At 40.1% G+C, this 60,948-nt stretch overlaps 1 protein-coding gene and 1 pseudogene across 1 annotated transcript; both read right to left on the bottom strand.

The window, feature by feature from the left end:
- Positions 1-687: 687 nt before the first annotated feature.
- Positions 688-805, bottom strand: LOC126210157 (5S ribosomal RNA; annotated as a pseudogene).
- A 4,638-nt stretch (positions 806-5,443) lies between these two features.
- On the bottom strand, positions 5,444-45,090 carry LOC126251984 (transcription initiation factor IIA subunit 2). Its single transcript, XM_049952762.1, has 4 exons — positions 44,846-45,090; positions 22,623-22,727; positions 8,318-8,447; positions 5,444-5,792 (listed from the first exon to the last, which is right to left on the bottom strand). The coding sequence occupies exons 1-4, from the start codon at positions 44,915-44,917 to the stop codon at positions 5,776-5,778; spliced, it is 324 nt and encodes a 107-aa protein (XP_049808719.1). The 5' UTR covers positions 44,918-45,090; the 3' UTR covers positions 5,444-5,775.
- Between the last annotated feature and the right edge of the window lie 15,858 nt (positions 45,091-60,948).

Genomic DNA, 60,948 nt, shown 5'->3' with positions numbered 1-60,948 from the left:
ACTTTTTAGAGACATATAACGTATCTTATTTTCAGGAGAAGTGCATAAAAGTATATTTCTAAATAGAAAGTATTTTCAAAATTTATGTACGTATGTATATATTTATTTACATTTGGATTTTTGGTTGTTTTTAGGGTTAATAACTGGCACTTACATATTGTGTCAAATACTTATTAAATTAAATTTGTTGAACTGTCTGCCTTCTGCTGATTTGCACGTGTCACCGATAATTCTCTTTCGATAATGCTGACAACACGGGAACAGGACGCAAATAAAATACACATTTTTTAACTGTTTAGTGGCAACCACTTGCTTTTTAAGCATACACTGTCACTTGCCAGAGGTACTTTTCTCGTAAGAAATGATGTTGGTGAACTCTGCCATGATCGAAGTAAAGTTGGACACTTACACTGGGGGCAGAGGGGTAGGGTATAGGCTACATATAAAATGGAAGCAAAATGGATTTGTGAATGCACATATAGAAAAGCACTCAGTCTTCAGGCCACAAGTGGCCCATCGGGACCATCCGACCGCCGTGTCATCCTCAATGAGGATGCGGATAGGAGGGGCGTGTGGTCAGCACACCGTTCTCCCGGTCGCTATCATGGTTTTCTTTGACTGGAGCCGCTACTATTCGGTCGAGTAGCTCCTCAATTGGCATCACGAGCCTGAGTGCACCCCGAAAAATGGCAACAGCGCATGGCAGCCCGGATGGTCACCCATCCAAGTGCCGGCCACGCCCGACAGCGCTTAACTTTGGTGATCTGACGGGAACCTGTGTATCCACTGCGGCAAGGCCGTTGCCCAATGCACATATAGAGACGGTCATCAAATACGGGGATTCTTTATAGCAAGAAATATGAAATTAGTGCTGTTGAAATACAGCATAATAAGTACAAGAAAAATTACATTCAAAACCTTTACTAAACATTTGTGATCGTGTCTCATATCGCACAATGCATTAAAATGCGAGTACAATTAATCATGCACTTATGCAATTAATCATGCACTTATGCAGCCAACACAGCACCACTTCGGCACGCAATTAGTGTCACAATTTTGGAGTCGCTGAGGATGGCAGCAATCTGAAACAGAAATGTCGACACGAAGTGTTCCCAATGGTGTCAACTGTTAACTATCGGTGCTTGGAGGCTGGGAGCAACGTTACTGTACCCTTTTTATTGCTAGTCTACTATGGGGGCTCAAAACGTACTGATTTATGTAAATTAGCAATTAGTAATAAGATCTGTACATATGCGGCCCAAAGTGCCGTCCCACAATGGCAGTACTTGGGTAGAAAAGTTTGACCACCACTGCTCTACATGGTCGAACTGGAAAATACTGATGCCCTGACACCGACAAAAGTATTTACGATTTGCTCCAACTTAAAAGTGAGAGGGGCGTCACACAGAGCCCCAAATAATTCAGCGCAATGTCACAATTGCCATCAGTTTTGTCATGACTTGCAGCAGTGAATTGGCCCCCCAAACTGTGTTATACGTGGCACTGGACACAAAACGGCTGAAACCTTACTATAATTCCACCCAAATGCACGAACTGTGGTCAAATATTAGAAGTGCCCCATCTATGATGACTTGTGTGAGCGAAATCACACCCCACACCTGAAACAACAGCGATCAGCACCCCTTCAGGACCTGCTCAGTTTCCAGCTCTACTGCTCTGCGGCGTGCCATTTTCGAAATACAACCCATCAGCAACACAGAACCAACCATGCACACTGTGGGCATCCAGCAAACGTTTCAGCTTAACAGCTACCAGCTGCTTCCTCACAGTCCACTGACCCACAGCACGACATGAAATTTCCTCTAGGTATGCTCTAATGAATCTACACATACAAATTTTCTTGACAGTGCAACAGACTGTTAATGGAACTCCGACAAGCACCAGATTTTTAAAAAAAAAACTTAGTACCATCTGACCTGCTACCATTAACATTTCCAATGGATTGGATTTATTACACAATGCCGTTTAAGATTGTGAACTGGAATACCAATGGTATTTCTCACAATACTCAATCCTAGAAGAATTCCCATTGTGCTTATGCTGCCCTATTGACAGAAACCCATGTCCTAACTCAAACACAATTCTGCAACTGCAATTAGATAATCTGCAGGAAGGACAGAATCAATAACCCAAGAGGAGGTACTGTGGTACTGATTAAAAATCTACCTGCTCACATGGAACTTGCCCACCTAAAATTAACTACGGTAAAGGTCACAACAGAATGCTCCAGAAAATTTAACTAGTAGACACATAGCTGTTCCATAATTTTACCAGAATGTCAAAACATGTTTTCAAATATCTCGTACAAGCAACTGGTCCGAGAGTTGCTAAGACTGATACAAATACAAGAGAATTGGCACAAGTTACAACCTGATGGTGACGATTAATACAAAGTTTAATGTACCTCTTTAAAGTTCACTAGTCATAAAGTTTCATAGTAGTGGAAGTATGTAATGCTTTGGTAGAAAGACTGGAAGATTTCATTACAGGAATCTTAAAACAAAAATGTAAATTTTATTTTATTTTTGCTCTCACACAACTGTTTATACTATCAATTCCTGCTTCTCGAGATAGGATCAAACATGTGACACAAATGAAAACCATGTAGCTGAAGATCCACCTGTATTTCCACTGTATGAAACATTTTTGCCTTGCATTTGCCATTAGTGTCAAAATAAGCAAAAACAAAACTATACTGTTTTCGTTCAGACACTTGGCTGCAACACTATCAGTGAGAGAAGTAGGAGACAAAGGTGAGAGCAAGAGGTAAATGTTTACAGATGCAGACAGACAGATATTACCACAATACGAAATATTGCCCACCCTTGGTGAGCAAATCCTTGGCAATTACCTGCAACTTCAGCCATATTGCCCAGTCATATGGCAAAATTGCCATCTATTGCAGCAATGTTGACAGCAACACTATTGTGGCCATAAACTGCCATAAGACATACCATCTTAAAGCACATTTACAAGATTTAACAAATGTAACTGCCATGTCTTTATTGTAAATACTTATGACTGACTGAAGAATGTCATCTCACAAGAAACAATAATTTAATATACTTGCATTGGTACATACATTCAGCTAAACATTTTGTGGAAAAAAAATCCAGGAGATTCTGAACCAGATATCTCCTGCACCCACAATCTCAATTTTTTTATGATCACAGTATCTTCACCAATAAAGGATCGTTTTCTTTATTTTACAACCTCAAATCTCTACTTACCACAAAATAATATAAGCACCATAATCTTCACTGCACAAGCAAATTGTAAAAACAATTCGCTTACGACGAGCTATGTTAACAATGCCCCCCTGTACAAACCCAAAAAATATATACAGGGTGTCTCCTAGGAGTCAACAGGCTCATTTTCACTCTTCTTACAGCAGTTATTTGCAATTTCGTATTTACAGTTTGTAGGTGGAGTTGATCCAAATGAATACTGCTCATTATATGTTTCATGAGACGTCCAGTGTCGAAGGAATTGATTTTCAATGCCGAATTTTATGTGCCCACTCAACAGAGTATTCCAAAATTAGTCTAGTGCAGTAGTTCTTAATTGACATGTATTGACACGAAGAGTAAAACTTGAACTTACCCAGACTTGTGTACCGCCTTGCTCCTGTCTACCACCACCATGTAGCAGAGCTGCTCACTCGCTACTGCTTACTCTTCCTGTTTTATTGTCCCTGTTAATACATATCGATAAACAAATATCTCACTAAACTAATTTGGGACTGTCCTATCGAATGGGCTTGTAGAATTCTGTCTCAAAAATAATTTTGTTTGTATTCGGAAACAGATATGTTTTCTGTTGACATTAAGCATCACCGAAAGATGTGACGATTAGTATTTGTTTGGGCTGATTCGTTGCACACTGCAAAAACAAAATTGCAAATATCTCTTGTAACATGAGAGAACATGTTAGAAGAGACAGTGGTATATATCAAACTAAGATCATTGATATCACAGTCTCACGTACAGTGAGAATAATTTTTGTTTACACTGTATTTTGGTGGTAAAGTGTGGACATGCATGCAAAAGGTTCACCCCAGCCCTTAAGCACTCAAATTGCCTGCCTGCTCCCATGTCAGGCATGAATCGACAGGGGAAAAAAAGTACTTTTACATCTGATACCACAAAACTTAGCAAATTTTTGTTACATCCACAGAGTTGGTAACTCATGCAGACTTTAGGCCCTAGTATGTCTCTGTTACTAAATAAGAGGTAATAAGATTTCAAAATTTTTGGTATGGAGGGCTTACCATAGAGTCCTCCAATGGAATAGGAGCAAAGGATGGGATCTTTCAGTCATGTAGAATGGAAAAAGAATAAAATAAAATGAATAACAATAAAAACTCAGACTTTGTGGCTTGATTGGAAGTGAAGGGTGGTTTTACATGATGAGGAAAACCTGAGATCACTCTCTCTACTTGTGTGTTTAGTGACTGGAATACTGGAGAGAAATCAGATGAAAGTAATTTAACTGAATGGGACACGCAAGAGGAACCCAAAAACACCAATTGTTACATATGATGTGAACAGAGGATGCAATTAAAGGGTTGTGGCCGTCTGTCGTGACATGACCATAGATAAAGACAACTCTTGCTCTTCTGTCCAACCCAATAACTTGTATCACGACCCAATAACTTGTATCACGAAATCACAATGCTACATTATTCTGAGAAATGAGCTTTGCTAATTGAGAAGTGAAATAATTTTAAGAGAATTTGATATTTTATGATTATGTCAACATTTGTATGGGTTGTGTCATCTGGCTGTGTAGGTGACTTTTTTTTTGTACTGGAATGCCCGTGTCATTTCTGTAGCAGTGGGTAGTCTATACTTTTGTAGTGTCACTTATTTTAATTGACTATGTGTATGATTGGCAGTGACATTACCAATACACCCAGATTTATTTTCGTGGGTCCTTGGAGGCCTAGCTGCTGACAGTTTTCAGGTGGGGAACAGTGGAAGGATATTGGTGGCTGGCAAAGTTTTTCAAAGTGAGAAATCAGAGTCAATTTTCAGGGCCAGCCATCTCAGTAAACTGGTGGTCACTGTTCTGCAGGATCAACAAACATCACTATCTGCTGGACCACCAGCACAGTACAACCTAGGGAGGGATCTTGTGGCGGTGGGAAAGAGGGAATCTGTACTTGGGATTTGTCTTCTGTCTTCCTACAGTACTGATCTCCCTGGATTTCTGTGTCTTTTCGTTACTTGTTGCCTCTTACACAGAGGGACAAGGCTTAAGTTACCTCCTCTCCACAATGCAACATTCAAGTGGCATACAATTTTGGTCTGCCAGGAACTTTAATTTCAACGAGTACTTGATCACAGCCCTGTACATAATTATATAAATATATTTAAATCTTGTAATTTTCAGTTACTGACAAAACATAAACAAAATATACAATACTGTAACAGAGATTAGTTTATTTTTTTTAACATTACACAACATATAACTAAACAACATTTACAAACTTCAAGATACAAGCAAACATGGGTTACAGGTGGGAAACACATTCTACTGGTAATGCTGGATTGTGCTTCAACAAACTGTATTTGTTTGGAACTCTATATGTTCGTTACAAACAAAATTAATATCACTTAAAAGTTTTTCATGAAAGGAAGTGTCACAGTTTTAGAGCCATAATAAAACAGTCTTATTAAGCAAAAATTACACAAAACAAAATCAGAGCAATGTAGACAATGATCATGATTCTTCTGGAGATTTCTGATGCTAGTCATTACTGTGATCTGAAACAGAAAAAAGTCCTAAATGTTTAGAAGTGCATGTAGCAGACCGATCATACTATATTTTGCAGAATGCCCAAATATTTTTGTGACATTGTAAAACAGATTCATAAAAGTTCTTTTTCTTATCTTTGCATTATCAATGCCTTGGGCATAGAAAGAACATGCGAGACGTATATTTTTACTTATTCCAAACTTGTAACAAACCTCATCCTTTCTTTAATCTCTTCATAAACATTGCTATTAAGTAATGCTGCAACCATTATCACATTTCCCACAAAGGAACACTAACAAACAAGCTTCCTCATTCAATGAACAGGTTCCCCCTCCCCCAGAGTTACAGCGAGAGTCCAAAGGTTACTAAATACTATGTCAGAAAATATCTTTTCTGTCGACAGTCAGTCTAAGGCTACCTATTAACCACTACAAACTAGAAATTAGTGCGGAAAATTATCCAAAAAGAGGACTGGTCCTCAAAAGAGGAGCGCCTTCAGCCACTGGTCAGCAGGCACAATGCACCCAAAGCATTTATACGTTGTGGAACCAGGTTCCCTAATGGCAAGTCATGTTCATATCCTATAACTGGCAGAAGTTCTGTGTTCTGCCCCATTACATTCATAAGAAAACTAGTCACTAGCACATGAAGGAAGAGAGATCTGAGGCTTCCAATAGACTTCAGATCCCAATTGTGACCTGCTCTTGTCAGGCATCCTAGAGGACAAGCTATTCATAATCAAAACTAAATTTTATGTTTTTGCAGAGATTCATGTCCTACTATGTATTACACTCAGCATTTATCTTATCTAGAACGAGTTTCAACTTTTCCACGATTTGGCAAATTTTATTTTATCACTTGACTTTGTTGCCAAATGCCCTTTCTCACACCAGTCTTCAAGGTAACCATTTCTCATGTATAAGGTCCTCATCGACGCAATATTTACTGCACAATGATATTGCGTCAATATACTGTGCAAAATACAAGGTCAAGAACAGTACAATATTACTGCACAATATTTATGCGTGGGACATCTGTTAGAATACTGTCTTTGAAGCAAACATATTGGCACTCTATGATTTAGGACTTACATGTATTGTGGTTGCAATTGCTATGTGATGCAAAAAGAAAATAAAGAGGAGGAAGTGGCTATGGGCAAAATAGTGACTTCTTATTTATTTCTGCAATAAATAATTTAAGCTTCTAAAATGAACAAATGAGCAGTTGCAGTGATACTTCCCTGCACTTAAGCATTTTTGTTGGATGTTTCTACAGCTAACAACTGAATAAGTACTAAATAAGTAATCAAAGTACTCCCTGAATGACCTTCAACAGATGATTCCTTTCATCTGTCTTTCCTGATGAAGTCATATCCATATGGCATGGCTTTATTAGTTGTTTGCATGTCCTCAAATCACAACATTTTGGCAGGAATTACTGTGCATTATGAAGTATCAACCTTACATGGCACAATATACTGCGTAGTATATTTTTAAAACTCTGCAGTCTCTTAATATATTGTACAATATCACCCTTATACTCTACAGTATATTGCAAAGTATTTCACATGGGTCTCCAATCATTAATAATAAATTAGTGCACAATGTACCTCAATAACAAACATTACTGCCATTCAAGGCTGTTTCTCCCACAAACACAAAGTTTATCATTCAAGTTCTGCCAGACAAACTAACTTGCCTTCCTTGGAACATGCCTAAAAGCTTACTTTCTCTCATTTCTTTTCCCTTTCTCTAATTGTTATGGGCTGTTTTTCCCATGCCAATCTCTGCACTTAAATCATCTTCATTATTTTTATCTTTTCACAGCTGTAGCTGCTCTTCTGTATGATAGAAATAAATCTCCAATACTAGAATATCATCAATGATCCCCAGCAAACAACTTTTAATGAGAAATGGTGCTCTGACAATTACAATAATATATCAAATCTATTACGTATTTACCCACTGAATATAAATGACTGAACTTCCTCTTCCTTCAAGCTGCAGTTAATATTTCTCTTGTTAACATAGCAACAATTGTAGGAGTGGCTGATTTGTTACATATGCAAAAGGCCCCATGAAAATAAAGCAAGTTACGTGCAAATCTGAGAAGCATGTCTACACTATCAAGCAATGTCGGTCTCTCTGTTAGTAGTCTGATAAAGTAAGGAATATTCAGTTTCCTCCAACTACAAGTGACAGTAATACAAGTTCTACAGCCAAATCCAGTTAGGATAATTATATTAAGTCATATATCTGCTGTAATTGTCTTCTAAGGATGTCATCTTTCTTACTGCAATGGAATGTTTTATTTTACTTCAGTGTAGTAGGTACTACTCCCAAACATGACTTAATCTAACTTCTGTATTGATTATTTAGAACCTTGACAGTGAAAACGGTATTAATGTAGGACATTGTCACACATAATTATCTAGTGCTGAAGTACACAGAACATTCAAAAATTAACTGAAGACAGTTATAATCTTTTTACAAGTTATTATTTCTTCTAAAAATAGAGTAAACACATTACTTACTTTTACCATCACAAGCCACAATTTTCACTTTGTCAGCTTTTGCAAGATCTTGCACCTCACGAAATTCCACATCGTTCAGCATAAACGTCCATACATTGTCACAAAAACGATATGTATTTAATTTCCCAGCCTTAAGACAAATGAAACAAAACAGAAAATTAAAAGCACCGAGGATTATATTACATAAGCTGCACAATTTCTTTGGAAAGACTGTCTCATACTATGTGCAGGTTCTTAAGAAAACAAGAGACTCATTTTAGAGATCAATAGATTAAAATATGATACTCAATAAGCTATTTTTGAAATATCTGTGTACATTCTTACTAAATAGAGAAAATACTCAGCATGACTACTGAAATTTGGAAGGTGATAATTTATCCACATGTTACAGCATATCAATGCACGCCTTACTTAATGTCTGTTTTCAGCCACTCATGGTTTTATGGAATTACATATGCTTCTCACTTCTCAGAAGTCCTCATTTACCTTAGTAATCTTATTGCAGAAGTAATAAATAATAACATGGAAAGTGCATGTTGTTACTCACCACACAGACAGGCAGAATGAAAAAGAATGCTAAAAATGTTCAGATTTCAAATTAAATCCTTCATCAGATAAAGAAAACACACATACATTCACAGAACTGCAACTCACACATACTAGTACACTGTAATCTCCAGGCTCCAAGGCTAAGGCAGTTGGGCAAAATTACATTGCCCCTCGGACAGAAGGAAAAAATACCACAAGCCTGTTAAGTGCAGCAAAATATCAAAATTATTACGAACAGCAAGAGTAGTGCTTATTAATCAGACCACTTGATCATGAACTTTATGGAGTTACAAGTCAAGAGAAGACTGGGCATAGACTGTTCAAGATAATTTTCAATTCAGGGGCGCAGAAGCAAAACGGTAGAGGAATTGTGAGATGTGCCCAGACAAGAACAACATTGGCTATTTTATTCTGCCAATTATATTCTCCAATTATTGATGCAGCACTTTTTAACAAGAATGGGAGGAGATATAAAAAGAGTTCCACAGTAATGTTGGTACACTGAAACTACCTACTGGCAAAGTTTAGTGGCCTTTATGACAGAGTAGGGGTGAAATTTCAATAAAATAACTGGATCGTGATAGTAATTTGCGTTTGGATCTTACAATAACTGGCTCACCAACACACACACTATAGAACTCATACAATTAGAAAGCAAAACAAGGACTTCAAAACTTACAGCTTCATACTCAGACGGCATAGATGATGTAATGAGGCAAACTGTACAAAGTTAATAGACTTTCAAGTCCACATCTACAGATCTTGAGCTGCTACACTGTTACAGGACTGTCATACACAACTGTTCAGGCTTTCGTGGCCAACTGTTGGCTTAATGTGTTTGCCTGTTGATTTTGTTGGTTGGTTTGTGGGATTAAAGGGACCAGACTGCGATGGTCATCGGTCCCTTTTTCCAAAAAAAATTAAAACCGCCCAAAGAGAATACAAAAAACACCAGCAGGAAAGACGTCAGACGACACAGGACGAGAAAGACTCCGACAGAGATCAGACAAAACAAAGTAAAACACACAGAGTGTGACGGTGGTTGGCCGACCATAGAGAAAAAAAAGAGGAAAAGCCAACCACCAAGAACACATTAAAAACTCAGTTTAAAATCAGAGGCTAAAAGCCAGAATCAATGCTAAAAAAACAAACACTCAGATTAAACTATAAAAACCCCCTGCCCGAATAAAAGGCAAAACTAAGTCCACCATGGCAGAGTCATCTAGTAAAAGGGCAGGGAGCGTGTCAGGCAGTGCGAACGTCTGCCTAAGCACAGCTAATAGCGGACACTCCAATAAAATGTGCACCACAGATAAAACGGAGCCGCAGCGACACAGAGGTGGGTCCTCACGGCGCAATAAGTGGCCGTGTGTCAGCCGAGTGTGCCCAATGCGCAGCCGGCAGAGGACAACAGACTGCTGGCGGGAGACCCGAATGGACGACCGCCACACAGTCGTCGACGCCATGATACAACGGAGTTTGTTCGGTACGGGCAGGTTGCGCCATTCAGCGTCCCATAAAGCGAAAATTTTGCGGCGTAATAGTGCCCGCAAATCAGTCGCCGGGAGGCCAATCTCCAGAGGTGGTTGACTGGTGGCCTCTTTCGCCAGGCGGTCAACATTCTCATTCCCGGGGATCCCAACATGGCCTGGGGTCCAAACAAAGACCACAGAGCGGCCGCAACGGTCAAGAGTAGACAGGGACTCCTGGATAGCCATCACTAGACGGGAACGAGGGAAACACGGGTCGAGAGCTCGTAAACTGCTCAGGGAGTCGCTACAGATAACAAAGGACTCACCTGAGCAGGAGCGGATATACTCTAGTGCTCGAAAGATGGCGACCAGCTCAGCAGTGTAAACGCTGCAGCCAGCCGCCAAGGAATGTTGTTCGGACTGGTCCCCTAGAGTGAGCACATAACCGACACGACCAGCAACCATCGAACCGTCAGTGTAAACAATTCCAGAGCCCTGATACGTGGCCAGGATGGAAGAAAAGCGGCGGCGGAAGGCCTCTGGAGGTACTGAGTCCTTCGTGCCCTGTGCCAAGTCGAGCCGAAGGTAAGGGCGAGGAACACACCATGGGGGTGTACGCAAAATGGCCCGGAAAGGAGGTGGAACAGGGAAAAATCCAAGCCCGGAGAGAAGCTCCTGAACGCGCACGGCGATCGGACAACCCGACCGGGGCCGACGCTCTGGCAGATGGACGACCGACTGCGGGAACAGCACACGGTAATTTGGATGCCCGGGCAAGCTAAAAACATGAGCAGCATAAGCAGCCAGTAATTGTTGGCGTCGGAACCGCAGTGGAGGGACACCTGCCTCCACTAGTAAGCTGTCCACAGGGCTGGTGGGGAAAGCACCAGTGGCAAGGCGTATCCCGCTGTGGAGAATTGGGTCCAGCACCCGCAACGCAGACGGGGACGCTGAGCCATATGCCAGGCACCCATAATCCAGACGGGACTGGATTAACGCCTGGTAGAGCCGTAACAGGGTAGAGCGGTCAGCGCCCCAGCGGGTGTGGCTCAAACATCGCAGTGCATTGAGATGCCGCCAACACGCCTGTTTGAGCTGCCGGATATGAGGCAGCCAAGTCAACCGGGCATCGAAAACCACCCCCAAAAACCTGTGTGATTCCACCACCGAAAGAAGTTCGCTGTTAAGAGAAAGCTGTGGCTCCGGGTGGACAGTACGTCGCCGGCAGAAATGCATAACGCAGGTCTTGGCTGCCGAAAACTGAAACCCATGCGCTACAGCCCAAGACTGCGCCTTATGGATAGCGCCCTGTAGCTGACGTTCAACAGCTGCAATGCCAGTAGAGCTGTAGTAAAGGCAGAAGTCGTCAGCATACAGGGAAGCGGAGACAGAATTTCCCACGGCCGCAGCAAGCCCGTTAATGGCTATTAAAAACAGACAGACACTTAAAACAGAACACTGTGGCACACCGTTCTCCTGGATGTGGGAGGAACTATATGAGGCCGCGACTTGCACGCGGAAGGTACGACACGACAGAAAATTGCGGGTAAAAATCGGCAGAGGACCCCGAAGACCCCATCCATGAAGCATAGAAAGGATGTGATGACGCCATGTCGTATCGTACGCCTTCCGCATGTCGAAAAAGACAGCGACCAGGTGCTGACGGCGGGCAATGGCCGTACGGATGGCCGACTCCAGGCTCACCAGATTGTCGGTGGCGGAGCGGCCTTTACGGAACCCACCCTGAGACGGAGCCAGAAGGCCCCGGGACTCCAGTACCCAATTCAAGCGCCGGCTCACCATCCGTTCAAGCAACTTGCAAAGAACGTTGGTGAGGCTAATGGGACGGTAGCTGTCCACCTCCAGAGGGTTCTTTCCAGGTTTCAAAACGGGGATGACAATGCCTTCCCGCCATTGCGACGGAAACTCCCCCTCGACCCAAAGACGGTTGTAAAGATCGAGAAGGCGCCGCTGGCAGTCCACTGAAAGGTGTTTCAGCATCTGACAGTGGATGCCATCTGGCCCAGGAGCGGTATCAGGGCAAGCAGCTAGGGCACTGCGAAATTCCCACTCACTAAATGGAGCATTGTAAGATTCTGGGTGGTTGGTGCGAAACGAAAGGCTCCGACGTTCCATCCGCTCTTTAATGGAGCAGAAGGCCTGGGGGTAATTCGCAGAAGCGGAACTCATAGCAAAATGCTCTGCTAAGCGATTTGCAATGATGTCGGAGTCAGTACAAACTGCTCCATTCAGTGAGAGCGCAGGGACGCTGACAGGTGGCCGATAGCCGTTGACGCGTCGAATCTTGGCCCAGACCTGCGATGGAGTGACATGGAGGCAAATGGTGGACACATACCGCTCCCAGTACTCCTTCTTGTGTTGGCGGATAAGGGGGCGGGCCCGCGCACGCAGCCGTTTGAAGGCGATAAGGTGGTCTATGGAGGGATGTCGCTTGTGACGCTGGAGCGCCCGCCGGCAATCTTTAATCGCTTCAGCGATCTCAGGCGACCACCAAGGCACAGCCTTCCGCCGAGGGGACCCAGAGGAATGGGGAATGGCAGATTCGGCGGCAGTAACGATGCCGGTGGTGACCGATTGAACCACCGCATCAATGTCATCAGTAGAGAGAGGCTCAAAAGCGGCAGTGGAGGAGAACAAGTCCCAGTCAGCCTTATTCATAGCCCATCTGCTAGGGCGCCCAGAAGAGTGACGCTGTGGTAGTGACAAAAAGAGGGGAAAGTGGTCACTACCACACAGGTCGTCATGCACACTCCATTGGACAGACGGTAAGAGGCTATGGCTACAGATTGAAAGGTCAATGGCGGAGTAGGTGCCATGCGCCACACTGAAGTGTGTGAAGGCACCATCATTTAACAGCGAGAGATCGAGCTGCGACAATAAATGCTCAACGATGGCGCCTCGACCTGTTGCCACTAACCCACCCCACAGAGGGTTATGGGCATTGAAGTCGCCCAATAGCAAGAAAGGTGGCGGCAATTGGGCGACCAGTGCAGCCAGGACATGCTGCGGGACATCACCATCCGGTGGAATATAAAGACTGCAGACGGTAACACAGTCTGTGGTGTCCACACGCGTACAGCGACAGCCTCTAAAGGCGTCTGGAGAGGGACAGACTCGCTGTGCAGAGTGTGAAGGACATATATGCAGACGCCACCAGACACTCTTTCATAAGCTGCTCGGTTCTTATAATAATCCCGATAGCCACGGAGGGCGGGGGTTCGCATTGCTGGAAACCAAGTTTCCTGGAGAGCAATGCAGAAGAAAGGGTGAAGGCTGATAAGTTGGCGGAGCTCAGCTAGATGGTGGAAGAAACCGCTCCAGTTCCACTGGAGGATGGTATTGGCCATGGCTGGGAAAGGCGTGACGGGACTGGGAAGGCAGATTACGCCACCGGGTCACCTGCTGCCTCCGAATGAGCACCCGCGCAAGTGCTATTAATGGCGTCTGAGGGACCGGCGAGATCGAGGTCCTCAGCCGACGCCAGAATCTCCACCTCGTCCTCAGATGCAGAGCTGGAAGGTTGCGGTGGGGTGGCTGCCACCGCGAGTTCCTTGGGCTTAGAGCTCTTCTTCTTTGGTTTCTCACACTGCTCCTTGGGTTTAACTGGCTGGGAGGGCTTCACCGATTCAGTCTCCGGGACTGAGGAGGATCGTGAAGCCCTTCGACCAGCTGATTGTGGGCACTTACGCCACTGTCGGTCGTCAGCCTTCCCGCTGGTGGAAACCTGAGAAGGGAGGGACCCAAGGGACCCCTTGCGAGCGTGAGAAGCCGAAGAAGTTGGACACTTCTCCGGCTTAGAAGCAGGGACGGACGTTCCTGATGGGGGGGATGGTGTTGCCCCTGAGGTAGGTGGCGCAGGAGCAACCCGGTGGGTAGAGCCCCCCACTGGCAAGGGGGCAGGAGGAGTTGTACCACTCAGCGATCCGGCCGGAAGTCGCGAAACTGACGGGGCGAGCACAGGTGTTGTAGCAGCGGCATAGGAAGATGTCATTCTCACTGGATGTAATCGGTCGTATTTCCTTTTGGCCTCAGTATAAGTCAGTCGGTCCAGGGTCTTATATTCCATGATTTTGCGCTCTTTCTGGAATATTCTGCAGTCTGGCGAGCAAGGTGAATGGTGCTCCCCGCAGTTGACGCAGATGGGAGGCGGGGCACATGGAGTATCGGGATGAGATGGGCGTCCGCAATCTCGACATGTGAGGCTGGAAGTGCAGCGGGAAGACATATGGCCGAACTTCCAGCACTTGAAGCACCGCATCGGGGGAGGGATATAGGGCTTGACGTCACATCGGTAGACCATCACCTTGACCTTTTCCGGTAACGTATCACCCTCGAAGGCCAAGATGAAGGCACCGGTAGCAACCTGATTGTCCCTCGGACCCCGATGAACGCGCCGGACGAAATGAACACCTCTACGTTCTAAGTTGGCGCGCAGCTCGTCATCAGACTGCAAAAGGAGGTCCCTATGGAAAATAACACCCTGGACCATATTTAAACTCTTATGTGGTGTAATAGTAATGTTAACATCCCCCAACTTGTCACAAGCAAGTAACCTGCGTGACTGGGCGGAGGATGCCGTTTGTATCAGTACTGACCCAGAGCGCATTTTAGACAAGCCCTCCACCTCCCCAAACTTGTCCTCTAAATGCTTGACGAAGAACTGAGGCTTTGTGGAGAGAAAAGACTCCCCATCAGCTCTCGTGCAAACTAAGAATCGGGGCGAATAACTGTTACCTCCATCCTGAGGCTTACGCTCTTCCCGCGGCGTGGCCAGGGAGGGGAACGTTTTTGGATCGTACTTCTGAGAATTAAATTGAGCCCGAGAGCGCTTAGAGACTGCTGGCGGCTGGCCGCCAGCGAGAGATTATGTACCACGCTTCATTGCGGGTCATCCGCCCTGATGCCACCTACTCCGACCAAGGGCCCTCCCCACGGGCGCCACCCAGCCACAGCAAAGGCCACCTGGCAGGATGGCCGTTGCCGGGAGTCCCGATACCCCAGGAGGATAGGCATCTACTCCTTGGCATACGTGGGGAGTTAACGGCGCAGGCATCAGTAGAGCGATCCCTGTGTTGTCAGGGGGCTACAACCAACAGGGTACATGGCGGCCCCACCACAACGGACTGGCTACCATGCTGGATCTCAGGTGCAAAACTGTCCAAGGTCGTCGTCGCAGTTAAAAGAAACACTGCAGAGTGCAGCGTGGTAATCGCCCAAGAGATCGAAAACGAGCGGGACACCATTGCAACGACGAGAAAGCCGGCTAAAGGTCTAATTGCACGACGGATACAGTGCACCATGTAAGGCGCCCTTCCCCAATTGGCTCGCTCTTCGGAATAATTTAGAAAGATGGAGGTCAAACCCGAGAGGGGACCTGCACATAAGGCCGAAACAGTTGAGACTCCTTTTAGTCGCCTCTTACGACAGGCAGGAATACCGCGGGCCTATTCTAACCCCCGACCCGCAGGGGGATGTTGATTTTGTCTTTGAGTGTTTAACTGAAGTCTGATTTTTAAAAAATCTTATGTTTCTACAGCACAAATGGCTGGTTTTGACGAAGGTTCACACTCCAGGTGGTAGACTGATATCAAATCCTATGGTCAGAGATTATATGTACCTGTCACACCAAAGTCTGGAGCCTTTCCCTGGTTATTTCTGCTGTGGTTCTTGCCTTGTTGCTTGCAATGGTTGTTTGCTGCAGCACTGGTATCCATGATCCATTTACCTTGGGCTTTCTTCTCTCTTGTTAAAATTGTCATATTTGTGAATTTCTATGGGTCCCCTGAAAAAATTTGCTGTGTGTTTGGTCTCACACAGCCTGTCCTCCACCATAACCAATTTCTCCATCAAAACTTGCTAAACTGTTTATGTCCAGTGATCCTGATATTGATTTATCATCAAATCATTCCAACACAGACTGTTCCGCATTGTGAGTGGGTTCCTTTTGTCCTCTGCCACTCACTGATCTTGGTCGGTTTGTAGTCTTCACGTTGTATTTGTACAAAATAGGGCCAGTTCTGTCCACAGAAAGGCCATACCCAGCATTTCTTCTTCCGATCTCTCACTTCGGCATGTGTTAGGTTTCATGACATTTGGTATGCAGCTGGTAGAGTACCCATCACTCCTCAGAATACATTCCGGCTGTTGCATCGCACTGCACAAACAACATACAGCAGCTCACATATTCATCTTGCAAACATTATGTGCATGTCAATCGTTCCTCTTTTCTTGCTCACATGATGATTTGATAGTTTGTGCAGGTATTCGTCGATGTGTATCGGTTTTCACAGCTTCAATAGTCTGATCATTTCAGTGATAAACTCTACAGCATAATGATCTCAGCTTTCAAGTTCTTCCCTTCGTCACAGATGTGACAGCCTCTAGCATATTTGCCACTATTTTTCTATGGAATAAAAATTCGCACTCAAACGTGGCCCTTTAAAAGGTAAGTGAATTGAACAAGTCATTGTCTTCTTTTTCCCACCTCTTCTTGGGGTCAACTTGTTAATTATTGGATTTGGAAATGTTCATAGTGGAGGCTGGCCTGATGCCCTTCTTGTCACCAATTGCAGCATGCACCACAGTTTGCTTTCTTTAGTAGCACAGGAAATATGGAATTTTCCATTATCCAAAATACTGGAGTTCTTCAAACACATTATCAACAGTTTGTAATCATCAAGCAACCTTACTAGGATGACACTTCCTACCCTGTCCTCTTTCACTTCTAAATAAAGATATTTCAAACTGTCCGAGTGAAATGATCTTTCACAAATTTGTCCACTGACGAACAGTTGTCCAATCAAGTATTATGAGTGTTCTGAGCGATTCATTTTGTTGAAGTCTCCCCCCACCCCCACATCCTTGTGCAATTGTTTTAATTTCTCCCATGTTCCTTTATTTTTACACACAACAAACATAATATGAACTATTACATAATATAAATGTCTTCACTCGCAACAAAACACCACTACTGCATTTGCTATTGACAAGTGCTGTTTTTTGTGTCTAAGGAAGTCCACAAACCTAACCACTCAGGAGGCATTATTGTGGCTGGTTACTGTGTCCCCACTGAGAGGGTCTCTGCTCTTGTAGACGAACACCTTCAACCTATCCTCCTATATAAAAGATACCAACCATTTCCTCCACTGACTCTCCAAGTTCCTTTTCCTTTACAGCTCAGTGTCATGCTTGTAACTATTGATGCCACCTCCATTTACAGTAAGATCCTCATGCCCATGGCCTTACTGCTGTTGCACACTACCGTTCCCAATGCCTGACTGATTCCAAACCAACAAGCTCCTTCCCAGTCGCCATGACCGACTATATCCTCACCCACAATTACTTATCCTTTGAAGACACTCCTTACAATCAAATCTGGGGTACAGCTAAGGGCACCTGTATCCAGGGTAAGGCTATGGGCACCCATGTGGCACCATCCTATCCAACCTACTCATCTAGAGGAATCCTTCCTAAACACCCAGAATCCTAAACTCCTCACCAGGTTCAGATTCATTGATATCTTCGTGATTTGGATGTGGGTGAGGATATCCTATCCACATTCCTACAGAACCTGAACACCTTCTGCCCAATTTGATCCACCCAGTCCTACTCAACCCAACAAACCACCCTCCTTGATGTTGACTTCCACCTCAAAGATGGCTACATCAGAACCTCTGTCCATATAATACCTACCAACCACCACCAATACCTTGACTCTGACAGATGCCACCCATTCCACACCAAGAAGTAGCTTCTATATAGCCCAGCCACCTATGGCCATCGCATCTGTAGTGACCAATGGTCCTTCCTGAAATATACCGAGGATCACACTGAGGCCTTTAAAGAGCGTAATTACGCTCCCAACCTTGTACAGAAATATATCTCTCGTGCCTTACCTTTCCAGTCACCTACCAAAGTCCCAACATCTGGCTACAGAGGTGCATTACCTTTGTGATGTGTGTGTGTGTGTGTGTGTGTGTGTGTGTGTGTGTGTCCTTGGTGGCCGAAAGCTAACTATCCAACAGTCCTTTTGTTGTGCCTTTCTGCGACTTAGCATCTCCGCTATATGGTGACTAGCAACTATCCTTTACATAATACTGTTAAATTCCATCCTGGATTTTCCAGTGTTGGTTCCAAACAAATTTCTTGTGTGTCATGAACATAGAATTAAGGATAGTGTTAGGCAACTCTGTAATATGTACACATTTTAAAGAATGTCATGCATGTTTAATAAGAAAAGTAATAGTGTACTAATAATTATAGCTTGACAATTTCATGATGATAGATTTTGGACTGTAGTTATTGTCAACAATAATGAAGCATATGTGTTGTAGCAGGTGTGATCTAAGGCATCCATACTTCTTTATCAGGGTAAGCTGACCAAGAATATTGAAAGAGGAATCTTTTCCAACATAATGGAGAAAACATGATCAGAAAATTGTTAATTTGTTGCCTTTCCTACTGTCAAATAACTACCACAGAAAATTAATGTTTTTGAACATAGAATCAGAAAAATCCAGCCAATTACTGAAGACAAAACATTAACATCTCAAAATGAACCACTATTGTAAAGGCATTATAGTGTATAAATGTGTATTTAGAAATAGATTGAGCAATTTCTCTGTTTGATGTAAGTATACTTTGAATGCACATTTTATACAATTTTTCTCTCATAACAACAACTGATAAGAATAGCCTTTTTTTGCAGTAGTAACATTCATTTAAATCACTTCTTTCCAATTCACTGAAAATTAGATACTGGTAATCATATTTTTTTCCATCATGTTCAAAATGAAATTTATGGTGAAGAGTACTCACGCTGACTACTCAAACTTGACAAAAATTCACTGAGAATTCCAGGTATGGGGAGCAGATGGCATTGTAAGAATTCCCTGATAAATTAATGTTGAGTGGGAAGGGATTGGGGGGGGGGGGGATTCCAATAATGACTTCTGATAATTTATATGGAATCAAACAACGGAAACTCCAAGTAGGAATATCAACAATGTAGGAAAAGATAGATTGCTACTTACCGTAAAGAGGACACATCAAGTTGCAGACAGGCATGATTAAAAGACACTCACATGGAGCTTTCAGTTGCAGCCTTCATCAGTAAAGAAATGCTCACACAGACACACATACACACACACACACACACACACACACACACACACAACCGCTAAATCAAGCATCCTGGCCTGAAATACTAGAGTTGGCAGTAATGTGCGCGTGAGATGTGCTTCCTTGCTTGTGTGTGTGTGTGTGAGACGAAGGCTGTGGCTGAAAACTACATGCGAGTGTCTTGTAATCATGCCTGTCTACAATATTCATATAATTAACCCAATTTGACTAGAGCTGCCTACAATTTCTTTGACACTGGACAAATTGTAGTTTGCGGTCTCCTGTGTTCTAATATTTTCTACACTTATGTCTGTATTATGTTAATGTTAAATACCACTAATACATTGGATAGATATCCACAGAGAGGTCACACCAACATTCTGCTTGTTAAGAGGGGCAGCAATCTTTTCAATTGTCTGTATCACTGGCTGTATGACTGAATGACATGGCACAATAAAACTAACCAGCCTTGTTATGTTGATGCAGAAAATCTCTGAAACCAAGGAGAAACTATAGCTTTTAAATTTACAAGGGTCATGCAGGTCTACTGCCAGGCTTATGAGGATAGTACCTTCTTGTGTAAAATATTCACACACCTCTGGGTGTGGACTAGTCAGGAAAATATCATCGGCAAAAAAATTTGCCATTCTACGGGTAATAGTATGGAGTGTCAAGATGCAATAAGTAGGTAGTTAAGTTAGAGACTTTATAAAGAAAAAGCTTTAGGGAAGATATAATTGAAAGTAAATACTTTCGGATTAAAGGATACCAATCACTGAAAAGCAAAAGTGCTGAGTCTTCAATATGCACACAGGCAGGGTGAACAGTGCCAGTATTGTATTTTGCCAGATAGACTATGTTGTTTGTGGTAGGGGTTGTCTCAGAAGGGATAGGTAGAGGGAGATAGGTGGCAGGCAGGGAGAGGGATTGATGGTGAGGGTTTAGATAGAGGCAGCTGTTTTGTCAGATAGGAATGTGGGAGGGAGCGGTGGCAGGTACATAGGCTAGGCATGTGATGGATGGTTGTCAGAACTGGTGAAAAGTGGCAAACACTGAAGTTGCAGTGGGGATGTGAATTGGGAGGTTGTGACACGGCAGAAGAAGTGGAAACCGTTGGGTGGAGGGTGTGGGGACAGTGAGTAACTGGCAGTTGAGACCAGGCACTTAAGAGAGTGAAGGATGTGTCATAAGAACCATTCTGATCTGCATAGTTCAGAGAAGCTGGTAGTAGAAGTAAGAGGTTGGGCTGAAACAGCTGAACCATATCCATCATCATGGTTTTGATTACCTGTTGTCATATCTTTAAATGAGGTATATCCTTCCCAAGTCTTTTGTAGCTGATTCTTGGGGGGTGGTGGGAGTATTGGGAGTGTGTGAGGATATATCATGGGAAATCTGTAAATTCGTGGACTAGGTTTTTGGAGGGGGGGGGGGGGGTTGTGCCTCTCAATGAAGGGCTTCTTGAGACCTCAGCATACTGGGCAACGGAGTTCTCATCAGTCCAGATACATTGTTCTTTCGTGGCCAGGCCGACATCGGGGTGATTTTTGGTGTGGAGGGGATAGCAAAATTAAGTTATTGTTGATGTTATGTGGTTTTAATGTGGACAGAGGTGTGAACAGAGCAATCAGAGGGATGGAGGTCAACAACCAGGAAGGTGGCAAGTTGGGTTGCGGTGGGAAAGGTGAATTGGATCAGAGAGGAGTTGAGGCTGTGAAGGAATGAGGATAGGATGTCTTGCCCCTGAGACCAGATCATAAAGATATCATCAATGAACCTGAGTCAGACTATAGTTTTTGCATTTTGGGATGTCACGAAAGTCTCCTGGAGATGGCACACAAACGAGTTGGCACTGGATGGTTCCATGAAGGTGCTCATAGCTGTGCTGTTGATTTGTTTGTATACTTTCCCTTCAACAATTGCCTAGCCACCCATGGATGACATCTGCATTGATGAGAACTCCTTTGCTCAGTATGCTGAAGGTCTCACAGAGAGACATTATCCCCAAAAAATAATCCACTAACAGATATCCTGCGCCTTATCCACACACATCCCAAATCCTCCACCAACCCCAAGAATTGGCTATAAAGATATGCCCTCCTTGTCACCCAATATCATCCCAGACTGGAACAACTGAAACATTTTCTTCATCAGTACTTTGATTATCTCTCATCATGCCCTGAAATATGGAATATCCTACTCAAGATAGCTGTGATGTATGCATGACGTAGGCCTGCTTTTTTGTGTGTGTGTGTGTGTGTGTGTGTGTGTGTGTGTGTGTTTCAATTTCTGAAGAAGGCTGTAGCCTACAAGCTCAATATGTAAGCAGTCTTTTCATTGTACCCGTCCGCAACTCAATGTCATATTTACGGTGAGTAAATTACTTTTCATAATATTCTTGATATTCCAACTTGGACTTTCCATTGTTTAATCTCGACATGTGCTTTCTGCAACAGCTTCAGCTGGCATACATTTTTTATCATCCGAGCAAGCAGCAGAACGTTTACCGGGGATCAACCCCATCAAATACATTATGAGGAATATACAAAACACTTTTTAATGCTCTAAGATAGGTCCTAGCAAGAAAAATTAAAATAAGGGCTCAACAAGACTAATGTTCATTCCCATTTACAACACGACCTTCAAGAAATTGTTCCTCAATGAGTACTGTGTTGGCAGACTGCTGCATTTCCCCAATAGTGTGCACAATGTTGGCTGAAACAACAGATAGCTAGTAACATCCAGAGGTATCTATCTACCTGCTTGCAGTTGTAATCACAAAGCCAAGAAATTTTTCTGAATTTTTTTTCCCACTGTTAATTTCACGTGTCAAAACAAGTACAATGTGGTATATGGAATTTACATAGTAAGTAAGTGCAAAAAGATTATTGCTGGTTTCAACATGATAAAAACAACAATATAAACAGATAGTTTAAAAGTGGTGCCTGGATAGCCCTGCACCAACTATATAAGTGCAAAAGTATTTGGCAGAATGAAAGGCACATGTGTAAATAGTAGTATTAAGTATAAGACCCTATGTGCAAATGAGAACTCAGAATAATAAGTAATATGTGACACCTATTCCAATCAATTAACACAGGCAACTTCCTCAATTCTTCAGGGCAAAGAAAGATACAACATACCTTGAAAGTTAGCCTTGATTTCACTCTTGTTGCTAACGCATTGTTGATTGATTTGTCAAACTGAAGCATCACCTTAACGGCAAGCTGTGGAGATATTTGTCCATACTGAAAGAGGAAACACACAGCACTATATTTCTATACTGGGCATACTGTACTGTTTTGTAAAACCAGTCATGTTACAGAAGATACAAACAATAACACTCTTCCATGTCAAGATAATCTTTTCTTTGGACGCTTGAATTTAAATCTGAACAAATTAATAACCTGCATATAATACACAAACAAGAAACAAATTATGTAAGACCGAATAAAAAGAGAACAGCAGAAAATTAAAACAATAACACGATGTGTGAGTAAAATAATCAAAGCAATATTTTTTTAAGTCTACCATGACTTGTTCCATATCACTGAAGGCTTTCCTTGAGAGGATCTACAGAGCAGGTTGAATGAATGAATGAATGAATAAGCTCAAATGATTTATATCTTTACAAGCCTTACTATTTAGTGTGAGGTTCCGACAATATCTGTAATACTTTTTTTTCTTCTTGTCTACAATAAAGCTTTTGTTTGAACTTCCTCCTGTTCTGTTCCTCTTCAGTAATACATGTGTTTCAATTCTATTTGGTCTTTTTTGCTGTACTTCTCTTAGGCATAGTTAGGCAAGTCACTTGACCCAATTTGACACATCCTGGAACTATTTTATTGCTGAGGTTTAGTTTTCAATGCCAGTTTACCATTACTGGTATACGATTAGAAAAATATTTCATGAATATTTTCTTTCTATCTTTATTTCCTAATCTGTAGAATACACCTGATGATGATATTTGGTTTGTGGGGCGCTCAACTGCGTAGTTATCAGTGACCGTACAAAATCTCAATATGTGCGCAGTTCAGTCTCGCCACTTTCCAGAATGATGAAATGGTGAGGACAACACAAACACCCAGTCCCCTGGGCAGAGAAAGTCTCCAACCTGGCCAAGAGTTGAACCTGGGACCCCATGATCCAGAGACAGCAATGCCAGCCACTACACCACGGGCTACTTGGTTTAGATCGTATGAAAATGTAATTTTAGAGCACTATCTAAAACAAGATGGTTTTCAAAATCACATTACTAAAATAAAAAATAAAATAAACAAAACATATTTTGCATGTACCAATAAAGTACTAATAACTTTTGGATACCACACTAATTTATCTTCAAAAATACAAGTGCATAATGGTCAGTTGTTTAAGGAAAAGTAAGTATACTTCATTTATTGTCAAATTTAGTTCTTAGGGCATGGTGTGTCTTCAAATTCACCAAATCCACTACATAAAAGATGACATTTTAGAGTCTTTCAATCTCTTGGATAAATTTCTGTGGAGACCACGCTGATAGGTTTAAGTGCTTTTAAATTTTACAGATATGCATCTGGGCGGACATCGAAAAGAAACTTTAATATGTTCTTGTTCAGTAAAATGAAAGTTCAGAATTTCAATCTTCATTCTATCATTCATTTTGTCACTATGCGATGGACAAGCAACAGAAGTCTCGTAGACAGATTTTTGTTTTAAAGTTTCTTAGTATTGCCTCACAAGGCAGACAAAAGGCACAACCAGAATGACAGTACTATCGTGCTACACCCAAGAAAGACAGACAAATAAAAAAACATACTGCCCAGTATTATTAAAAGTGAATCAGTACCATGCTGAACATCTAGCATCAAGTAAACACTGAATGGTGCATTTCATATCATGGTTTGAAATCTTTTATTCTATGACTTATCTAAATAAATCACTGCAAGTTTGAATTTCAGTGCTTTATTTATTTTGTAAAAACCTACATGTACATGTACTGTGCAATTTACACTAAAATGGTGTGCACGGGGTTCATCGAATCACTTTCAGACTATTTCTCTATGGTTCCCCCCTTGAACAGGTAGTGAGAAAAACAAAAACTTAAGTCTTCCCATGTGAGCTCTGATTTCTCTTATTTTACTGGGATGGTTTTTTCTCCACATGATAGTAGAACCCAGCAAAATACTGTGACATTTTTAGGGGAAGTTGGTTATTGAAATTTAAACGTTCTCTCCATAGTAAGAAATTTCTGTTTTAATTACTGCTGCGACAACTAGTGTATCATATCCATAATGTTCTTGCCCCCTTTTCTGCCACAATAAAAAGCGAGCTGCACTTCTTTGAAATTTTTCAATGTCCTCTATAAATCCTATCTGGTAAGGATCCCCCGTACAGCAGTATTCCAGAAGAGGATGGACAAGTGTAATGTAGTGGGGTTCTTACATCTTCTACATGTTCTGCCAATAAAACACAGTCTTTGGTTTGCTGTCGCCACAATATTATCTCTGTGATGCTTCCAATTAAAATTTTTGTAATTGTAATCCCTAGGTATTTAGTTGAATTGACAGTTGTTAAATTTGTTTGATCTACTGTGTAACTGAAATTTGACGGATTCCTATCACTACACACATTTTTTATTGTTTATAATCGTCACTTTTTACAGCACGAAGATATCTCATCTGAATCATTTTGCAATTGGTTTTGGTCTTCTGTTAGCTTTAAGAGATGGTAAACGACAATCTAAGATTGTCTGCTACATCATTTACACAGATTAGGAACACCAGAAGGCCTGTAACGCTTCTAGCGGTATGCCGGTTATCACTTCTCTTTTACTCAGTGCCTTTCCATCAGTTACTTCAGACTGTGATCTTTCTGACTGGAAATCATGAATCTAGTAGCACAACTGTGATGATCCTCCATAGACATGCAATTTGATTGGGAGCCACCTGTGAGGAATCTTATCAACAACTTTCCGTAAATATAGAAATATTTAATCAATTTGAGAGCCCCTGTCAATAGTGCTCAATACTTGGTGTGAATCTAATGTAGTGTGTACTCTTTACATTTTGTCAATCACATGCCATCATGTGTTTAATCTTGTGCTTAATTCCTTAAAGTATGGTTCAGATATATTCTTCATTGGAGTGGGGAACCTACTCTCCAGTAGTATATTTATGCATATCATCACTGTAATAAATAAGTGTATTACTATATATTTTGGGTAAGTAAGCCCACTCACATTATTTCAATATTTTGCACTCCATTTACAGATGTAACCTTTCACACGCCTATGCTATCAACACTATTGCTATTTTGCCCTTTCCACCAGCTATAAATTCAATCACATTCATAACAACATACCTCATCCAACCACCTTTCTCATTGCACACAAACTACTTTGAGCTGAAATATGGCTGTACATAATCACGTTATCATGTTACTTCCCACTGATGCCAAAAATTATGTTTACTTTTATTGACAAATGGTTTTCTTTACTTAGTTCTTGGAATGCACATTTCATCCAATTACACATACAATTTAGCAATATTATTCTAGCACAGAAAAAACTAAGACCTTGAGACAATCTTAGATAATGGTTGGCCAACCTTGTTATTCTATCTTTTGCTTTAAAAGTCGGTTTCCTTGATGTCTGTTGCTTTATGTCATCAGAAGCCAACCAGCAACTTTTCTCATACAATTTCCTTGTCATACTCTTAATTGCAGAAGTTTATGATCTGAAGAAAGTTTAATTGAATATATATAAAAACACAGCAAGAAATGCTACTGATCAATACTCTAAAAAGTGGAGAAACAAGAAATAAACTTGAAAAAATTACTTACACGACTGATGTAATCTACAATACTCTGAATACATTGCTTACAAACTTACACCACAACATATTGAAATAATTTTTTGGATTACTTCATGCCTTCTATTTTTTGATGCTGACTGGCATTCAGTTGAACAGTAAGTTGGACGTATGTGGGAAATTCCCAAAACTACCATCAAATTGCCTGATAAAATTGGCCTAACAGCACAGGACTGAACCAAGCTGATACTGTTAACCCAATTTGACAGGTAGTTCTGCAGCCACGCCAACTGGCTTGCAGAATTTATACCTGCATAATTTGTTGAGTTGCACTTCATAGAATTCAAGATGATGCAAACTACGGAAGTGGACATCTTTTCTAACGTAGAAATTTCACTGTTTTCTTCCCTTTCTTAGTGCAGAAAATTGCTTTCTCTTTTTTTATGAGAATAAAGTGGTGGCGGTCTTTACTGCCCACTATATTTGCTCTGTTCTGTCATTTGCATATTTCTGAAGATACGCACTGAAGAACTTTTCTTTCACTATTAATCTACTTTAGTCTCAAATTTCCCTTATCACCCTTTAAAGGCATTTGACACCACTTACAACCTCCTGCAACTTTTCACAATGATTTTCTACCTCCTCTTCAAAATGAGACCACATTGATTCAGAATATTATTGAGCAGTATAGTGATATACTGATCAATCTTCTATTATTAGCTTGTCTTTTTTTTAAATGTATAACCTGACCTGATCCACACGCCTGAAGGTTCTTCTTGTTGATGGAATCTACAGAACAGGGTGAACAAATGACTATTCCCATGGAATTAATTCTGTTAATCTTTACAAGTTGAGCTATTCAATCTGAGGTTCCTCCAATGTCCACAATACTGTTTTTAATTTCTTTGTTTATAATGGAGAGTCTTCATCTGAACTTCCTCCTGTTTCATCCTCATTGGTAACAAGTGTCCAGATCTTAATTCTTTTTGGTTTTTCTTCCTTTTTTTCCCTGTAATTATGCTATCCATGTGGTGTCACCGCTAGACACCACACTTGCTAGGTGGTAGCTTAAATCGGCCGCGGTCCATTAGTACACGTCGGACCCGCATGTCGCCACTGTCAGGATCGCAGACCGAGCGCCACCACACGGCAGGTCCCGAGAGACGTACTGGCACTCGCCCAGTTGTACGACGACGTTGCTAGCGACTACACTGACGAAGCCTTTCTCTCATTTGCCGAGAGACAGATAGAATAGCCTTCAGCTAAGTTAATGGCTACGACCTAGCAAGGCGCCATTAACCATTTGTAACGTTGCATGTACCTCAAGATAGAGTCTCACTTGTATCATCCAGAATGCTGTATACCAAAGGACAATATAAAAGTTAAGTGTTCTAGTAGCTACGTTCTTTTCTTTATCACATTCATTACAAATCCTGTTCCAGACTTAACGCCAGACGGCGTGAGTTGACGCGTGCCCTTTCGGCTACTTCACTGTGGACTGGCTGCCTTAACAGTCCACTACAATCCACACATGTCTCTGGATCATAAACTTTTGTAATTTATTGTCTCTAAATAAAAGGTAATACAGGCAAGTAATTTTCTAAGGTATATTTAATCGTGTCTTTAATACAACTGGCTGAGAGAGAACACCTGGCCAGCATCTCTTGTCCTAGGGTCTGAGTGACATGCCCTTTTTTAACCCAACAAACTTTAACCCAACAGTTTTACTATGATGGCATTTTTTTTATTGTACGTATGGTACATTGTAAACATAAGGGTGGCTTTTTGTGGCTGTGAATATAGTGGAAATGATTTCAGCTACATAGGTAAAGTGGAAATAATTATGTACATCCTACTTCATAAATGGCTTTTAAATTTCAGATAACTACATGTCACTTTTGGTGGATATTGGGGACTTTATTGAAACTACAAAGGTCAAGTGAATTAATCATTACTAGCAGTTGTGGCTCTTTTTTGGTGAAGTTGCTGCTCTGTCATTAGTTGGGATAATGGAGTTATGTTTAGCTCCACAGGTTCAGTGAAATTATTGACAGTAGTAATTTTGGTGTTTCTTCTTGTGGATATCACTATTTTTCATTGGTGAGCATCCCACAATACTCATTTTAGGTGTATAAGTCAAGTGAATTTTTCAATACCATCAGCTGATGGTTTTTTATTCTTTATTTTTCTCTTGAAATTGTTATTTGATCATTCTTTAGTATCACGAAGTTGAGTTTACTTATATAGGATAATTAAAGATGACAACATCGATTTCCTGATATATTAGGAGGGTTTATATAATATGGATTAATCCATTTTTGACTTTGGCCTATGTAGAAAGTACGGGATCTGTCATTACTCATGTACTTGATTGCAAGCGGCATTTTGATGGTAGAGCTAGGTATCCTGTACGGGGCGGACAGGGACCAGGTAGAACTCTCAGTGTGATCCCAATCCCCCCAAACCAACAAGTTCTAGGTGCTGTCCTTCCCTTAAACTCAGCCTGAGAGACTCAAGTCACCTGTTTTGGGGAAACCTGTTTTGTCCTGTGTCAAGAGGATGCAAACACAAAAGGGGAGTGGTCTATTAGGTCATCGGGGTAGGTGTCCATCAGCCACAGACAGTTTTAATGTATGGTGAATGATGGTGTCCCTTAGGGAACTGGCAGCAAGGGACGGGAAAGGACACCAGGTACACTCAAGGTGTATGCCTAAGGGCCTCATTCAACATGTGAAGATGCTATTCCAGCATCCACTGAAAGACCAGCTGCACAGAGTGGTGCATGTTGGAACAAATTATACCTGCTGTCTGGGCTCCAAGGTCATACTTGGATCGTTCCAGAAACTGGGAGAGAAGACTAGCCCTTTGCATGGAGTTTCAACAAAACCCACTATTTGCAGCATAGTCCCCAGAACTGATTGTGGCCCCTTGGTTCTGAGTCATGAGGAGGGACTGAACCATAGATTTTGAAGATTCTATAACAAGCTGTGCTGCAACTTCTGAACTTGTGCCATAGAGTTGAGAACTGTGCCCCCCCCCCCTAATTGGGTCGGGTGTACTCTACCAGCAAAGGTTGCTACCCAGGTAGTTGGCACTGTGTGGGATGCACACCAGCCTTTTTTAGATTAGGCGACTCTCCATCAAATTCAGGTAACAATAGCTGTAGGAAACCCAGAAGTATCAGTGGAAGATTGAAAGAAATGCCTCCTACAGGTGAGAGTATTAAAATCCAGAGGTTAACTGCTGAAGTATTCGCAACAAAGTGACAGTGTTCAAAGCACTCCTGAAAAGCAGTGAAGCTGACATAATACTAGGTACAAAATGCTGATTGAAACTTGAAGTTAATAGAAGTGAGATTTTTGGGGAAAATTTAAGTATATGGTGAAAGGATATGCTAATGATAAATGGAAGCAGTGTATTCGTAGCAGTAGACAACAAATTCAAATCCATCAAGACAGAAATTGAAGCTGCATGTGAGATTACTTGGGAAAGACTCAGTATCAGGGATGGGCATAAAATGGTAATTGGATCCTTCTATTGCATAACAAAATCATTTCCTGATGTAACCAAAAACTTTGGAGAAAACCTAAGTTCACTTGAACATTAGTTCCCAAAACATACAGTCATCATGAGTGGAAATTTTAATCAGCCAACAATCAACTGGGAAAATTAAGGTTTTCTTAGTGGTGGCTGTGAAAAGACATCATGTGAAGCATTACTAAATGCCTGAAACATCTTGTTCAGCAACCCTGATGGAGGGGGGAGGGAGGGGGTGGAAGGTCTAATTGCAACAAATGGATCTGAACACTTTGAGGATGTCCTCATCAAAACTGGTATCAGTCACCATGACACAGTCTTGGCGACAATGAGTATCACAGTACAAAGGATAACCAAATCTGGCAGAAAGATATATATGTTCAGTAAACTAGATAAAAAATATGTAGCGTCATATTTCAAAGAGGAATTTGGAACCTTTTAGCACAGGGAGGAGCAAGTAGAGGAACTATGACTCAAGTTTAAAAGAATAGTTGATCACACAATAGATAGAAATGTACCCAGCAGGACAATTCATAATGGACCACCATGGTATACATTCACTGTAAAGAAACTTATAAATAAATAGAGACTACTGCATTATAGGTGTAAAACAAAGCAAAGGACTATAATAGAGAGATGCTGAATAGAACATGTTTGGCTGTCAAGAGAGCAATGCGTGAAGCCTTCAATGATTACCATAGCAAAAATATTGTTGAATGATCTTTCATAACACCCAAATAAATTGGTCGTATGTAAAGGCACCAAAGTTAGTGCCCAGACCCTATTTAATGAGACAAAAACTGAAGTTGAGGGCAGCAAAGCAAAGCAAAAGCTTAAATGCTTAACTCCTTTTTCAAATGTCTCTTTTTATAAAAAGTCCTGTAGTTGGAAGAACTCACAAGAAAGGTACCTTCCAATGTCCCTAAACACTGATTTGTTGTAGCATCTAAAAAACATATTCTGAGCTCAAACATAATCAAGTATCTTGAACAGAATAACCTCCCCCATGCTAACTAGCATGGATTCAAAGACCCAACTCACATTTTTCTCATATTATATACTGAAAACTTTGGATCACGGCAGTAAGGCAGATGCAATATTTTTTGATTTCTGAAAAGCATTTGACTCAGTGCCACACCTACACTTATTGTCAAAAAGTATGATAAAGCGACACTTGTGACTGGACTGAGGACTTTTTGGTAGGGAGGGCACAGTATGTTATTTTGGACGGACTGTCATCATCAGATGTAGAAGTAACTTCTGATGTTTCTGATGTGCCCAAGGGAAGTGTGTTGGGACCCTTCCTGTTCATGATGTACATTAATGACATTGTGGACAATACTAATTGTAACCTCAGACTTTTTGGAGATGACGCACTTACTTATAATGAAGTACTGTCCGAAAGAAGCTGCATAAATATTCAATCATATCTTGATAAGATTTCAAAGTGGTGCAAGGTTTGGCAAATTGCTTTAAATGTTCAGTAATATAAAATTGTGCACAGTTCACACACACACACACACACACACACACACACACACAGTATTCCATGACTATAACACCAATGAGACACAGTTTGAATCAGCCAATACATACAAATATCTGGGTGAAACACTTTGTAGGGATATGAAGTGGAATAATCACATGGGCTCAGTTGTGGGTAAAGCAGGTAGTTTATAGGCAGAATACTGGGAAAGTGCAATTATTCTACAAAGGAGACCACTTACAAATCATTCATGCAAGCCATTCTAGAAGACTGCTCTAGTGTGGAACCCTTACCACATAGGACAAATGGGGGATATTGAAATGCATTGTTGCAAATCTCAGTCCCACCAGATGCATACATTAGAAAATTTGAGAGTTGTTCCATTGAGGTAGTGTAGAAATTGGCTAGAGGGAAACCAAGAAGCGTTGCCTCAATGTCTGAAACACAATAACAGCACAAGCCGACCTCAAGGCACCTTGTGACAGAGTTCCACTCAGGGCTATGTGACCGGCTGCATGCTGAGACGCAGCCAGCAACAGGAACTAATTCCTGACATGACCAAATATGGTAATGAAAGAACAATATGTACGTGACCAGCAACTTAGAGAGTTCTGGAAGAAAGCATACAGGCCATATAAACAGGAGCACATCCACACACAAGTAAGAGTAGGGCAATGCGGTCTCCAGTCGACACCGTCTCTGTGTCACATGTTGCTGGACTTAAGATTACTTGACCAGCCTTGGCACCAACCGCTGCTACGGAGATACATTTTCAGAGCAGCAGATTGGCCGCTGATGATAAGTTACATTGAGAGATATGTCAGAGGAGTCTTCAAATGTTATGTAGCAAGTGGAGGCACTCAGAATTTCTCCTACCCTAATTCCTTAATTATCCTCACCCAGTTCTGTACTCTGAACCACTTATAGCTTGTATCTACCAACTGCCAGAGTTCTATAGGCAGCCCACACAATCTTCCACTCATCGATTATTTGTCTGAGGTAAGACACATGTTGCAGTAGTGATGTGTCCTTCACGTTCTGTCTCAGGACACAACAGTATGCAAAGATGGGCAGCATGAATGTTCAAAGGCTTGTTTCATCTGTAGGAGAGTGTCAAAGAGATGGTGAAAAAAGCAAACAAGTAGACTCTTGAAGATAAACATGAACTATCCTGAGAAAAGTCTACTAACAATGTTTCAAGAACCAGATTTAAATGATGACTTTAGGAATATGCTACAGTCCCCTATGTATTGCTCACACAGGGATTGTAAGAACAGGATCAGAATAATTACAACACACACAGAGGCATTCAAACAATCATTCTTCCCGCACTCCATATCTGAACAATAAGAAACCGTAATAACTGGTATAATAGGCTGTAGCCTCTGCCTTGCACTTCATGGCCGTTTGCAAAATACAGATTACAGATGCATACGTGATGGAAGTAGGCATAATTTGTTTGGTTTGTTCTTGTCCAATCCCTGTGGAAGTTTCATTAGTTACTTATTAGTTATTTGATCATTTTACATATACTTTCTATTACAAAACTGTTGTTGTTCTTGTTTGTTGTGCCTGCTTGATTGAGATAATGGCTGCCATACTGGATGTAGGTGTGGTGTTTACCAATATCTACCACTTTGGCGTGAACATCTGTGTTGGATATTGGAAACTATCCCAGTTGGTGCATTCAGCTTTCAGTAAAGTAAGTACCTGTGAGTGATGACAGTCTTAAAATGAACAGATCCTTAGGCAGTGATACACAGAAATCACAAACTGATATTACAAACTAATGTGATTACTGTTTTCTGAGTTAAGAATATTTTTCAGGATACCCATGAAGCTACACAGACTGATAAAGATACTTGCCAAATTATTTGCATACATTCAACAAGTTCCATAATGAGACCAGCCTTATTTGAAAACTTTTTTTTTTTTTACCTCTTGCCTAGATTTTCAAAATTGTATTAGATATCTCAGGTCATTATTCACATCAAACGCTAGAGGAAAATTCCTCTCACTATATAACTTGTTTCCCCACCACAGCTATGACTTCCTAAGGCTTGCATTGAAATATGGCACGCCATAGCTCAGATAGTTTCAACATCATACAAGATTGGGTTTGGTTTATTTCTCTTTTGATATCTGCGTAACTGTACATGCATTAGATCTCTTCCCACTTCTTCACTGAGTCTTCTTTTGATTTAATATTATCCACTGCACACTGGACCTGTTCCAAGCCCTCAAGGTTGCGTATCATGTACATCTCCCTTTTAATTACTGTGTCACTCTATCGAACTTTGTAAACACTTTTCACTTTAACTCATTTATCTTCATATTTATATTCTTATGTCAACTGTGACAAATTGTAGTCTGTAAGCACTTCACTCTCTTCACTAGTTTCAAGATACATTACGGTATACAATTATGAATTATGCAGCTGCTCCTAACCACATACCCATTTCTTATTCTTTCAGTAATATACAACAGTTTGCACTTCATTCATTTCATTAAGCACTTTTCTTGTCTACACATTTTTTTCCATACAGAAGTCTTAATGTTCTCCACATTTCCCCTTCATTTTACTTTAGTGCTGACACTGATTCTTACGTTCTTCATAGAGTGAGGCAATTGTCAAGTTACGAACTCAGTCCTCAATACTCACTTGGGTTTAGGACTTTTTCTGATGCTTTTTGGTTCTTTCATCTCTGACAGTGGTTTTCATACATATAAAAAATGCAAAGTTGCTCTGGTATCATGGAGCATGTCCTCTAAAGCATCAAGTTGTTCAACCTGATCTTCAGGAAGAGGACTGATTTGTCCCCCCCCCCCCCCTTTTAACTGTCTGAGGTACAAGCATGATCAACAATAGCAAGACTACATGTAGCAAAACAATGTTTCAACGTGTTAACATTATATAACACTGCCGCATAAACCTTAGGAGCATTCTATAATGACTAACAAACAACCATTTTCAGTTGCTTAAAGTTAACTGAAAATTTCAAGATATATTATTTATATTTCCGAAACTTCACACAAAACAATTTGTTTCCTTTGTAAATACTGAAAGTGTCTTTATCACGTTACTTCCGATTTGAAAGTAAATGAATAGTTCATTACATAATTTGGATTTTGTATGCATGAAATCAAATGCTTACCACCATTCATTTATAACACAGTGGACATGGAAACATATTCTGTTCAGCTGAATGGAAAATTTATTTATTTGTTTACGAGCGCCTCCCAAAAAGTTTAGTGGCTGAAGAACAACCAATTGTTATCAAATGAATAATCTATCAAACAACAATTGATATTAATTTCCATAATAAACAAAAATCGGTTATTAATCACTTCAGCTCTCGGATACCAATGAATGAAAAACAAAAAATAAATCAATATATTTTGTAGGTGATAATATAAAATTTAAGACTCAGTTACAGTTAGAGATACTGCAAATTAACATGTGGGTTATAATTTAATTGAGCATATAACACTATACTGCTCCATGGAATTAATTCATTTAATCATATGTTGTTGTTGTCTTCAGTCCTGAGACTGGTTTGATGCAGCTCTCCATGCTACTCTATCCTGTGCAAGCTTTTTCATCTCCAAATACTTACTGCAACCTACATCCTTCTGAATCTGCTTAGTGTATTCATCTCTTGGTCTCCCTCTACGATTTTTACCCTCCACACTGCCCTTCAATGCTAAATTTCTGATCCCTTGATGCCTCAGAACATGTCCTACCAACCGGTCCCTTCTTTTTGTCAAGTTGTGCCACAAACTCCTCTTCTCCCCAATTCTATTCAATACCTCCTGATTAGTTATGTGATCTACCGATCTAATACTCAGCATTCTTCTGTAGCACCACATTTCGAAAGCTTCTATTCTCTTCTTGTCCAAACTATTTATCGTCCATGTTTCCCTTCCATACATGGCTACACTCCATACAAATACTTTCAGAAACGACTTCCTGACACTTAAATCTATACTCGATGTTAACAAATTTCTCTTCTTCAGAAACGCTTTCCTTGCCATTACCAGTCTACATTTTATATCCTCTCTACTTCGACCATCATCAGTTATTTTGCTCCCCAAATAGCAAAACTCCTTTACTACTTTAAGTGTCTCATTTCCTAATCTTATTCCCTCAGCATCACCTGGCTTAATTCGACTACATTCCATTATCCTTGTTTTGCTTTTGTTGATGTTCATCTTATATCCTCCGTTCAAAACACTGTCCATTCCGTTCAACTGCTCTTCCAAGTCCTTTGCTGTCTCCGACAGAATTACAATGTCATCGGCGAACCTCAACATTTTTATTTCTTCTCCATGGACTTTAATACCTACTCCGAATTTATCTTTTGTTTCCTTTACTGCTTGCTCAATATACAGATTGAATAACATCGGGGAGAAGCTACAACCCTGTCTCACTCCCTTCCCAACCGCTGCTTCCCTTTCATGCCCCTCGACTCTTATAACTGCCATCTGGTTTCTGTACAAATTGTAAATAGCCTTTGGCTCCCTGTATTTTACCCCTGCCACCTTTAGAATTTGAAAGAGTATTCCAGTCAACATTGTCAAAAGCTTTCTCTAAGTCTACAAATGCTAGAAATGTAGGTTTGCCTTTCCTTAATCTATTTTCTAAGATAAGTCATAGGGTCAGTATTGCCTCAGAGCTCCAACATTTCTGCGGAATCCAAACTGATCTACCCCGAGATCGGCTTCTACCAGTTTTTCCATTCGTCTGTAAAGAATACGCGTTAGTATTTTGCAGCTGTGACTTATTAAACTGATAGTTCGGTAATTTTCACATCTGTCAACATCTGCTTTCTTTGGGATTGGAATTATTATATTCTTTTTGAAGTCTGAGGGTATTTCACCTGTCTCATACATCTTGCTCACCAGATAGTAGAGTTTTGTCAAGACTGGCTCTCCCAAGGCCGTCAGTAGTTTCAGTGGAATGTTGTCTACCCCCGAGGCCTTGTTTCAACTTAGGTCTTTCAGTGCTCTGTCAAACTCTTCACGCAGTATCGTATCTCCCATTTCATCTTCATCTACATCCTCTTCCATTTCCATAATATTGTCCTCAAGTACATCGCCCTTGTATAGACCCTCTGTATACTCCTTCCACCTTTCTGCTTTCCCTTCTTTGCTTATAACTGGGTTTCCATCTGAGCTCTTGATATTCATACAAGTCGTTCTCTTTTCTCCAAAGGTCTCTTTAATTTTCCTGTAGGCAGTATCTATCTTACCCCTAGTGAGATAAGCCTCTACATCTTTACATCTGTCCTCTAGCCACCACTGCTTAGCCATTTTGCACTTCCTGTCGATCTCATTTTTGAGACGTTTGTATTCCCCTTTGCCTGCTTCATTTACTGCGTTTTTATATTTTCTCCTTTCATCAATTAAATTCAATATTTCTTCTGTTACCCAAGGATTTCTACTAGCCCTCGTCTTTTTACCTACTTGATCCTCTGCTGCCTTCACTACTACATCCCTCAGAGCTACCCATTCTTCTTCTTCTGTATTTCTTTCCCCCATTCCTGTCAATTGTTCCCTTATGCTCTCCCTGAAACTCTCTACAACCTCTGGTTCTTTCAGTTTATCCAGGTCCCATCTCCTAAATTCCCACCTTTTTGCAGTTTCTTCAGTTTTATCTACAGTTCATAACCAACAGATTGTGGCCAGAGTCCACATCTGCCCCTGGAAATGTCTTACAATTTAAAACCTGGTTCCTAAATCTCTGTCTTACCATTATATAATCTATCTGATACCTTCTAGGTATCTACACTTAATCATATAGCAATTCAATAAAAGGAACACCCTTGACAGCTTTCCAAGCTCCAAAGACCAGTCTCTGCAAGACACACAATTCTTTTAAAGGCATGTGAAATCCCAGTGGACGAAAAGTGGGCAAACTTGAGACCTTCCTATCAATTTGCTGTTTGGCTTCCTGGCTTCAACATTACATACTGAGCCTAATTCACCCATTCACTCACACAGACTACTCCATAAATGCAATACTGATGGAGAAGTTTCAGGAAGGTGAAAATAGTTCAGTTATTGTTGGGATTTTGTGTACAAAATATTTGTTATGTGTGTGAGCAGTGAGTTAACATGTATAGATCTCTCTGCCTATTACGTGTATCCTTAGATATTTAAGCTAAATGTTGTGTGTTGTGTATCTCGTGTAGTCTCATGCCTTTGTAACCTATGGAAACACATTAAATGTAGAAATGTTTCTCCATCAATATTATTTTATTGCACAGATATATAATTCAACAATTGAACTGAATAAGTTTATCTGGTGAATGGTGGAAAACTAAATACTTTTTGTTAACAGTTTATAATTTACAGCAATTATATTGTAACTGCACAAATGGCTTCTGCCCAAATAGTACAGACTGACAAGCCCATGGGTTGAGAGAATTATGCAACTTTGAAAACAGTTGGATTACCTTTGGAATGTCATGGATGGAACCTTAAAGTCAACACATTCAAATTTCCATAACAAAAATTGTAAGGCAAAATCCAATTACATTTTCTAGCCAATCCTGTAAATTACATTCATAAAGAAAAAGAAAAGAAAAATAAAGGCAGTTGTAATTTCCTTCCTTTGAGTAATGAGTTTTCAATATGTACCCACGTTTACTTCCTTAGAACCAACCAAGGACAAATTGAGAGAAATATTTGTTACTTTTCATGGCATGATTGAAAGACAGGGTAATCGTTGAAAGACAGACTGGTAACATGACAATCTTACCAAGTACGTCAATGAACAGTTTAGGCAACAACTGAGTGAATTTGGAATTAGACATAAAACTACAATTTGCTACAGTTCTGCTCAAAATGTAGTAGCAGGACGGGCTAACAGAACAATCTTAGAGAAAGCACGGAACATGTTAAAGGATGCAGAATTACCAAAATGTTGTTGGACAAAGCAGTATGAACTGCAGTGTATCTATACAACAGATTTCCTACTAAAGCTGTATGAACCAAGATCCCGTAAGTAGTCTAGACTGCTGAGAAACCTGGTCTAGATCTAAGAATTTTTGGATGTAAGGGCATGGTACAAATTCCCACACAACTTTGAAGAAAATGGGACTCAAAACCCAAAAAATATATTTTTAGTGCGAAGATGCCCAAAACAGACAGTTAATAACTAGCAGAAATCTAACATTTTTAGAATCTGGTGAAAATGAAACGAATGATGAAAGTACGTGTAGATATTAATTTCAAAGAAGACATCCAAAAACATACAAAAGCACCAGTAAATTTAGTAAGAAACTCCAGTAGCATAGGATGTCAATTTATAATGCTAATCACATGTAATGAAATTTAAGTTGCATCCAGCTTATGAGATGTATATGGCTGCTCACAGATTCTACAATGAACATCTTATGGTTGAACAAGCCTTGACCAGTCCAAATACAGATAACTGGTAGAAAGCTATAGAAAAGGAATTACAATCTTTCTCCAAGAATGACACTTATGAATGGGTTGATGCACCACAAGGAAAGAAACCATTACAAGTAAGAGTGAGTGAGTTAGTTAGTTGGTTGCATGTTCCATTGATCAATCGCACAGTGCGGTAGCCATTATGATGTGGAACGTGTCAAGTGCATAAGAAATGTACACTGAAACACGATTTTTTATATATATGGTCAGATATGTGGTGTATGTGTGGTTGGATATGGATGTGTGTGCGAGTGTATACCTGTCCTTTTCCCCCCCTAAGGTAAGTCTTTCCGCTCCCGGGATTGGAATGACTCCTTACACCCTCTCCCTTAAAACCCACATCCTTTCGTCTTTCCCTCTCCTTCCCTCTTTCCTGACGAAGCAACCGTTGGTTGCGAAAGCTAGAATTTTGTGTGTATGTTTGTGTGTCTATCGACCTGCCAGCGCTTTCGTTTGGTAAGTCACATCATCTTTACCCCATTCCCTTAAATGGCACAAAATGCATATACTATATTTATAGATTTATTTATTCATATTCAAGAATCTATGGTATAGAAGGAGTTGTCAAGGAGATATGATTTCAATTTATTTTTGAAGCTATTACTGCTGTCTGTCAGACACCTTATTTCATCTGCTAATTTGTTGAAAATTTTTATGTCACCATATTTTACCACTTTCTGTGCCAAAGACAGGTTGACTAAAGGATAGTGTAAGACTTCCTTTTTTTCTGGTTTTATAATCATGAATGTCACTGTTGTTTTTAAACTGGTCCATGTTGTTGAGAACAAATTTCATTAGTGAGTAAATGTACTGTGAGGCTGTTGTAAGAATTCCCCATATTTTAAAAAGATGCCTACAAGATGTGCAACTATGAACCCCACACATTATTCTAACCACTTTCTTTTGAGCAGTGAATACTTTTTGTCTAAATGTTGAGCTACACCAAAATGTTATTCCATATGACATCAGAGAATGAAAGTATGTTAGCTTACTAATTTCTATATCCTCATAATTGGCAATTATTCTGATTGGAAAAGTTGCTGAACCTAGTCGATTTAGAAGATCCAAAATATGAATTTTCCAATTAAGATTCTCATCTATATGTACAACCAAAAAACTTAGTATACTCTACCCTGTCTACTGACTTCTGCTGATGTGTTATATTTATCGAAGGAACTGTACTTTTCCCAGCAGAAAATTGGATGCACTGTGATTTTTCAAAGTTTAGAGCAAGCCCATTTGCAGAAAACCAATTAATGACTTTTCCAAAGACCTTATTTGTATCATTTTCAATTGGACTTTCTTTTACTGGATTAATAACGATGTTTGTATCATCAGCAAACAGTGTCAGTTCAGCTTCCTGTTTCAGATAAAAATGGAGGTCATTCACATATATCAAGAACAGAAGGGGGGTCGACCGAAGCGTCCGATCCCACCCGTCGGCTTTGACCCGTGACATAAGGCTCTTGTGGTATGTGACGTCACGACGGTGCGGAATTTAGTTTGTGAGAGTGGCGTGTTTGCGGATGTTGTTTTGATGCGATTGGTGGTGCTCTCTGGTGGTGTGTTAGGTGTGACGTTTTTGGTTTAGTTTGAGAGTGTGATGTCGTGTGTGAATTTTGGTCGTCGTGTGTGAATTTTGGTAAATTGCTTTTTTTATGTCTTTGGTAGGTATGGATATGACTGACAGGATCAACAGTTTTCGGTTGTCAGCTATGATGGGAGACAGTGCATTGTCTCTAATAAAATTTCTTCAACTATTCGGATTTTTGGATGAAGTCGTGAAGTGTTCAGTATGTCGTGAAGAAATGAGGCTTACTTAAAGTTCCGGCGTCTCGGACCAGGGATGGCTGTATGTGGAGATGTCGTTAAGGATAACAGGTCAAGGGAAGTGTTCGATTCCAATGTGTGGCTGTGAATGTTCTATTGGTATCGGGAGATGTTTTTGAGCTATATAGGTCAAGGGAAGTGTTAGGTCCTAATTTATGGGATCGGGAGCTGCTGTTGAGCTATATAGGTCAAGGGAAGTGTCCGATTCCAGATGATATTGTGTTTAGTGGTATTTGAGGAGTTTTGTGATGTCGGTTTTTTCATCTTTTTGCGTGGTTTTGTATGGGGGTGGTGGGTGTCTAAATTTGTTTGTATTTAGCTTGTCCCCACCCAAAAACCCCCTATTTCCCGCATTTGTCACATTAGTGTCATTACGCTTTTTGTGGAACGTGTGTGTGATTGTTTTTCGATGTATTTTTGTCATCATAATGTGTACGTACGTAACGACTTTATATGCGACATATTGGAATCTTGGTTTATGGTCATTTCCGCCATATTTGTGACGCCATAGGTCAAAACAGACGGGCGGGACCGGACACTTCCGTATTTCCACAGAAGGGGACCCATGATTGAACTCTGTGGAACACCTAATGTAATTTCACCACAAATTAAATGAAGATTTAAATCACTTGACTCATATAAGGAAACTTTTTGCTTCCTGTTCTGTAGGTATGACTTAAACCACTTGTATGCTATTCCATTTATACCATAGAATTGTAACTTCTGTAACAATGTCATGATTCACACAATCAAATGCTTTGGACGAGTTACAGGAAATTCCTATTGGTGACATTTTACTATTTAAAGACTATTATGTGGACAGTGAAATTGTATATTGCTGTCTCAGTGGAACAGCATTTTTGAAATCCGAACTGTGAATTACTAAGTATCCCATTACTGTTGAGATGTCTAACCACTATTGAGTACATTACTTTCTTGAAGATTTTTGAAAATGCTGAAGCAAGGATACTGGCCGATAATTATTGACATCTGTGGTGTCCCTCTTTTTGTAGAGAGGCCTGACAATGGCACATTTTAACCTGTCTGGGAAAATACCTTGAGTTAGTGATGCATTATGTATGTGAATCGGAACATCAGCTGTAATTGCTCCACATTGTTTTAATATCTTATTAGAGATGTCATCTACTCCAACAGAACATTTATTTTTCAGAGATTTAATAATTTTACTTATTTCACAAGAGGTTGTTAGGTGAAACTTAATCTGACTAAATTCCTTCCATGTACTGCCTGGCTTTTTCTTCTGAACTGTTCTCACCAATTTTTTCTCTTACACTTATGAAATGCTTGCTGAATACATTAGCTACTTGTGTACTGTTGGTTAGGATGGTCTCATTCTCTTTAATAGTAGTACTACCTACCCCAGTGGTTACTTTTCTTGTGTGCCTTCTAACAACATTCAATTCTGATTTTATTTTATTGCCGGAGTTGTTAATTTCTTCTCAAACATACATATATCTTGATTTCCTTACAACTTTTCTCAGTATGTTACAATAATTTTTATAATGCAAAACTACTTCTGGACCTTTAATAGTTTTTTCTGTCTCATACAGTTTACAATCCAAGGTTTCTTTGAAAAGTGTGTGGTGTTACACTTGGTAATTTTCTTTGGGAAACAATGTTCAAAGAGGGATATAAATTTATAAAGAAATATGTTGCACTTATCATTAGCATTTGGCTCATTATATACATCTCCCCGATTAACATTTCTTAAGCTTTCTCTGAATTGCTGTATAGATACTGGATTGAGTGACCTCACACTTTTACTTAATGCGTAACATTGCAGAGCGATATGAAGTGGGACAAGCATGTAATGGCAGTTATGGGGAAGGCGGATGGTCGTCCGGTTCACTGGTAGAATTTTGGGAAGATGTGGTTCATCTGTAAAGGAGACCGCCTATAGAATGCAAGTGTGACCTATTCTTGAGTAATGCTTGAGCGTTTGGGATCCCTATCAGGTTGGATTGAGGGAGTACATAGAAGCAAATCAGAGGCGGGCTGCTAGATTTGTTACTGGTAGGTTTGATCATCACGCGGGAGTTACGGAAATCCTTCAGGTACTCGGGTCGGAGGCTCTAGAGGAAAGGAGGCGTTCTTTTCATGAATCGCTGCTGAGAAAATTTAGAGAACCAGCATTTGAGGCTGACTGCAGTACAATTTTACTGCCACCAACTTACATTTCGCGGAAAGACCACAAAGATAAGATAAGAGAGATTAGGGCTCGTACAGAGGCAACCATTTTTCCCTCATTCTGTTTGGGAGTGGAACAGGGAGAGAAGATGCTAGTTGTGGTACGAGGTACCCTCCGCCATGCACCGTATGGTGGATTGCGGAGTATATATGTAGATGTAGAATGGTTTCCGAACTGTACACCCTGTTAGGTTTTGTAAGTTAATCAGTTGTGCATCATGGTCCAACAACCCATTTACCACAGGGAAAGCATGTGTTTGTTTTACATCCTCTTTCTGTGCAAATACATTATCTATTAACGTGCTACTGTTTTGAGCTATATGTGTAGGGAAATTCATCACTGATTTTAAGTTTTATGTAGTTAATAATACTTCTAGTTCACTTTTCCTATCAGAATTACTTAGAAAATTTACATTGAAATCACCACAGATTAACAATTTATTCTTTTTGTCTGAAAAACAGCATAATAGGGAGTCAAATTTTTTTATGAACAGCTCCCAGTCTCCTAATGGGAGATGTGTCTTTAGTAGTAAAAATCCTGAAGATGCAATACAAATTTTGAAGCTTATTTGGTAATCAAAGGCTTCTCTCAGCTAGAGGACACAGACTACAAAGAAACATTCACATATGTAGAGGAATATGCTTCTTTAAGATATCTCCCATCCGCTGCCATAAAAGAAAATTTTTAATCCACTACATGGATGTGAAGACCATATTTATCTATGACAAACTGAGTAGCAATTTTTGTGATTTCACCAGAAAACTCTTCAAGAAATGAATAAAACTTGGCTTCTGAAAAGTAGCATGCATGGTCTTAAACAGAGTGCTTACTGTTGGACTCAGTGCTTATGTAAAGCATTAACAAAGATGAACATGAGCCGGTCAGTAGCTGGTCCCAATACACATCATAGAAGAAACTGTAATTTTGGCCATGTGGTTGATGATATTTTTATTTTGACACAAAATGAAAGTTCGATGAACAAGTTTCAAGAAACAACTTCAATCTGATTTTGATGTTAGATGAAGAGTAACAATATCCTGATATGAAGATCATAAGAAGTGACAAAAGAGAATTGTTGATTGACCAACCAATGTACACAATGAGAATCCTAGAAAAATTTGGCATGAATATCTGTGAGCCAGTTTCCACAGCGCTAGAACAGGGTGTGAAGCTGTCACTAGCAGAAGATGCAATGTGTAAAAAGTAAGTATCCTACCTGGAGACAATGGGATGTGTCTAATATTTAGGTCAAACTTCCAAGCCAGATATTGCCTTTGCAGAGTATAAGGCATTTTAACCTTTCAATAAGAGTTATGGTTAAGGACTCTTAAATAGGTAAAATTAGGCCACATATGATTATTGAGCCGACTAGCGCCATCAAGTTAGCTCAGAACCAAACAAGTGTGCGATCCAAGTACATTGAAATTGGCATAATTTCACTGGGTACCACCTAAAACAAAAAGATATTACGAAAAATGTTTTCTAATTTACTGACCAAGTCTCTCAGGACATAAAAATTCCAGAAATTGGTTAAATTTACGATTTAATCACAAAGTGCCACGCAATGTGCGCCGAGATGGTGTGGTGTTCGATAAGATTGAAGCACATAAAAATATTTGTTCAAAGTTGCAGGTTGGGATCTGGCGAACAAATATTTTTTTGTGTATGCCGGCGGGGCATATACTATGTAAATACTTACATGTATTCTTACATCTCCAAACTAGTTTCGTGTTACACGGCTGATGTAGTATGCTTTTGTAAATTGTCGGGAACATATTGAATAGAGGAAAATGTATGTTCCTATATACTGTTCTTCCGTAAATATTATTTTACTGCGAAAATATATAAATCAAAACGTAAACACAAAAAAAGCAGCAACTGCGGACTAATTATATAAAGGATGGTAACAAGTAATTACAGCTAATATTAATCTCGTTAAGTCGTTCACAATCGGAATTAATTCTAGATTTTTACTACCCGATCTCAAATAACGATATCGTTTCCAAAGACACCGTTCGTCGCAATATTACGTACATTTACATTAAAACTACTAACCTGTATCAGTTCGTCCAGACTTTCTTGCAACGTATTCCCTAGTGTTGTATTCCTATAAAGCTGGTATGACATTTTAGTCACCTAAACCTTTTGATGGGTTGGATAATAACAATAAAGCGGTTTATACACACTACACAAACAGTAATTCCAACAGACGCCTCATACCACTCGGCGCTCAGCAATCGATTGTCTTTGGAATTTGGAAATACTTGCACTTGACATGCCCAACGTAGAGCAACACTTCACTGTAAAGGCTAATTCACCCTAAGCGTCACGGCGCGTCCACGTCACGTCGAGATGCATTTACTTTGGTCGAATGGCTGTCCTCAACTGTCTCTTTCGCGGGAGTTGCGATCTTCCCAAGATGGTTTTCCACCTTTTATACGCGCGAAGTGGACATACACATCATGGTACCTCATGTTCGTGGATGCTGGTGTCCACATTTCTACGAAATTGACATTTATTGGACTGAAATTACAGAGAGAAGACGGAAGTGCAAAACTACACAAAAAAAGAGTTGGATCCGAAAAATGTCATTAAGTGATACAGAAGGGGAATTTCACACACTGCACAAGGAGCTCGAGGAAGAGGAATATTCATTTTATATTTTTGGAAGTCGAAGCATCATTTCCTTTTCTGTTGTTCTGCTAAAATGAACACAGTGTTATGAGTTGCCATCGCATCCCAAGAAAAACTGGTTTGTTTGAGGTTAAGTTTCTCTTGATAAATTCTTGTTTGAAAGATAAGTAACTATTTTGTGGCATATAAAGGAGAACACTTTAATATATCATTCACTTACGTACAGCACTACAGCATGCTTGGATAAGAAAACAACAGACTGACATGGAGTAACTATTTCAGCATTGTTGCATGGAACATGGAACATATATAAAAACACCTTGAATAACATGACACAGAAAATAATTAACACTTAACTCTCCTCTTTATTTATTTTTCTTCTTAATTCTTGAAACACTTTTATAGTCTGTGAGTTAGTGAGTATGTCAGCAAGTTGACTTGAACTGTCCACATGTTTCAGTTTGACAGTCGTTCCCATGTGTTGTTGAATAAATTTTCGTGAAATTTCAATGTGTTTCTTGCCTCTTGTTATTTTTCTTTCAAAAGTATTCTTCAATATATGTATTGCAGCTTGATTATCAACTCAGAGTTCTGTTGGTTAATTCAAGCCTGAAATTCTAGGTTATTGTCCAAGGTGTTGTATCCAACATATATCATCGATTGAAGAGACAGCAGTTCGGTATTCTGCTTCAGCAGGTGAAGTTGCCACAAGACATTACTTTCGAGCATACCAGACAATGGGCCCTCTTCGCATAATAAAAACTCCGCTGGTGGAGCACCTGGATGCAATATCACCACCATAATCAGAATCAGTATAAGCAAGCAATGTTGAGCCTTCATCAAATATTACGCCATACTTCATAGTTCCCTTTGGATACTGAAAAATTGATTGCACCATTTTCCAGTGACTAACCATTGGTTTATTACTGAATCTGCTTAAGCAATTAACAGCAAAACTAATATCCGGACGTGATATTGTTGCAAGATACAGTAGACAGCCTATAGCTTCTCTATAAGATTCAGTCCTTTCTAATGGTTCATCGTTGACAAGATTTACTTCATCTGTCATCATTCCACGCTCCATAGGTGTGGCAACTGAATTTAAATCATCGAATTTAAATTGTCTTAAGATTTTCTATATATATGTAGATTGATGTACAAAGATTCCTTGTGAACTTATTTTAATTTTCATTCCAAGATATGTCATTTGGTTTCGCATTTTCCTGTCAAATGTTATTTCAAACATCTGATTAAATTCAAATGGTTCAAATGGCTCTGAGCACTATAGGACTTAACATCTGAGGTCATCAGTCCCCTAGAACTTAGAACTACTTAAACCTAACTTACCTAAGGACATCACACACATCAATGCCCGATGCAGGATTCGAACCAGCGGTCGTGCGACTCCAGACTGAAGCGTGTAGAAGCCCTCGACCACTCCGGCTGGCAAACATCTGATTAAGTTTGTTGCAAACTTCAGTGATGTTGTCTGTCATCCTCCCAATAAGTAGTCCATCATCAACAAACAGTGCTATAATGATGCTTCTGTCTTCATTGTAATAAATACAAGGGACATCTTCTGTATTTTCAAATTCTAATGCCATCAGATAATTTGAGAATTTCTCATTCCAGTTCTTTGGGGCTTGTTTTAGGCCATATAAACTCTGCTTTGTACTCTATTTGTACCATTGTTCAATCCATCAGGTTGATTCATGTAGATTTCCTCTTGCAGATCACTGTATAGAAATGCAGTCCTCAAATCAAGTGTTGCTATTTTCATTTCACTTGTAGCTGCAATACTAAGCAATAGTCTAATTGATTCAAGTCGTATTACAGGACTAAAAGTTTCTGACTAATCCAATCCTTCTTCTTGCTCAAAACCTCTAGCAACTAGTCTGGCTTTATAACACCCATCTTGATTTTTATGCAATACCCAGCGACCGGTTAAAGGTTTAGTATTCTTTGGAACTTCTACAAGACTCCAAGTTTTTAATTTTATTATCGATTTGTATTCTTCAGACATTGCTTTATACCAGTTCTTATCTTTCAAGGCATTTGAAACAGAAATGTCATCAACTTCGCATATCATGCCAATGTTTGCATTATTATTTTGTTGTATGTGATCCATTGCGTAGTCTGTAAATCTGACAGGTTGCCTAAGGTTTCGTCGTCACGTAATTTCGGCGGTGAGACTTCATTTTTTTTATGTTATCAGAAGACATGTTACAATCTTCAGAGACATAAGAGAAACAATCATTAGATATATGTGTTTCTTCTGGATATTTTAATTCATTCTTTTCTCCTGTGAAAGATTTAATTACACTAGCTCCCTCTTTATCTTCTATTCTTTTGTCAAATATGACATTATCAGAGGTAACTTGTAACCTACCCACACAAAATCGTTAAATGAAAAACATGAAAATGTAGCCAAATATAACCTCCCAACAAAAATAATGTCTAATAAGAATGCAAATTGGAGCCATATATCGTTAAATTGAAATGAACCCAAGCGTAAACTCCCCACAAAAATTAAGGAATGATGATTGATCATTAAACCCACAATAATGTTAATTAAATAATGAAGCATGAACTGAATGTAACATCTGAACAGAAATAATTCAACCTGATAAATCTTATAAGGGCAGCAACGCTGACCTTTGGCCCTGTGAAATAATTAAACCTAATAAATTCTTACCTCACTAAAACTGCATCTATATTTGCTCTTATTTTTCGGCACAGCTCCGTGCAATGCTGCCCCATATTTAATTTTGATTCTTGGAGGGAATGCATAGGACATATTATTTAACTTGAAATGAATCTTTTTCTTTAAAAAAATTACTTTATAGAAAAATTATTATTGGCGCATTTTTTGAACAAATTAATTACAATTAACATAGGTTATTAGCTGAGCGCAATGCTGCTTCATTACCTTCTACAATAATATACATATCATCCACCACATTCCTGACCAGACTCGTGGGCAGAGCACACCGCGGACGCATGCCGACTCGCCACACACAACTGTATCCGACTTCTACTACAGACAGAGTACAACTCGCAACTGAACTTTCGCGCGATCAAGCGCAGACTAGCAACGATAAATAACTCTCTGGTCAGAGATTCTGTCGTGTCTCGCCATCGCTGGTAATGATTGCATATGAAACGTACGTGTTTCATAACCCTCCACTGGGGGGGGGCTAAAATTTGGCAGCGATGGTGAGTCATTTGGACTTGCCATGAGCAACAAATTTTTTCTTAACTAATTAACTTTACAATTACAGAATATATACAGAATATATACAGATATATATATATATATATGTGTGTGTGTGTGTGTGTGTGTGTGTGTGTGTGTGTGTGTGTGTGTGTGTGTGTGTGTGTGTGTGTGTGTAGAACATGAAGTAAATATAGTGCACATGCAGTGAGTACAGAACATATCACGCAAAGACAAAATATATACAAGGAGTACAAAACATATTCACAAATGGCAAAAGTGCATATGCACTATAGTTGAGAGCAAATCACAAAAATGTATATGCAATGAGTAGAAATCATGTTTACAAATGACAAAAGTGCACATGCACTGTAGCTGAGGCAGGATTCGAACCTGCGACCGTAGCGGTCTTGCGGTTCCAGACTGCAGCGCCTTTAACCGCACGGCCACTTCGGCCGGCTGTTCCTGTATGAATTTACGGAAACGCGTTTCACTGTTTTGTAGGTGCTGATTAAAACGTTCGTCAATTTGGCTGTTCTGTTGGCCGAATTTCGCGTCTATTTTTGTATCCAGTGTGCGCGAAAGTTCTGCTGTCATAAAATTTAAACTCGTCCCATAACTGTGTTGCTTTTTCAGAGCATTGTTTACCGACTGCACTAATTTCGCCTCTAAGTGCTCCTGTTGTAGTTGTTTGCATATCCCTCAATTCTTGAGCAACAGATCTAATTTCTTCACTACTTTTCCTAGCACAAGCCTCAATTTCCTTATGTAATTGTTCTTTAGTATCATGACACTGCGCGGCAACGGCTCTAATCTGTTCACTAAGCTGTCTCGAATTGTTGTGTAATTTTTCACTAAGGTTGTCTTGATTTTCATTAAGTTGTTTGATCTGTTCACTAAGTTGTTTGGAATTGTTGTCTAATTTTTTACTAAGGTTGTCTTGTTTTTCATTCTGTTGTTTGGAATTCTCATTAAGTTGTTGTTTGAAATCTTCACTAAGTTGTTGTTTGAGATTTTCACTTTGTTGTTGTAGCAATCTTGCCATAATTTGTTCCAAGTCAATATTACTGGCTCTATTCTCCATGCTGTTTGATGACGTACCTGCAATTGTCACGTTTTGTGTAACCATTAGGTTATTCTGTGATTCTAGGAAATGTTTCCCAATCGGATGTGCACTGTTAGTCACTAAATCGGAATTAAATAAATCTGTCGTACTCTGATTATACTGTTCATTTTCATTAGAAAAATTTGTCTGTTCGTCACGTAAATCCTGCAAACCGGGTGTGTTAAACTGGGCAGAGCTCATTGCAACAGGACGCCCTGCGTCATCAATTGTCGTCAAATTAACAGAGGACACAATTGAATTAGTCTGTTCATCACTAGTATCAAAATCAACATTAGTGGTCGGTACACATTGATTGTCCGCAAATGGGGAACTGTCATTATTACACTGCGTGTCACAAGTACTATCGGTCAAGTTGTTTAATTCGGTTATTTCACTCATTATACCTCGCGATGTACTATTAACAGTTTTTTGCGGCCTTTTAACACAAATGAAAATTATTCAATAATGAAACAAAGACAATGAAAAATGCAACAAACACAAATACAACAGAGAGCAACGAATTGCCAATGATCTGTGAAAGAAAGTGTCAAAATTAATAAATGCGTTGCGCCAAAGCTAATTATATTAGGTAAATAAGAGCAGATATATGACTACTTATCAGAAGATTCTCAAAGAAATACGATCCTGGTCCGGATGTCGCCAAGTGTAACCTACCCACACAAAATCGTTAAATAAAAAACATGAAAATGTAGCCAAATATGACCTCCCAACAAAAATAATGTCTAATAAGAATGCAAATTGGAGCCATATATCGTTAAATTGAAATGAACCCAAGCGTAAACTCCCCACAAAAATTAAGGAATGATGATTGATCATTAAACCCACAATAATGTTAATTAAATAATGAAGCATGAACTGAATGCAACATCTGAACAGAAATAATTCAACCTGATAAATCTTATAAGGGCAGCAACGCTGACCTTCGGCCCTGTGAAATAATTAAACCTAATAAATTCTTACCTCACTAAAACTGCATCTATATTTGCTCTTATTTTTCGGCACAGCTCCGTGCAATGCTGCCCCATATTTAATTTTGATTCTTGGAGGGAATGCATAGGACATATTATTTAACTTGAAATGAATCTTTTTCTTTAAAAAAATTACTTTATAGAAAAATTATTATTGGCGCATTTTTTGAACAAATTAATTACAATTAACATAGGTTATTAGCTGAGCGCAATGCTGCTTCATTACCTTCTACAATAATATACATATCATCCACCACATTCCTGACCAGACTCGTGGGCAGAGCACACCGCGGACGCATGCCGACTCGCCACACACAACTGTATCCGACTTCTACTACAGACAGAGTACAACTCGCAACTGAACTCTCGCGCGATCAAGCGCAGACTAGCAACGATAAATAACTCTCTGGTCAGAGATTCTGTCGTGTCTCGCCATCGCTGGTAATGATTACATATGAAACGTACGCATTTCAAACTACGTCCTTTACATCAGGTAAATAGATTTAGTAGCAGGGTGAATCCAAATCGTACCCAACAAAGGTTCATTTCTTTGATTTCTTTTCAGATCGTTTGTGACCTTCAGTCAGAACATAGCAGTCACATCCAAAATTTCTCAACTTACCAAAATCTATTTTTCGTCCTAACTACAATTCAGGAGGACTTTTTCCTTTTACTGAACTTCTACCAGTTAGATTTAGCGTAAAGACAACATAATTTATCGCTTCAGCCCAAAGATTCTCATTCAGATTTCGTGCATGTATTGCCGATCGTGCTGACTCGGCAACTGTACACATTTCTCTTTCAATTCTGCCATTTTGCCAAGGTGTGTACGTGTTCGTCTTGATGTGAAATACACCAAGTTCATCTAGAAGCCTTTTAGTGAGCGCATTCTTCATTTCGGTCCCATTGTCTGACTTTGAACATTTTACTTTCTTCCCAAACTGCCTTTCTACCATTTTCATGAAAGCTTCTAATTTGGAAATAGCTTCATCTTTCGTCTTGAGAAAATAAATAGTTCGGAAATGAGATAAATCATCTTTAAACAGCAAGTAATATCTTGCTCCTCCTAACGACTTGAGATTCATTTCACACAAGTCAACATGAATTACATCCAAAGTATTTTCAGCAACTTTCGTATTTGTTGGATGAGATTTGTTATGTTGCTTGCCATAGATACAACGAACACACACATATTCACTCCAGTCATCAATATAATCGATACCATATCTTTTTAGTACGTATGTGACATGTGTGACATTTTTATGTACTAACTTTTCATGCCACATTTTAATTGAGATTGTTGTCATACATTTGTTAAATTCTTTTGTACAAAACAACATTTTGTACAGCTCTCGTTCGCGTCGAGCTATTGCTACAGTTTCCAGATTGTCAGCGGTTTTGAAAACTGAGAGATCTGCATTTGCAGTCTGAACATAACCTTTGTCTAAGACTTGAGTAACAGAAAGTAAATTAAAGTTTATGTTCAGTACATATAGAACGTTCTCCAGAACTACATCATACCCCTGTTCTCCATCGAAAGCCTCTAATTCGACATCTCCCACTCCAATTCCTTCTAATTCAGTTGCATTACCAATTAACACTTTCGTACAGTGATTTAACTTGAGGTAATTTATTAACCAGTCCCTTCTAAATGTCATATGTTGCGTGGCACCAAAGTCTTGGTACCAAATGTTCTCTTGATCCGACATAAATTTATCTCATTTATATTGGCAATATATAATCCAACAGTGATCAGTGCTTTATGTTTGTAACCTTTTGATTCTTTACTGTCAAGTTACCACTTGTCTTGTTTCTCTCTGACTTTGGACTTGGACATTTCCTGGCAAAATGACCCTTTTGTTTGCAGTTGTTACATGAATAATTCTCTCTACAGTATACTAAATATTTGGCACATGGTTTATTTCTGCAGTGTTTCTTTACATACCCATTTTTGCCGCATTTGAAATATTGAACTCTGGAAGTTTCCTGCTGACCTGCTTTGACAAATTATTTACCTTGTTTTGAGATAAAATTATTAGTGTAGGACATGCTTAATGGTTCTGTCTCATTTAACCTATCTTCCTCCAGACCCAAACGTTCAAACAATGTGTCGAGATTTTTGTTCGCTGCTGCTACATTATCCCATGCAGTATGGAACTGGTGAAGTTTTGGCGGTAACATCCCAAGAATTCGGGACATATCCCAGCACTCTTTCATGGCTTCGCCTTCCGCTGTTAAATCTTCTGCATATTCTTGAATATGCATATAGTTTTGAATAGCACACTTACTCGTATCGTATTTGTAACTGAAGAAATTTCTCTACAAACTTTCAATTGTCAAATCCGATTTTTTGCCATATAGCGGTTCCAATTTTTTAAGCATTTGACTAGCACACTTGCAATTTGGTATTTTCCTGGCTATGTTGCTACTGAAATTAAAACCTATAAAATTTGTGCTTGAAGATCTTTCTCAATCAAAGCTTTTACATGTTGATCAGTTCTCCTCCTGTTGGTTTAATTTCCTGTCCGGTTGCTACCGAATACAATTTCTTTGACTTTAATGTTAAATGTAGTTTAAATCGCCATTAAATGTCGTTACCATTTCCGTGGTGATCCTCTTCCAATTGTGTCTTGATAGAATTCATTGGTAACAGGTAAAAACTCTACTGTCTGTGAAGTTAATACACGTAACTGACTGTTCTGACTGTACTGTGACGATTAACAAAGTTTTCGCGACTTTAATTTTCGTGACACTAATTTGCCGATTGGCGCTACTTCTGACTATTTTACTGATATGCAATGCGTCACTGACCTGTTTGTGCACTCCTTTAAAAATAACAGACGAATAGTTTCATATCCAGTTTCGTACTTGCATTTATCTGGGCAAGCTTATAGATTCGTTCTGGGCCCATAACCTCTTTATAAATTCTTGTTTTAAAAATAAGTAACTATTTTGTGGTATATAAAAGAGAACACATTAATATATCATTCACTTATGTACAGCACTACGGCCTGCTTGGATAAGAAAACAAACTGACATGGAGTAACTGTTTCAGCATTATTGCATGGAACATGGAATATACATAAAAACACCTTCCATAACATATTGCAATACACAGAAAATAATTAACACTTAAGAGATTCGCTGCTAGTCTAGTGCACATTTTTGTGCAATAGTCATATCTCCCTCGATATCTATCCCTTCAACATTTAGAGGGCAAGTAATTTAGCACACTCATGTCATACAATTCAGACTGATGCCTTACTACTTCAATTAATCTTTCGTCATTTGTTATAAATTTTAGCAAAGTAAATAACGAAACGAAACAATTTATAACAAATAACGAACGAAAAACAGCTGATATTAACCACGAAAACCACAGCGAAATTAAGTACGGAGATCTGAGCATGGCCGTATATCGAGAGGAAATAAGCTTGGAGATCATGTGATCAACAACAGACGGATGATGGCAGTCGACAAAACTTTCTCCCCGAGAAACCTTGATGGTGCCGTGACGTGACGAGACGGGACGATCAGTGTAGATGCAGCCATCTGAAATGCATTGCCGCGCGTTTTGAAGGAACGTGGTGGCCAGTTTGAATTGGCCTTAAAACTTTGCTTTTACAGGCATGAATTTCCTAAACGTGTAACCCTCACCACCACTAGTGTAAGACAGGTTATATGTGGAAGCACCCTGCTTGTATACTGTCATACCAACTTATGCGTAAGTGACAAGAGATGAAAGGGGCTCTACTTTCTTGCACGATGTAGCTCCCCCACCTTTATGTACGAATTTCTGCAACTGCCGATACGTGGAAATGCTTCAGTCTGCACTGGTTCGTTCCACAGCACATATGTAGAATCGTTTGTTTATGTCTGTGGAAAGTTAGCATTGTGCCAAAATAACGGCCTTATTCTTTAACTAAGTAAATAAATACTTTCTAAAGTGGCAAAATGATCTTAAACAGTGCGATAGGAATATCATTCTACCATTCAGCAACTTATTTGTAACAGAGTAACACACTATCGTTTGAAACTACGAAATGGATTAGAAGCATTAAAACAGAGTGCGACCTTGCTGATGTTCATATTACAGCAGAACAGTCAACACTGTAAAGTTTCTTTTTTGTTTCAATATAACCATAGTAACTTTTGCTTTAGTCATTAAGTGTAAATATTACAGTGAAATGCAAATTTATTGGTGACTTTAGACATTTAAAACTATTCTTGACCATGATTAAAATCCTATGCAAATATAACAGTGTTTGTATTGGCGCTTTCACTGAATAACGAGTGTTCTGCACAGTGGTACAAAGTTTGTTTACAAAATTAAGCACTGCAGTGGTGAAACAAACATATATATACAGCGCCTGTGACCTATCAGAAACCTGAAACATCCAAAACTTAACTGTTGTGACAGAAACCTTGCTTTCTGATGTACTTTCAGTGCGTTACTGATGACACAAAATTTTAGAAACACTGCTCTCCAAAATGCAATATTGCAGTGACTCCAGTTGCCAGATATTTTAATGTTACTTGTAGCTGGCACAGTATGTTACATACATAAAACATGCTTTTTTACACAGGCAGAAATGTGGGTCGAAAAGATTTTAAAATTGATTTTACTCATTCGAAAATGACTTTCGAGTGAAACGTTATCCTTGACAGATAACTCCCTTGCTAACATACTGGATGTTACCACTCAATTTCTACGAGATGTTCATTTACATACCCAGCATTTTTGTGCCAGATTTTTGTTCATCAACGTCACCATAAAATCTTTGGCTGAGAGCTGTTAAACCCCCATTCAAATAATTTCACTCTTCACCAACTTGAAAATCGTGCAAGTAGCATTTCCAGCTTCGATGAGTGAAGACGCTAATGTGTATACAATTTTAATGGTGAACAGTTGCACATACAACCTCAATCCATAGCGTTCAGGAGCGTTGCAATTCAGGTGACCTGAATTTCTGGTGGTGCAGCGCACACATTCCAAGGTGGCGTCAACTGAAATAGATCGTGCAGACTTAAATGCAGTGATGCAGATTTTAAGTCAAGAGATAACAGTAACGTTAATGAAAAGAAAATTACCACACAAATAGTGGGTGCAATAATAGATTTCCTATAGAAATAATTTGACGGAGTTATCAAAAGAGTAGCCGCCATGTGCTGAAGATGTGGTTTCTTGTGCTACAAACTTTTTGATGTTTTTAGTGAATTATACTGATGCTACAGTGTTCATTTTTGGTGCAGTAGTGTAGAATGTGAAGCGTAAAATCCTAGTGACTCATACATTTCTTTACATATATTTACATATTTAACTTAACTTACACTATTTACTTTGCGTCCAAATGAGATCATGTGCATATGGTCAAATAGCTAGGTCTTCGAATAGCTCTGAAGTCCAAACAACTGAATGACATATAGAGGTTCTGTGCAGCAAGTAACTACGCAGTGTAATTAACTATTGCATATTTTGTCGAATAAAATGTAATTTCTTGATATTTGAGATGACTCTAAATTTCCCAATGAATTGCCAGAACGGTCGCTTCAGCACGACAATGGCTAAATTAGTGATTGGACACTTTTCGAATTGCCCGAAGAATTTTTACTGACTTGTAAAACAACGTTACTGAAGTCACAAACTTTGCACAACATCTGTGCTAGCACATTTGCAAATCCTATCCAGCTGTTTCAGAAGAATGTTCGATCCAGCGACTATTTGGTTTCTGTGACTTACTGTCCTTCAAACAGGGTTTTTTTTTCTGACACAACGCTATTCATATAGCTCTCCAACCATCATACAGTGGCTCATGCAAGTTTTGACACAACATCATACCATGTTTGATGGCGACATCAATGGCTCTTCCGACATATTTAAGCCAGCCTTTATCCCAGTTGAGATTCACACTCAATGAAGAACAACAGCTAACTCTGAGACACTAACTACACTCCTGGAAATGGAAAAAAGAACACATTGACACCGGTGTGTCAGACCCACCATACTTGCTCCGGACACTGCGAGAGGGCTGTACAAGCAAGTATCACACGCACGGCACAGCGGACACACCAGGAACCGCGGTGTTGGCCGTCGAATGGCGCTAGCTGTGCAGCATTTGTGCACCGCCGCCGTCAGTGTCAGCCAGTTTGCCGTGGCATACGGAGCTCCATCGCAGTCTTTAACACTGGTAGCATGCCGCGACAGCGTGGACGTGAACCGTATGTGCAGTTGACAGACTTTGAGCGAGGGCGTATAGTGGGCATGTGGGAGGCCGGGTGGACGTACCGCCAAATTGCTCAACACGTGGGGCGTGAGGTCTCCACAGTACATCGATGTTGTCGCCAGTGGTCGGCGGAAGGTGCACGTGCCCGTCGACCTGGGACCAGACCGCAGCGACGCACGGATGCACGCCAAGACCGTAGGATCCTACGCAGTGCCGTAGGGGACCGCACCGCCACTTCCCAGCAAATTAGGGACACTGTTGCTCCTGGGGTATCGACGAGGACCATTCGCAACCGTCTCCATGAAGCTGGGCTACGGTCCCGCACACCGTTAGGCCGTCTTCTGCTCACGCCCCAACATCGTGTAGCCCGCCTCCAGTGGTGTCGCGACAGGCGTGAATGGAGGGACGAATGGAGACGTGTCGTCTTCAGCGATGAGAGTCGCTTCTGCCTTGGTGCCAATGATGGTCGTATGCGTGTTTGGCGCCGTGCAGGTGAGCGCCACAATCAGGACTGCATACGACCGAGGCACACAGGGCCAACACCCGGCATCATGGTGTGGGGAGCGATCTCCTACACTGGCCGTACACCACTTGTGATCGTCGAGGGGACACTGAGTAGTGCACGGTACATCCAAACCGTCATCGAACCCATCGTTCTACCATTCCTAGACCGGCAAGGGAACTTGCTGTTCCAACAGGACAATGCACGTCCGCATGTATCCCGTGCCACCCAACGTGCTCTAGAAGGTGTAAGTCAACTACCCTGGCCAGCAAGATCTCCGGATCTGTCCCCCATTGAGCATGTTTGGGACTGGATGAAGCGTTGTCTCACGCGGTCTGCACGTCCAGCACGAACGCTGGTCCAACTGAGGCGCCAGGTGGAAATGGCATGGCAAGCCGTTCCACAGGACTACATCCAGCATCTCTACGATCGTCTCCATGGGAGAATAGCAGCCTGCATTGCTGCGAAAGGTGGATATACACTGTACTAGTGCCGACATTGTGCATGCTCTGTTGCCTGTGTCTATGTGCCTGTGGTTCTGTCAGTGTGATCATGTGATGTATCTGACCCCAGGAATGTGTCAATAAAGTTTCCCCTTCCTGGGACAATGAATTCACGGTGTTCTTATTTCAATTTCCAGGAGTGTACATGTGATTTCACAAGGATGACTGATGCATCCAGACTTCTACCACCACATCCTGTGTCTCCAAGTAAACTTTTAGTCACACTTCATTTCAGGTGTTGCATATGCTTCAACCTCAAATATTGTTGACACTTGGTGATGGTAGCGAGTGGTTGGAACGATGGGGACAATAAATAGATAGTAGGAAACAAACAGTTGCCCTAAGAGCAGTGAGTGAAACAATAAAATCAAAATGGGGCATTATTAAATACAGTGTTCTCAAGGATTCAGTCCTTGGAGTACTGACCAACTTAGCGACATTTACATACCAGTGTCAATAAGTAATAGGGCAAATATAGTAATGTTTTCTGATGATACAAGTATCATGTTGACAGTCATAACATTTTTACCGCGGATTACAGTTGAAAGAATAACACACCAAGTATACAAATGGTACACAATAAGTAGTATGTCATTAAACCTTCCAAGAACAAATCTAATGCAATTTCAGACAGCAAACAATAAAGCCACAAGTTCTTGTAGTAGATATCAATGGTTAGAAAAGTAATATAACTACAGGTATAAGATTTCTAGGCATACAAATGAATAATCAGTTAAGATGGAATGAACACATTGATCATCTCTTCAACAAACTAAGCTCAGCTGGCTTTATACTCAGAGCTGTTCCACCCTGTGTTGATAGGGAAATATTGATGATGTTGTATTACACATATTTCCTCCCTCTGCTCTCATATGATGTAATATTCTGGGAAAATGCTGCAAAAGTTGAAAAACCTTTTACACTACAAAAAAGAGCTGTGAAGTTCATCTGTAGTGTTACAAACTGGACATACTGTAGGCAGCTATTCAAGACACTTCAGATACTGACTCTCTAAGTCTGTATATCTGCTTACTGATGGTAATTGTAATCAATAACAAAAATATTTTCCAGACCTCCTGTGACATTCACTATCATGACACAAATCAGAAGCAAAGCCTTTACAAAGACTCAGTAAATCTCAGTACAAAACAAAAAGGAATTATCCAGTATTGAATAAGGGTTTAGACCCCAGTGGTTATCAAGCTTCTTTGCTCAAAAGCCGTTATTGACTCTGCAGCACCTCGGGCTGCGTATGTACTGATCTTATTATCAGTTGGCAACGTACATAAATTAGTGTGTTACAAGATACCAGTAGACTACTTGTAGTAAGCTCGTGTTAAGTCGGCCACCAGCCCAGAAGTATCGTTCAGAATCGGCACATCTGGAACACATTGTGTCGATTGTTCTCTGTTTCACATAACTGGCACCAACATAGAACCCAGAGTTGTGATACTGTAACTGCCAGACAAAGTGCATTTTGCAATATGAGATACAATCACAGATGTTTGCTAAATGTTTTAAATGTCATTTTTCCTCTACTCACTGCATTGTATTACGACATCCTTAATCAATGTAACCCCCCCCCCAATGAACCATGGACCTTGCCATTGGTGGGGAGGCTTGCGTACCTCAGCGATACAGATGGCCATACCGTAGGTGCAACCACAACGGAGGGATATCTGTTGAGAGGCCAGACAAACGTGTGGTTCCTGAAGAGGGGCAGCAGCCTTTTCAGTAGTTGCAGGGGCAACAGTCTGGATGATTGACTGATCTGGTGTTGTAACACTAACCAAAACGGCCTTGCTGTGCTGGAACTACAAACGTCTGAAAGCAAGGGGAAACTACAGTCGTAATTTTTTCCGAGGGCATGCAGCTTTACTGTATGGTTAAGTGATGATGGCGTCTTCTTGGGTAAAATATTCCCCATTCGGATCTCCGGGTGGAGACTACACAAGAGGACGTCGTTATTAGGAGAAAGAAAACTGGCGTTCTACAGATCGGAGCATGGAATGTGAGATCCTATAATCGGGCAGGTAGGTTAGAAAATTTAAAAAGGGAAATGGATAGGTTAAAGTTAGATATAGTGGGAATTAGTGAAGTTCAGTGGCAGGAGGAATAAGACTTTTGGTCAGGTGAATACAGGGTTATAAATACAAAATCAAATAGGGGTAATGCAGGAGTAGGTTTAACAATGAATAAAAAAATAGGAGTGCGGGTAAGCTACTACAAACAGCATAGTGAATGCATTATTGTGGCCAAGATAGACACGAAGCCCACACCTACTACAGTCGTACAAGTTTGTATTCCAACTAGCTCTGCAGATGATGAAGAAATTGATGAAATGTATGAGGGGATAAACGAAATTATTCAGGTAGTGAAGGGAGACGAAAATTTAATTGTCATGGGAGATTGGAATTCGAGAGTAGGAAAAGGGAGAGAAGGAAACATAGTAGATGAATATGGATTGGGGGTAAGAAATGAAAGAGGAAGCCATCTGATAGAATTTTGCACAGAGCATAACTTAATCATAGCTAACACTTAGTTAAAGAATCATAAAAGAAAGTTGTATACATGGAAGAATCCTGGAGATACTAGAAGGTATCAGATAGATTATATAATGGTAAGACAGAGTTTTAGGAACCAGGTTTTAAATTGTAAGACATTTCCAGGGGCAGATGTGGACTCTGACCACAATTTATTGGTTATGAACTGTAGACTAAAACTGAAGAAACTGCAAAAAGGTGGGAATTAAATGAGATGGGGCCTGGATAAACTGACTAAACCAGAGGTTGTACAGAGTTTCAGGGAGAGCATAAGGGAACAATTGACAGGAATGGGGGAACGAAACACAGTAGAAGAAGAATGGGTAGCCTTGAGGGATGAAATACTGAAGGCAGCAGAGGATCGAGTAGGTAAAAAGACGAGGGCTACTAGAAATCCTTGGGTAACAGAATAAATATTGAATTTAATTGATGAATGGAGAAAAT

Source organism: Schistocerca nitens, chromosome 1, assembly GCF_023898315.1.
Source record: "Schistocerca nitens isolate TAMUIC-IGC-003100 chromosome 1, iqSchNite1.1, whole genome shotgun sequence".
Lineage (NCBI taxonomy): Eukaryota > Metazoa > Arthropoda > Insecta > Orthoptera > Acrididae > Schistocerca > Schistocerca nitens.
The sequence above is the reverse complement of the archived record's forward strand: the minus strand, read 5'-3'. Positions and strand labels throughout refer to the sequence as shown.

Bases quoted from the DNA above. Each gene is read 5' to 3' on its own strand.
- LOC126251984 (XM_049952762.1), bottom strand. From the start codon at position 44,917: ATGTCATACCAGCTTTATAGGAATACAACACTAGGGAATACGTTGCAA. The intron at 22,728-44,845 runs GTTAGTAGTTTT...TTCCTCTTTCAG, and splicing joins GTCTGGACGAACTGATACAG to TATGGACAAATATCTCCACA. The intron at 8,448-22,622 runs GTATGTTGTATC...ATTTGTCTTAAG, and splicing joins AATCAAGGCTAACTTTCAAG to GCTGGGAAATTAAATACATA.